Source organism: Salvia splendens, chromosome 5, assembly GCF_004379255.2.
Source record: "Salvia splendens isolate huo1 chromosome 5, SspV2, whole genome shotgun sequence".
In the NCBI taxonomy this organism is placed as follows: domain Eukaryota; kingdom Viridiplantae; phylum Streptophyta; class Magnoliopsida; order Lamiales; family Lamiaceae; genus Salvia; species Salvia splendens.
Window position 1 is genome coordinate 24,494,546 of NC_056036.1, and position 72,089 is coordinate 24,566,634.

Below are 72,089 nucleotides of genomic sequence, written 5' to 3' on the forward strand. Positions count from 1 at the left end.
GTTTTTTAATGGTAAAACACAATGTTCAGTTACATCATAACAAATTACTGCACATCATAATCATATTTCTTCATGGTATACTTTAATCTCTTCATCATTAAATCACATTTATGGTTAAAACACAATATTTAGTTAAAGCTACCAAATTATATCATTTTAGAAATAAATTTTTCATCTTATATTTTAATAAATTCACCCTAATAAAGAATGATTTTATGTCAACTGAAACTAGTTTCAAAAATCTAATACGCATAACTTCATCCAATTAAATAATAGAACTCACAACAAATACATTCTGGTAAAATTAATTAAGTTACAACATACCAAATATCTAGACCATATTTACACCTCAACACAAATGAAATTCAGTCACATCATACCAAATCACTTTATCTAATACACAACTTATTTCATCTTATAATGTAATAAGTTCACCAAAATATGGAATCATTTTATGTTAATACTCCTATGAATATACTTTGAAAATTTCAAAACAAATATATTCATCAAATAATATACTTTATTCATCTTCTTACAAAATCATTTCATATATGCAATCAATTCATATTACAAAATTAAGATGAAACAAATTTACCCAATCGAAAGATTCAAATTTATTTTTGCAGATCACAGAGAATTCCATAATTGATAACCAAAACAGTAAAAGTTTTAAGAGAAACAAAAATTAAACCAAACTATAAAAATAAAAATGAAGTGGAAACTACACCAAACCTTTGGTTATAACTCATGGGTTTAATTCCAGATTTTCGCTCATACACTACCACAAATGAAGAAAAATTCAGATAGATTGTAGAGGAATGGTGAAAAGAAAATTAAATCAATCGATTCACCTACCTTTCCAATTTGTGGTTTCTGCGTCTCCATTTTGTAGTTGGATTAAACCCTTATCCCTAGGTTTCTTTCGCTAAGAAGAAATCGCAGAATTAGATTGAGAGTGAAAGAGAAATAGAGCGAAAAACAAAAATGGTGAAAATGGGAATGAAATCCCATTTACTATGTAACCTAACTTCGTTCATACCATAATTAACTACATTGACTAAGTAATTCGAGTTAGGAATGAACTACGGAAATTTGATGTCTCATTTCTAATCTAACCCATCTAAAATCTGATCTAATGATTATATTTTGGTCTATAGTTCTACAAGTCACTACCCATTACGACCGTGATTATACAGCTAGCTAAGAAAGTATTTCACTCTCTCCTATTACTTTCATCATCACCTTTCTCTCTCTCTTTTAAAATATCAAAATTAAAAGAGTAAAGATAAATTAACAACTATTGTATATACAATTTGAGCTTATATTTTAAATCGGTTTTAATTTAAACCGATTTTCTTATTAAATATTATTTTCTTACCAACTTACCCTTTTTATAAAATATGGAAAATATGAAAATGTGGAAGACGAATACTATAAAAAAGGTGTCATTTATATTTGGAAATTTTATAAACTAAGATAATTTAATGGTAGCCAAGATTGTTGCTTATGCATATGTTTTAACAAACAAATATACTACTACTAATATTTAGCACTAAATTATCGTTGAATTCAAAATTATAAGATTACGTATCTTAAAACTTTTATATTTATAGTAATTTTTTGTGCATAACAGTAAAATGATGAAAACAAAAAGAAATACTTTACAATTTTAAATTAATGTCATATAGTACAAATTTAAGAAAAAAAAGTAAAAGTTTAAAAGGACTAAGCTCCAACGTAGCTTTGGCTATTACATTACTATATGTCAATTTTAAATAAAATAAATAAATAATAAAATAGTAAAGACTAAAAAGAAGGTGAATATTATTTTACTGAATGATCATATTAGAAAATTAATTATATACATCCAGTCGTCTATACAACTAAAAATTTCAATGATAATTTAAACAAAATAATTGGATGAAATGTGAAAAACTATGATCATTTCCTTGAATGACGACACTAACAAGTTAAGTGTATATCCACGTAATCCTTTTATAACTTAGAATTTTATAGATTATTTAATAGAATAATTGGATGCGAATCATTAATTTCGTCAGATGATAACACTAAGAAATTAAGTATATATACAAGTAATTATTTTTATAACTTTAAAGTTTAAGAATTATTTAACAAAAAATAATTGGATGTGAATGACTAATATTATTTCGTTGGATGATAAAAATAAGAAATTAAGTATATATAAACATGTAGTCATTTTTATAACGAATAATTTTAAAGATTATTTAATAATAAAATAGTTGAATGTGAATGACTGTAATTGTTACATTGAATGATAACACTAAGAAGTTAAATATATACGTTTACATAACTTATATTTTACTAATACTATTAAAATAATTAGATGCGAATGACAAAGATTATTTCGTTAGATGATAACACTAATAAATGAAGTATATATACATGTAGTTGTTTTTATAACTCAGAATTTTTATAGATTATTTTATAATAAAATAATTAGATGCGAATGACTATGATTATTTCATTGAATAAAAACACAAAAATTAAGTATATATAAATGTAATCGTTTTTATAACTAAGAATTTTATGAATTATAAATTGGATGAGTACGACTATTATTATTTCGTTGGATGATAATACGAAAAAATTAAGTATATATACATGTATTTGTTTTATAACTTATAATTTTGAAGATTATTTAGTAACAATATAACCGGATGCGAATGATTATTATGATTTCATTGAGTGATAATATTAAGAAATTGAATATAATTTACATAGTTGTTTTTGGAATTCTAAATGGTAAAGATATTTCAAAATAAAATAATTTGTTGTCAATAATTATTAGATAGTGAATTAAAATTAGTACGTATTTATCAGTTTTTAGCAAACTCAAATGATAAATAAACTTTTATATTAGTGTGTGAATATTAAATAAAAGAGAAAAGACCAAAAATGATCATGAACATATGCACATTTTATGATTTTGGTTCTAGACTTTATCTTTTGAACTTTTGCATCCTGAACATTTCAACTCGGATCACAATCGGTTCTACACTAACTATTCCGTCTATATTTAATAGTCAACGATATTAAACCCGATTTTGACGAAATTAAGTTGTTAAATATGATTCTTTATTAAGTTGAAATAGAAATATTAAATTCTAAATTACTTATCACTAATTGAACGGCTTAAAGTCGACGACGTTGCAGATAGATCACTAACTGAACGGCTTAATATTGAAGATGAATCAATCTCTGCATAATTTAATTTTATTTATCAATCTCTAATCATTAATGAAAACTTAAATTAAATTCAATTTTGAAGAAAAATACCTCTAGAGGTATTGAATGATTTCTTGTAGTGCAGAATCGCGCCTTGGGTTCCGTCCTGCACCTGCAGCACCGAGTCATCGCGACGGTCAGAGGGAGGCATTGGAGCCACCTCCGCCACCGGGGAGTTTCTGCTTCTTCATGTAGCGCTTCGAAATGCGAATGTTGAATGGTTTCACCATTTTCAGATACTTAGTCATGACTTCCTTGGACATTTTTCGCTCATCCGAAGCTAGATTCGTCTCCGAATCATGAATCAGCGGTTTCTCTTTGGAGCTGCTGTCTCTGGTGAACAAATTGAAGAGCGGCGCTTCTTCGAGCTTCAGCTTCACGAAAAATTTCCCCCTCGATTTCCCTTGATTTTCCCTCTCAAGCATCCTTGCACCGCCGAAATCTTCAGCCGTCTCTAGATTCTCGCCATTGGCGGATTTCGATTTCTTGAGCTTGAGCATGAGCACACGAAATTTGGAAGCGGATTTGACCAAAGTAATTAGGGAGTACGTAATCATACTTAACAACTTAATTTGGTCAAAATCGGGTTTAATACCGTTGACCGTTAAATATAGACGGAACAGTTAGTGTAAGACCGATTGTGATCCGAGTTCAGGATGTAAAAATTCAAAAGATAAACTCTAAGACCAAATTCGTAAAATGGACATATATTCAGGACCAATTTGGGCCTTTACTCTAAATAAAATTCTCCATTTGTAATTCAATTCAAATGCTTTTATTTTGAAGAAATTCTCCATAGAGTAATACAAATTTGAAGAAATTGTTATTGTTAATTTATCACAATGCTTTTATTTTGAAGAAATTCTCCATAGAGTAATTCAACAAATTTGAAGAAATTTTTATTGTTAATTTATCACTACCCAAACAAAAAATGATTCATTGTAGTACTATTAAGTTATACAAATTTAACAATTTTGTAGTAGTAATAAATTTTCAATATTAAATGACTGTTTAGCAAGTGTTTAAAATGATTATACTTTTGTTCTAGTTCTACAAGGTGACCGTTTGAATACAATTCACCCTCACTTTTCTCTCTCTTATGCACTCTCTCTCTTCCTTCCCTTTCCACCTTGTAAATCGGCAGATGGTTCCGTTTGACACACACACAGCGACGTAGTCATCTCCTTCCGGCGACCGACGCAGCACATTCATCTTCGTCCCTCGCTCCTTGTCTCAGCCTCTCTTTTGCTGCTCAACACACACACTCCGGTTTCCTTCCCTCTCTGAGTCGCTGCTGCCCGGCAGATTCCGGCGTGTCACCGCCGTTTTTCTGACTGCTCTAGGCCAGACTCATTACTCCTGTACGTAAGCAAGTCTCTTACATCTCTTACTTGTATATCTTCTTCTTGAATTTAAAGCTAGGGTTCATAATTAAGTTTTTCCCCAATTTGAATTTTGACTAAATCTGGCGAAACTCTAAGCTTTTTATAGCTAATTTCTGCCTAGAAATAGTTAGAGAGATGAAACTGGAAGTTTATCTTGATGAGTCTGGCTAGTGGCTAAATTTGCCTTAGTTTCTTTCTCAGCCCTTAGAGTGTGATCTGTTCGATTAGAATTTAGAAAATGGGTTGTGCTTCTCGTTGGTGAAATCTGAATTTTTTCACCATCTTCCTGCATCTATAGATGTTTAGGCTGATCTGTTCGATTAGAATTTAGAAAATGGGTTGTGCTTCTCGTTGGTGAAATCTGAATTTTTTCACCATCTTCCTGCATCTATAGATGTTTAGGCTAATCTTTTCAAATTCTGGAATGTTTTGACGAAAGTGTTTTAGAACATGTAGATTTGGCTAATTACTCCGTATTGTATCTCTCCTATCATGTTTCTATCTACAAACCCAGAGTCCTTCTAGGTTTGTTTAGTTTATGGTTTCTTTTGATTTTTTTTATCATTTATTAATTATTAGTTTTGTTTTCCTATCAGTAAACCCTGCGAGCAACAAAAACAAAAAGGAATCAAATTGGTAAAATTATGGTGATCGTTTTCAGTTCCTTCATCTCACATTTCAATTGGCGATGGTCCACAAACTCCTGAAAACGACATCATTCTTTCATTCTCTCCTTCTTTGGCCAGCTACTAATGGAACCTTACAGTTATGGAAAAGTGAGTACATTCTGTTTGCATATCAACCATTGTTTGCTTGTGCAATTTTTTACCTGTGCACTTTATTAATGCAGGAAACTGGAAATGCTGCACATCCTACTAATGCAACTCTGTCTTCCTGGGACTAATGTCTCTGAGCCATTTATGTACGATACTATCTCAGAGAAGGTATATATACTATGCACTTAACTCTTTAAATATCAATTTCTTAAACCTCGTGCCCAAAAAAGTGCCTCGCTTATGGTTGGAAGGTGGGAGTAAAAAATTACAAACTATAGCTATAAGTTTATTTTTTAGTATTATCTTAGTTGATATCATCCAATATGTTTATGTCAACTTATTATGTGGTATTCCTTTTTCTAAAATGACATGGTGGATTGAGCAAAAAACTTTTAGAATGTTGACTTTTCCAACTCTTGGTATGATCATGCATTTTACCTAGATTTCAATTGAAGAATCCACGTTCAGCATGGTATGAGTGTTAGGTAATAAGCTAACTTGTCTAAAGCTGCATTAGTTTACATCATTCATGGACATTAGCAGCAGCCGAAAATTTACAAATTCTATCGGATTCTTTATCTAAAACTTGATGTCCAACATATTAGGTTGTATTTAGGTGGATACTTTTGAATACGCACTTTAAGTATTTGTTACTTATGTTGTGCTTCATTTCTTTATTTTTATTTATTAGCTGATTTATATATTGATTTTGTTTGTTTTGTGTTTGTTGTTTAGGAGTTGAGGAGGTGCTAACTTTTAAAGGGGTTATTAGAGTAGACTTCGTTTTTCTCAAGGGTTGATCTGCAAACTTAGTTGTTGCTTACTAATTTCTGGAGTCCTAGGTTTCCCGTGCTTCAAATAAGTGATAACAGTGTTCTTTGTTGCCCGATTTCTTGAGCTAAGGAGCGAGAACTATTCCGGTTTTGCAAAATTAATTGAAAATGCCATAGGGCCGATCGACTGATTGAGAGCTTTATGAGTTGCAATCTTGTTGATATTGGTGCATAAAAATGATTTAGGCAATAGGAATAAAGGCCAAATATCCAAATTATCACATGCCTGACCCTGCATAAACCCCTAGTGAGCCAGTTTGAGCCACAAAAGCCTAATTTCTTTGTTGAAAATTTTGAAGTCCTTATATCAGCTTACCTATTATATCCATTTGTTGGCCTATATTTTTTTCCCTAGTCACTAAAATTAAAGTGCTAGCACATTCTTGGGAGGGTATTATGGTGGCAAGAAAAAGATGGAGGTTCTGGACCATTCATTAGGTGGTATTCATACTGAGATACAAAAAGTAAGTGAATAGTTGTCCCCTTCAAATGAAAATAGAATAAAAAGGGAGCCTTTCATGAGTAAAAAAAAGCCAAGGCTAGAAAAAAATAAAATGGCAGCCTTTCATAAGTAAAAAAAGCCAAGGCTAGAAAAAAAAAATAAAAAAGGCAGCCTTTCATGTCTAAAAAAAAGCCAAGGCTAGAAAAATAAAATAAAATAAAAAGGCAGCCTTTCTTGAGTAAAAAAAGCCAAGGCTCGAAAAAAAATATTGAGCGAAAAATAGAAATGATAAAAGAATGCTCAAAAGAATAAGTTGACAGATGGTTGAAAAATCTCATGTTTGGGGTGTTGAGCTGTAAGAAATTTGTACGCAGTGAGTGAGATGTGAAAGGTGTTGTGATGGATGTGCTAGTATTTTAAGAACGGTGGTAAGCTACTTAACCAAATATTATCCCACCTTTACCAAAAGCCCCATTACATCCCAATGAATAAGACCTTTTGATTTGTGCATCATATCGACTTTTGTGCGATGAATTTTGCTTGATTTTGGGAGAAAGATCTTATTTGCTTAAAATAAAGAATAGCCGGAAGAACTTCTCTTTATGAGTTAGTGATGATGGTTTGAGACTCCCAAGACACAACTCGAACTTAGATTGAAGCATGGGATGTCTAGTTCTTAGGGAATTAGTTCGTGTACAATTCTTGTTCTAAAGTTTTACCCGCGAGTGAATTCGGGGTCGGCCTATTTCCCTACTGACTTGAAGCAGAGGATTATCTAATATCTTGTGAGTGTGATTTATTGTGTAACTTGCTCGAGGGCTATCAAGACTTAAGTTTTGGGGGTGTTTGATGTGAGTGGGTAATTTTCTAACTTGTTCCTCGGACAGTATACAATGGAATGGAGGGTAGCGTAATACTGCTCCAAGCTAATTTTGGACACTTTGATATTAAGTGTCTCTCAGTTCATACTAAAGCCATCAATGAAGAACTACTGCAAAATCTTTCTGATGCTTTGTCTAAATCGGTCTTGCTTTGTCTAAATCTGAAGATCACGATACCAGGATGTGTGGTTAGCTATTCTCTTCCTTATACATACATTTAGATATAATTTTTGTTTAGTTGTAGGAAGTGGAATACACACAACAATTTATTATTTTTATTTCCTTGGATTCTTTCTATATTTCCACTAAACCTGTAACCCTTTTCTTTTCTGTATTCAGGAAAGAATTTTTGTTTGAGTCAGATTAAAGAGCTGTGTGCCAATCCTATTGCATTTGAGGCGATTGAGATAATTCAACATATGCTCGTGTTACTCTTAGTTGGTCTGAAGGCGGAAGGCGCCTCTCTAAGCATTTAGATTCATTCTTGCAAATGCTATCTCTTGTGCAACTAAGGTGCTTTCTGTGATAGTTCCTCGTGCAAAAATAGACTAGAATTTCTTAGTCAATCTGAAAGCCAAGGCCCAACTACATGGAGATCACTTCTTCAGGTGCTTTCAGTGAAACTGCCTAGTGCATAAATAGACTAGAATTTGTTATGGATACCAATTTTTACCTTTAAGCTTGTTTATATTAGTGGTGTTATAAACGCGCCGCGCAGGTGGACGAGCAAGATCTGGGGGCGGCGGCCTGGTGGGGGCAAGTCGTGTGGCGGCAGGGGGAGACTTAGTTCTTAACTTATAAGAAGCCGGGGGGAAAAGGGTGAGTCTGCTTTGCTTAATTTTCTTCTTCTTGGTTGTTGCGAATATATTTTTCTACTTATTTGATTCAATTTTTGCTTCCTTTTGCAGCTTTATAAATCTATCACATATATTTTTGGGTATTATACTGTGCCTGGTGATTTCCTATTTTTTCTAGTCCACTTCTTGCTACCTTGCATCTATATAATTAATATATACATATTATCTTTTTTTTGTGTCATATGTCGTGTACATAAATGTGCTATATTAGTATTTCTTTTCTTTGATATATAAACCCCATTGATTGTCAATCTTGGCATCTTAACATATCTGTTAAAAATTGTTTTCACATGCTCTTTCCCAAGTACTTCCTAGATATGTTTCTTTTTACTTTTGGCATTCGGTTTGTTGTACTTGCATCTAAAAAAGAAATCATGGGCCTTGGAAGCAGGATGAACACTCAATTAGTGTCAAGTGAAGATGCTTTCTATGAAGTTAGTGTTTATTTTTTTAAAAATCCCTCCCTATTAAGATCCCAAGGACACAAATAAAAGCAAGTTAATTTCTGTTGTTGTGTAAAGAAATCATTCTGTGAGATATTATTTGCCAAGACTAATTTTAGAATTTGCATCTGCCAGTGCCGTCTTGTGGTCTTTATAATTGTAATTTCACGCTCCTGTTTATGTGCATACCTCCAGGAATAGATCAAGTTTCTGCGGATGTTCAGGACCTCTCTCCTAGTCACATTCAACCTTTGGGTTCACTTTTGAATATCTTTTTGGAAGCTTGTCCCTCTATTTTAAAGGTAATATGGCGACACACATTTTCATCACTTTTGAATACCTTGTTGGAAGCTTGCCCCACTATTTTAAATGAACACGTCACTGGAATATTCTTGCTTGTAAGAGATCAGTATTTCAAAGTTGTATGTGTTGAATTTTATGGCCAAATACTGATGCTAGCTATGATGGAGATTGCTTCTAGCATTTTAGCATTTCATTAGTAAAATGTGTATTCTCTAAGGGATGTGGTCATTTTTTAAATAGGGAACAGTCTATATACGACTATACGTTTGTTAACTTTTGAGGAATACAATTTTTTTTTCCAAGTACCCTGAAAGGAAGCTGTTCTTTTTGGTTGGATCTTATATACTGATTGTTCTAAATTAATATACCGAAACTATTTTTTATGTTCAAAATAGTTCAATGTTTATTTCTGGTGGGCATGAAATTATTGAATCCATAGTCTGGTTTTGTTGTTGGATTTGTCATGATGTATAGCCAAAATTTCATGTACTGTGAATCTGGGCATGAAATTACTGTGACATGTCGTGCCTCTTAGGTTATGATTTCTTTTTCTTATGTATGGTGTTGGATTGATTTAAGCATCAAGTAGCTAGTTCAGAATTTTGAAGTCAATTCCTTTTTATGAAATGGTAACTAATGGATAATGCTATCATAGCAGAGATGTCATATGCAAGCACTTTCAAGAAAACTAAAGACTATCTCTATTTATTACATTAACTCTCCACTTCCTCTGATCTTTCTCAAGATTTTAATATTGCTGCGATGACAGCTTGTTACTAATTCTATGGCTGGCTGACTCCAGAAATCATATAAGCTCATGTAGGAAAATCAAATCAATGATTGGACATACATATTGGAGAAGTTTTAGAAACAATTTTCCTGCAGTAAATAATTTGATTACTCTTTCTGATTCGTTGATTCTGAAGGGTCGTTTCAGTAGTGTATATAACAATGCGAAAATACTAACACAGTTATGTGTTTTTAAATGGCAGGACTATGCCATGGAGCCTGATGAGAAACTTATACTAAATGCAGCACATTTGATGGTAGCAAGCTTGGCAGGAAGTCTTGCTAATGTAACATTTAAGGTATAGATAACCTTTGCTCTATTACTTTCTTATGTTAATTATTAATGATCTTGTGAATTTGTCAAAACATCACTTTATATACCTTGTGTGTTGATTGAAGAGGCCCTTACATCACATTTAGGAACCTTTACTTGGTTTAGTATCAAGCGAGCTCAGAAGGTCACTTCAGGGCTTGGCCGTAGCAAGTGATCTTCTAGAGCAGTCATTTCAGCTGGTAACTAATGATAATATCCTTTGCATCAATGTCTTGATTTCCATAATAACCATTAAAATAAAAGAAGTGAGGCGATAAAGGCTTGTTTGCATCAACGAAACTAATTGGTTTGCATCAATTGGCGATGGTCCACAAACTCCTGAAAACGACATCATTCTTTCATTCTCTCCTTCTTTGGCCAGCTACTAATGGAACCTTACAGTTATGGAAAAGTGAGTACATTCTGTTTGCATATCAACCATTGTTTGCTTGTGCAATTTTTTACCTGTGCACTTTATTAATGCAGGAAACTGGAAATGCTGCACATCCTACTAATGCAACTCTGTCTTCCTAACATCTTTGGACTAATGTCTCTGAGCCATTTATGTACCATACTATCTCAGAGAAGGTATATATACTATGCACCTTAACTCTTTAAATATCAATTTCTTAAACCTCGTGCTCAAAAAAGTGCCTCGCTTATGGTTGGAAGGAGGGAGTAAAAAATTACAAACTATAGCTATAAGTTTATTTTAGTATTATCTTAGTTGATATCATCCAATATGTTTATGTCAACTTATTATGTGGTATTCCTTTTACTAAAATGACATGGTGGATTGAGCATAAAACTTTTAGAATGTTGAATTTTCCAACTCTTGATATGATCATGCATTTTACCTAGATTTCAGTTGAAGAATCCACGTTCAGCATGGTATGAGTGTTAGGTAATAAGCTAATTACTTGTCTAAAGCTGCATTAGTTTACATCATTCATGGACATTAGATTCCTATGTAGGCGAATTACTACTTATATAACTGTTTGCAAAGGACTGAGCTTAAGCATATTGTTCTTGATTTGCTCTAAGTACGCATTAATTCTCCAATGATGCACCGGATATTTCATATGCTGGCCTCGGTTTAGATGTGGGAATGATGTCAATCCTACATTTTATGTAAAAGTAATGTGCATAATGTATTTATTATTTTGTTAAGATTTATATGTTTTTCCTTGATATTAGAATGAGTTGTTTTGATGATAAAACCTCATTTTATATATTTCTACATACGTGTGCCAGCGTTAGATAATGAAGCACAAGTATGAATAGCAGGAGCCAAAAATGTTACAAATTCTATCGGATTCTTTATCTAGAACTTGATGTCCAACATATTAGGTTGTATTTAGGTGGATACTTTTGAATACGCACTTTAAGTATTTGTTACTTATGTTGTGCTTCATTTCTTTATTTTTATTTATTAGCTGATTTATATATTGATTTTGTTTGTTTTGTGTTTGTTGTTTAGGAGTTGAGGAGGTGCTAACTTTTAAAGGGGTTATTAGTGTAGATTTCGTTTTTCTCAAGGGTTGATCTTGCTTACTAATTTCTGGAGTCCTAGGTTTCCCGTGCTTCAAATAAGTGATAACAGTGTTCTTTGTTGCCCGATTTCTTGAGCTAAGGAGCGAGAACTATTCCGGTTTTGCAAAATTAATTGAAAAAGCCATAGGGCCGATCGACTGATTGAGAGCTTTATGAGTTGCAATCTTGTTGATATTGGTGCATAAAAATGATTTAGGCAATAGGAATAAAGGCCTCATATCCAAATTATCACATGCCTGACCCTGCATAAACCCCTAGTGTAATGACCCGCTAAGCCGATGTTATTATAATCATTATTAATAGCTCGATTATCTAAATAAGTAACTTTTGTGCGATTACATCCGAGTTACGATTGATTTTAGTTGTTGTTTGTTTTGACGTTAGACAAGTAAACAGAACACATAAATATGTAATATCTATATGAATATAATAAATTTAAATAAATAAATAAAGTCCCATAATCAGAATTTTAATGTCCGATACATCCAACAAAGTTTAATTTATACAATGTATGTTTTAAGAAAGCGGGTACTTTAACGCGGACACCACGAGCTTGAACCGAGTTTCCTCCTGCACTAAATTAAACAATAAATATAAAAAAAAGAAGGGATTAAATATAAAGAAATTTATAAAGGAGTAGATAGACTTGATCAGATTTTTTTTCGGCAGCAGCAATTAATGTGCATTAAGTGAGATGTCAGAATAATCTTCATTTTCTCTGGCAGAATAAAATTTGGGTGGTCTAGTCACGCCACTTGTTATATTCCTAAATATATATATTTTCCAACCAACAATTACTTTCACTACTCCACCAACAAACAACATACTCCTCCTAATTACTTCCAACAAAGCAGAAAGAGAGAGGACGTAGCAGTGGGAAGTTGGCAGTAAAGAATTTTCCTAACACACAAAAAAGAAAAAAAGGCAAGTTACAACAACATAACTATTTTTTTTTTCTTCTGCTTTCCACATGTACATATATTAAGATTTTAGCCCCTGTCAAGAACTAGCATTTTACAACTCCTAGCAAAGAACATTGAAATAGCAAATCCTAGCAACTAACAACTACATTAAAGAATATAGGAATTTATTTCTAGCAAACAACACAGAGGCTTATCTTAAACAAAAAAAAAAAAAAGCTGCCTCATCGCCAAAGTCTACTTTCCAAATCTATGATGGCCAAAAACACAAATTTATAAATAAAGGATGTAACTTTAGAAGATGTAAAATGAATATCATTTCTTTACCTCTCGGAAGTCGGCGTAATGGCGGCAGATCCGAGAGAGAAGAGAGGGGGGAGCCGAGAGAGAGGAATGGAGAGGAGAAGATGATGGAGGAAGTAGCCGACGACGGCGGATCCGCGACGGAGGATTCGTGACGACGGCGGCTGGTCTGAACGACGGGAAAATCTGGAGATGACAGCGGAGACTGTGCTGCGCACGGTGGTGGTGGTGGTGCGTCGTCGTGCCCGCAGCGGTTGCGGCGGTGCGGCAAATCTGACCGAGAGGGAGAGAGAAAATGGAGAAAGAAGGGGGCGCCGCCGCTGGAAGGGCGGCGGATCGGCGACGCGAGAGAGAGGAGAGAAATAGGTTGTGCATTTTGTGAAATTTGGGGAAGAATATGAATAGTAATTTAGGTGAGAGAGAGTAGATGATACGTGTGGTGGAAGGGGGAGTAAATGGACTAGTTTAGTTATTGAAATGGGCTCAAATTAGATGTTGGGCCTTTGGTTTTAAAAGAATTGCCTCATTAAATTAAAGTGGATGATTTGTTGGACTCCATTTATTTTATTTTGGGCTTTAAACTTTTAATTAGAGATATAAAGTGGGGAAATAATTAAGCTTTGGGGCTTCTTATTAAGTTTTGGGTCGATAATTAATTGTGATGAATTATTTAAATAATCCCGGAATATTTCAAAGGATGAATAATTTTATCCTAAGTCCGAAATAAATATATTTTCGAGGGGAAATGGTTGCGATAATTTAATTGTGCACTTTTATAATTTTTGGGATTTTAATTCGACATCATGGAGGGATTTACGAGAAGCCAACGGAGGAATTATGGGCGTAAGCGGCCGACCGGAGTCTCAAGCGACGTCTTTGGCGGCCGCCGAATAATCAAAAATATGTGAAAATCGAGAAACGAGATAAAAGACTTTAATGAGGGTGCATGCATTCTAATTTAAGTAGTTTTGTCCTTGAGTCTAATTAGTGTATTATTATATTGTGATTTTTTTTTAAAAGGGTGCTTTCGCAAGTAAAGTCGGAACGAAAGATTCAAGTTAAGGAATCTAAACGATCAAGGTGAGCTTTTCTATACTAAAAATACAAATCGTATTTTATGAAAACACGAACGCATGTTCGTGATTCTTAAAGATGTTGTCTTGCCATAAATATTTTTGTATGATGCCTATTTGTTTGGCTACGGCCAAAGGAATTATGAATGATGATATAAGTCGAATTCGGGTCCCAGTGAGGGTGGTGTCTCCGCTCGGACTAGTGTACACAAGCTACCTCTGACATGTTGGGCAGAGCAGGTGACCGTGGAAGGTGGCCACCTTCCCGGCACAAGAATACCTCTGACATGATGGGCAGAGATGGTGACCGTGCGAGAACACCATCTCGACGGCACAATGTGATCAGATATGGCTAAGTACCGGAAAAAGGGGTTGCAACCCAATGTGATATTTTTAGTAAGCTCGGGTCTTTTCAACAACACCCCGAGTGTTACTGTGATGATGGCTTGACAATATTTTCAAATGTATATGTGTAATTTTCGGCAACGTGTTTACTGAGTACTTTTGTACTCAGCCCTGCATATATTTCTAAATGTGCAGGTTGAGCAGCAAAGTGGTGGAGGAAGTGCTATTGAGACAAGACATTTAATTCAGTCAGATTTTGACTCTCGGAGGTTCATGTCTTCATACATGGAACCGCGTTCATTTGTTTTCGTTGTGCATCTTAAAAGACTCAAGTGTATTTTGTGCAAAACTCTGATATTTTGAAATTTCTTTACAAACAATTACTCGAGTTTCAATGATCGAGTATCTTTTCTTCTTTGTATCAGCACTTGATTAGTCATGTATCGCAACCAATGCTTGATTTTATTTTCCCCTTATTTCTTTCCCCGCTTCTTTAACCCTCCCCTAGTCGCGATCCACCGTGTTTTCTATCCTTAGAAAATGCGGTCGTGACAGAATGGTATCAGAGCATTCTTTCTCACTCTGAACCCGAGAGTCTCCTTTGAAAATCTTTGGTCTAGCCTTGTTCCACTAGGCTGTCTAATCGATGAAAATGCTCTTAGCACTCCCACCAATCGCGCTCAATGAGGAAAAAGGTAACTTGTTATTTTTCAAAAGAAAGTCAAGATGTTTGAAAGTTTGAAATGGAGAAATAACTCATGCAGTTGATTTGAGTGAAAAGATGAAAATACTGAGTTTAAAGAAGGAGTTGATGTTTCTTGATTTGGTAGCGTGCTTAAAAAAAAGAGTTAGTATGTCTTTTCTTGGCTAAAGACTGTGAATGCATGAATAAAATAAGTAACTTTCCTAAATGGAAAAAGGTACTGAAATATGAAAGTATAAAGTATACGAGTCTGGTACCAATTGGTGAAATGACATCTCTTTTTGAGTTAGTCATCGAATCATGTTGCTAGTATGGGGAAATCAAATTTTCCAAGAACTTAGAATACTTAGTTATGCGTTCCTTCTAGAACACAATATGAACTCGAACTTAGAAGTACAGTATGAACATTTCTCGCTTTCCCGAGCGACGAAAAGAAAATGGCGCGATAAGAAAGAAACTTCGATAAAAGCAATATTTTGACTCACTGATTTCCTACCACCAAGCTCCTATACTAAGAGCTGTTGTATTTTTAGCCTTCAGAATGAACATGTTTTCCTAAACAATGGTCTTTTCAATGACGTATCCCTCAAAGATCATTAGTGGACCTTTGTGTTTTCAAAAATGCTTCTTGACAAGCTCTTTAGTTTTTATGAGTAGTTCCCTTTTCTTAATTCCACTATAATTATTCCATCTTGCTTTGAGCTCCTCAGCAACTCCAAGTCTAGTCTAAATCAATTTGCTCTCTCCCTAAACTAGTTTGCTCTAATTGTCTTCCCTACTAGTTAATTTCGGTGATTTGGCTATAAACTTTGTAAATTTATTAACGTGATATAGTATCACGACGTTGTTGACCCAAAGTGGTAGTTCCTTGTTATTCTTCTTTCTCAAATCCACTTGAGCACAGTCATCTTCAGTCTTACTATATTCGAGCAGCCATCTGGTGAGACCTTAAACCTTTTAATTTGACCCTTTGTATTCTCAGACATACTTATTGATAAGCTCTTTGTTTTACATGCGTACTCTCATCTTCTGAATTCGAATATGACTGTTGTTTCTTGATTTGAGCTTTTCTGCAAGCTCTATGTTAAAGCTGACACATTGCTTCTCCCTTGGCTAGTTTCCTCTTGTTGCCCTCTTTATTAGTTAGTTCCCTGAACTGCTTATAAACTCTTAAAATTTCATTGATATGATCTTCTATCACAGTGTTGTCGAGCAAATTGCAATTGTTTGTTTTTCCTATTCTTTTCAAATCCATTTGTAACCAATCATCTCAAGTCTTCCTGTTATCATCTGGGGGATACTTGAAACTTTTCTACTTCACTGTTCATTTTGATTATATTATTGGCAACCTATTATTGACATCTACATTCTATTCATCATACCCTCACTCTTGCAATTTATTCCCTCTGGTAAGCTCTTCCCATAATAAAATTTCCAAGGTCTATGGGTATAGCTCAAGCCCTTTGAAGTTGTATCTTTTCTTTTTTGGAAGTGAGCATAATGAGCCCAATTGAGCCTAGTCTTTGCACTTCATGAAAACCTTTGTTGCAAGCTACTGGTAAGAGTTGTGGTAAACCAAACGCTCACGTAATTGAAATAATTATAATTATTTTGTTTTCATGACTACCTTGGAGCCTACACAAAGCAAGAACAATTCGAATATTTCTCTTGGAATTCCAAATTCAGTTCCTATCAAAGTTAAAACTGTTAGACCACATCTAAATTTTCCTCGCGTGAGACCCTCAAGGAAGCGAAAGACCGGCCAAAAAAAAAATCATACGCCGATGAGCGTCGAACGGGATTGAAATTTAACATCGGGGAGAAGGTCTTCTTGAAAGTATCCCCTTTCAAAGGAATAACCAGATTTGGACTCAAGGGAAAGCTGAAACCACAATTCATTGGACCCTATGAAATTCTAGAGGAAGTGGGCCCAGTAGCATATCGCTTGGCATTACCATCCAACATTGGGAACGCACACAACGTATTCCACGTCTCCCAACTTCGAAGGTACGTGTTCGACCCAAAACATGTGATTTGCCACGAAGAAATCGATCTAAAGCCTGACCTGAGTTACGAAGAAAAGCCGGTAGAAATACTAGATCGAAAGGTGCAGCAGCTTCAGAATAAGTCGATTACTACAGTGAAGGTTTTGTGGAAAAACCACGGACAAGAAGAAGCAACATGGGAGCTAGAAGAGAAAATGAAAGAGAAATATCCCAAGTTTTTTGTCTAAATACATCCTAAATTTCGGGACGAAATTTCTTTTAAGAGGGGTAGAATGTAACGACCCGCTAAGCCGATATTATTATAATCAATATTAATAGCTCGATTATCTAAATAAGTAACTTTTGTGCGATTACATCCGAGTTACGATTGATTTTCGTTGTTTGTTTTGACGTTAGGCAAGTAAATAGAACACATAAATATGTTATATCTATATGAATATAATAAATTTAAATAAATAAATAAAGTCCCATAATCAGAATTTTAATGTCCGATACATCCAACAAAGTTTAATTTATACAATGTATGTTTTAAGAAAGCGGGTACTTTAACGCGGACACCACGAGCTTGAACCGAGTTTCCTCCTGCACTAAATTAAACAATAAATATACAAAAAAAAGAAGGGATTAAATATAAAGAAATTTATAAAGGAGTAGATAGACTTGATCAGATTTTTTTTCGGCAGCAGCAATTAATGTGCATTAAGTGAGATGTCAGAATAATCTTCATTTTCTCTGGCAGAAGAATATTTAGGTAGTCTTGTCACGCCACTTGTTATATTCCTAAATATATATATTTTCCAACCAACAATTACTTTCACTACCCCACCAACAAACAACATACTCCTCCTAATTACTTCCAACAAAGCAGAAAGAGAGAGGACGTAGCAGTGGGAAGTTGACAGTAAAGAATTTTCCTAACACACAAAAAAGAAAAAAAGGCAAGTTACAACAACATAACTATTTTTTTTTTCTTCTGCTTTCCACATGTACATATATTAAGATTTTAGCCCCTGTCAAGAACTAGCATTTTACAACTCCTAGCAAAGAACATTGAAATAGCAAATCCTAGCAACTAACAACTACATTAAAGAATATAGGAATTTATTTCTAGCAAACAACACCGAGGCTTATCTTAGACAAAAAAAAGAAAAGCTGCCTCATCGCCAAAGTCTACTTTCCAAATCTATGATGGCCAAAAACACAAATTTATAAATAAAGGATGTAACTTTAGAAGATGTAAAATGAATATCATTTCTTTACCTCTCGGAAGTCGGCGTAATGGCGGCAGATCCGAGAGAGAAGAGAGGGGGGAGCCGAGAGAGAGGAATGGAGAGGAGAAGATGATGGAGGAAGTAGCCGACGACGGCGGATCCGCGACGGAGGATTCGTGACGACGGCGGCTGGTCTGAACGACGGGAAAATCTGGAGATGACAGCGGAGACTGTGCTGCGCACGGTGGTGGTGGTGGTGCGTCGTCGTGCCCGCAGCGGTTGCGGCGGTGCGGCAAATCTGACCGAGAGGGAGAGAGAAAATGGAGAAAGAAGGGGGCGCCGCCGCTGGAAGGGCGGCGGATCGGCGACGAGAGAGAGAGGAGAGAAAGAGGTTGTGCATTTTGTGAAATTTGGGGAAGAATATGAATAGTAATTTAGGTAAGAGAGAGTAGAAGATACGTGTGGTGGAAGGGGGAGTATATGGACTAGTTTAGTTATTGAAATGGGCTCAAATTAGATGTTGGGCCTTTGGTTTTAAAAGAATTGGGCCTCATTAAATTAAAGTGGATGATTTGTTGGACTCGATTTATTTTATTTTGGGCTTTAAACTTTTAATTAGAGATATAAAGTGGGGAAATAATTAAGCTTTGGGGCTTCTAATTAAGTTTTGGGTCGATAATTAATTGTGATGAATTATTTAAATAATCCCGGAATATTTCAAAGGATGAATAATTTTATCCTAAGTCCGAAATAAATATATTTTCGAGGGGAAATGGTTGCGATAATTTAATTGTGCACTTTTATAATTTTTGGGATTTTAATTCGACATCGTGGAGGGAAATACGAGGAGCCAACAGAGGAATTATGGGCGTAAGCGGCCGACCGGAGTCTCAAGCGACGTCTTTGGCGGCCGCCGAATAATCGAAAATATGTGAAAATCGAGAAACGAGATAAAAGACTTTAATGAGGGTGCATGAATTTTAATTTAAGTAGTTTTGTCCTTGAGACTAATTAGTGTATTATTATATTGTGATTTTTTTTAAAAGGGTGATTTTTAAAAGGGTGCTTTCGCAAGGTGAGCTTTTCTATACTAGTGTACACAAGCTACCTCTGACATGTTGGGCAGAGCAGGTGACCGTGGAAGGTGGCCACCTTCCCGGCACAAGAATACCTCTGACATGATGGGCAGAGATGGTGACCGTGCGAGAACACCATCTCGACGGCACAATGTGATCAGATATGGCTAAGTACCGGAAAAAGGGGTTGCAACCCAATGTGATATTTTTAGTTAGCTCGGGTCTTTTCAACAACACCCCGAGTGTTACTGTGATGATGGCTTGACAATATTTTCAAATGTATATGTGTAATTTTCGGCAACGTGTTTACTGAGTACTTTTGTACTCAGCCCTGCATATATTTCTAAATGTGCAGGTTGAGCAGCGAAGTGGTGGAGGAAGTGCTATTGAGAAAGACATTTAATTCAGTCAGATTTTGACTCTCGGAGGTTCATGTCTTCATACATGGAACCGCGTTCATTTGTTTCCGTTGTGCATCTTAAAAGACTCAAGTCTATTTTGTGCAAAACTCTGATATTTTGAAATTTCTTTACAAACAATTACTCGAGTTTCCATGATCGAGTATCTTTTCTTCTTTGTATCAGCACTTGATTAGTCAAGTATCGCAACCAATGCTTGATTTTATTTTCCCCTTACTTCTTTCCCCGCTTCTTTAACCCTCCCCTAGTTGCGATCCACCGTGTTTTCTATCCTTAGAAAATGCGGTCGTGACACCTAGTGAGCCAGTTTGAGCCACAAAAGCCTAATTTCTTTGTTGAAAATTTTGAAGTCCTTATATCAGCTTACCTATTATATCCATTTGTTGGCCTATATTTTTTTCCCTAGTCACTAAAATTAAAGTGCTAGCAAATTCTTGGGAGGGTATTATGGTGGCAAGAAAAAGATGGAGGTTCTGGACCATTCATTAGGTGGTATTCATTTATACTGAGATACAAAAAGTAATTGAAAAGTTGTCCCCTTCAAATGAAAATAGAATAAAAAGGGAGCCTTTCATGAGTAAAAAAAAGCCAAGGCTAGAAAAAAATAAAATGGCAGCCTTTCATAAGTAAAAAAAGCCAAGGCTAGAAAAAAAAATAAAAAAGGCAGCCTTTCATGTCTAAAAAAAAGCCAAGGCTAGAAAAATAAAATAAAATAAAAAGGCAGCCTTTCTTGAGTAAAAAAAGCCAAGACTCGAAAAAAAATATTGAGCAAAAAATAGAAATGATAAAAGAATGCTCAAAAGAATAAGTTGACAGATGATTGAAAAATCTCATGTTTGGGGTGTTGAGCTGTAAGAAATTTGTACTCAGTGAGTGAGATGTGAAAGGTGTTGTGATGGATGTGCTAGTATTTTAAGAACGGTGGTAAGCTACTTAACCAAATATTATCCCACCTTTACCAAAAGCCCCATTACATCCCAATGAATAAGACCTTTTGATTTGTGCATCATATTGACTTTTGAGCGATGAATTTTGCTTGATTTTGGGAGAAAGATCTTATGTGCTTAAAATAAAGAATAGCCGGAAGAACTTCTCTTTATGAGTTAGTGACGATGGTTTGAGACTCCCAAGACACAACTCGAACTTAGATTGAAGCATGGGATGTCTAGTTCTTAGGGAATTAGTTCGTGTACAATTCTTGTTCTAAAGTTTTACCCGCGAGTGAATTCGGGGTCGGCCTATTTCCCTACTGACTTGAAGCAGAGGATTATCTAATATCTTGTGAGTGTGATTTATTGTGCAACTTGCTCGAGGGCTATCAAGACTTAAGTTTTGGGGGTGTTTGATGTGAGTGGTAATTTTCTAACTTGTTCCTCGGACAGTATACAATGGAATGGAGGGTAGCGTAATACTGCTCCAAGCTAATTTTGGACACTTTGATATATTAAGTGTCTCTCAGTTCATACTAAAGCCATCAATGAAGAACTACTGCAAAATCTTTCTGATGCTTTGTCTAAATCGGTCTTGCTTTGTCTAAATCTGAAGATCACGATACCAGGATGTGTGGTTAGCTATTCTCTTCCTTATACATACATTTAGATATATTTTTTGTTTAGTTGTAGGAAGTGGAATACACACAACAATTTATTATTTTTATTTCCTTGGATTCTTTCTATATTTCCACTAAACTTGTAACCCTTTTCTTGTCTGTATGCAGGAAAGAATTTTTGTTTGAGTCAGATTAAAGAGCTGTGTGCCAATCCTATTGCATTTGAGGCGACTGAGATAATTCAACATATGCTGGTGTTACTCTTAGTTGGTCTGAAGGCTGAAGGCGCCTCTCTAAGCATTTAGATTCATTCTTGCAAATGTTATCTCTTGTGCAACTAAGGTGCTTTCCGTGATAGTTCCTCGTGCAAAAATAAACTAGAATTTCTTAGTCAATCTGAAGGCCAAGGCCCAACTACATGGAGATCACTTCTTCAGGTGCTTTCAGTGAAACTGCCTAGTGCATAAATAGACTAGAATTTGTTATGGATACCAATTTTTACCTTTATGCTTGTTTATATTAGTGGTGTTATAAACGCGCCGGGCAGGTGGACGAGCAAGATCTGGGGGCGGCGGCCTGGTGGGGGCTAGTCGTGTGGCGGCAGGGGGAGACTTAGTTCTTAACTTATAAGAAGCCGGGGGGAAAAGGGTGAGCCTGCTTTGCTTAATTTTCTTCTTCATGGTTGTAGCGAATATATTTTTCTACTTATTTGATTCAATTTTTGCTTCCTTTTGCAGCTTTATAAATCTATCACATATATTTTTGGGTATTATACTGAGCCTGGTGATTTCCTATTTTTTCTAGTCCACTTCTTGCTACCTTGCATCTATATAATTAATATATACATATTATCTTTTTTTGTGTCATATGTCGTGTACATAAATGTGCTATATTAGTATTTCTTTTCTTTGATATATAAACCCCATTGATTGTCAATCTTGGCATCTTAACATATCTGTTAAAAATTGTTTTCACATGCTCTTTCCCAAGTACTTCCTAGATATGTTTCTTTTTACTTTTGGCATTCGGTTTGTTGTACTTGCATCTAAAAAAGAAATCATGGGCCTTGAAAGCAGGATGAACACTCAATTAGTGTCAAGTGAAGATGCTTTCTATGAAGTTAGTGTTTATTTTTTTAAAAATCCCTCCCTATTAAGATCCCAAGGACACAAAGAAAAGCAAGTTAATTTCTGTTGTTGTGTAAAGAAATCATTCTGTGAGATATTATTTGCCAAGACTAATTTTAGAATTTGCATCTGCCAGTGCCATCTTGTGGTGTTTATAATTGTAATTTCACGCTCCGGTTTATGTGCATGCCTCCAGGAATAGATCAAGTTTCTGCGGATGTTCAGGACCTCTCTCCTAGTCACATTCAACCTTTGGGTTCACTTTTGAATATCTTTTTGGAAGCTTGTCCCTCTATTTTAAAGGTAATATGGCAACACACATTTTCATCACTTTTGAATACCTTGTTGGAAGCTTGCCCCACTATTTTCAATGAACACGTCACTGGAATATTCTTGCTTGTAAGAGATCAGTATTTCAAAGTTGTATGTGTTGAATTTTATGGCCAAATACTGATGCTAGCTATGATGGAGATTGCTTCTAGCATTTTAGCATTTCATTAGTAAAATGCTTAATTCTCTAAGGGATGTGGTCATTTTTTAAATAGGGAACAGTCTATATACGACTACACGTTTGCTAATCTTTTGAGGAATACAATTTTTTTTTCAAAGTACCCTGAAAGGAAGCAGTACTTTTTGGTTGGATCTTATATACTGATTGTTCTAAATTAATATACCGAAACTATTTTTTATGTTCAAAATAGTTCAATGTTTATTTCTGGTGGGCATGAAATTATTGAATCCATAGTCTGGTTTTGTTGTTGGATTTGTCATGATGTATAGCCAAAATTTCATGTACCGTGAATCTGGGCATGAAATTACTGTGACATGTCGTGCCTTCTAGGTTATGATTTCTTTTTCTTATGTATGGTGTTGGATTGATTTAAGCATCAAGTAGCTAGTTCAGAATTTTGAATTCAATTTCTTTTTATGAAATGGTAACTAATGGATAATGCTATCATAGCAGAGATGTTTCTTTTTATGAAATGGTAACTAATGGATAATGCTATCATAGCAGAGATGTCATATGCAAGCACTTTCAAGAAAACTAAAGACTATCTCTATTTATTACATTAACTCTCCACTTCCTCTGATCTTTCTCAAGATTTTAATATTGCTGCAATGACAGCTTGTTACTACTTCTATGGCTGGCTGACTCCAGAAATCATATAAGCTCATGTAGGAAAATCAAATCAATGGTTGGACATACATATTGGAGAAGTTTTAGAAACAATTTTCCTGCAGTAAATAATTTGATTACTCTTTCTGATTCGTTGATTCTGAAGGGTCCTTTCAGTAGTGTATATAACAATGCGAAAATACTAACACAGTTATGTGTTTTTAAATGGCAGGACTATGCCATGGAGCCTGATGAGAAACTTATACTATATGCAGCACATTTGGCAGGAAGTCTTTCTAATGTAACATTTAAGGTATAGATAACCTTTGCTCTATTACTTTCTTGTGTTAATTGTTAATGATCTTGTGAATTTGTCAAAACATCACTTTATATACCTTGTGTGTTGATTGAAGAGGCCCTTACATCACATTTAGGAACCTTTACTTGGTTTAGTATCAAGCGAGCTCAGAAGGTCACTTCAGGGCTTGGCCGTAGCAAGTGATCTTCTAGAGCAGTCATTTCAGCTGGTAACTAATGATAATATCCTTTGCATCAATGTCTTGATTTCCATAATAACCATTAAAATAAAAGAAGTGAGGCGATAAAGGCTTGTTTGCATCAACGAAACTAATTGGTTTTAATTAGAAATAACATGTGGCCTTGCAGGAATCACAAACAGAGTTGACACCGATGAATGGAATCCATCCACTGATACGCATTTCCACAATTGATAACCGCTCTGGAAATGTTGTGATACACCCAAAATTTTAAATATTATTTCAGCAGTTGTGTTTGTCTACGACAGTTTGATCAACTATCACGGGACCAAATTTTCTATAGATTGCAAACTTGAGTTTGCTCGTACTGCTTGCTCATCTAAAATCTGCTGCTGTACTACGCTATAAGCAGAACTCGGTCCTTTTTTTGAGATCGCTACTTTAGTGTTGATCAAGTTTCAGAGATGTCCACTGTTGTTCAACAGTGAGATGTTATAGCTCGTAGGATTTTTCAGCTAGTACACTGAGCGCACACATATTTAGGGACTAACCCCGGAGTTGTCTAGGTTCTCACTTCCGGTATAGGGGTGTGATCTTGGCGCCACCCCTTACTTACTTTCTAATCAAACAAGTGAGTATTATATCTCCCTTTACATTTTCTTGTCCTGAGGTTAATGTTTCAAATAGTTTTGAGGCATGGGCATTTGCGTGCATTCTTCTTTTTGTGCTTGTAATTTATCCTATTTGTGTGTGCATGCAAGGTTTTCTCTATTGATTGTCACTGGCACTTTTTATGGGTTATTAGTATAGACTTAGTTTCTCTCAAGGGTTGCTTACTAACTTCTGGAGAACTAAGATTCCCTAATTTAAAACACCTAATTTTTTAATGTTTTAATGATATGTGAAAAAGAATTTGTGCTGCTGCTGTACAAGACCAAGTGAATTTCTTAAAATATTTTAATGATATGTGTAAGTGAATTTGTGCTGCTACTTATTACAGCATTAATACTAGCAAATAGCTGATAAATTTTTTGGTAAATTCTTGTGTTAATTTAGTCCATTGTGTATGGGTTTGGAATTAATATTGTTTGTACTTTGTCCTTGTTGCATTTTAATCTTGTTTACATGCAGTCCAAACCATTTATGGGAAAATTGATCAACTACTTTCTATTAGCAGAAAGCACAAACATAGTGTAGTGCCACTTTTTATTATGCTAGCCTTTATGTGCAAGGTCAAACGGGAGCCCTTTGTCCTAAGCCAGGGCACCTGTGACATTCACAACAACAAGTTTATGAGGCGATTCTTTGACAAATTCTAGGACATCTAAGTTGATTCACATGGTCAGATATATATTATCTAGTTCATCTTTGTGATCTTTATAGGTATCTCATTTCATTTTTTCATTTTCTTTGCCGCATTTTGCTCTTTTTTCACGGCAGAAATGATCCACCCAGACCTTAAATGCTTTTCCAGTTTGCCCCCGGCGTCATCAGAAGGTGGATTTTCCATGCAATTTGCATCTCTACTTATGACCAACTGAGTGCTAGCAGTTACTCCTCTGGCCTTGTTAGCACTGGAATTGGTGCTATGCCTCATACATTGGAAATTGGCTCTGACGAGATAGAACTTGTTGGATCCCAGAATCCTACAAGGTTTGTTTAATTTATGGCATCTTTTGATTTTTATATTATTTATTAAATATTAATTATTAATTGTTGTTTTTCTATGAGTAAACCCTCCGACCAACAAAAACTAAAACGAATCAAATTAGTAAAATTATGGTGATCATTTTTCAGTTCGCTCATCTCATATTTCAATTGGCGATGGTCCACAAACTCTTGTAAACGGCATCATTCCTTCATTCCCTCCTGCTTTGGCTAGCTACTGATGGAACCTTCCAGTGGTGCAAAAGTGAGTACATTTGTTATATATATGCTATTGTTTGCTTGTGCACTTTTTTACCTATGGAATTTATAAATGCAGGAACCTGGAAATGCTGCACACCCTACTAATGCAATTCTGTCTTCCGGGCTTCCTGGGACAAACCTTGATATTAGAATAAGTTGTACAATCTCATTTTTATATGTTTAAACATATGTGTGCCTGCTTTAGATTATGAAGCACAAGTCCGAATAGCAGCTGTCGAAAAGGTTACAAATTGATTCTTTTTCTAGTCCTTCACATTGAGGTGTGGGTGTATGCCTACATTCTTCTTTTCTTTGTTTATAATTTATCCTATTTGTGTTTGCATGCAATGTTTTCTCTCTATTGATTGTCACCCGACACACTTTTAATGGGTTATTAGTGTACTTTTAGTTTCTCTCAAGGGTTGGAGAACTAAGATTCCCTAATTTCAAACACCTAACTTGTTAATATTTTAATAATATGTGAAAATGAACAGGACATGCTGTTGAACAAGACCATGTACATATCTTATATTTTCTATGGTGTCTTGATATATTCTTTGTAGTGAACGTGGAGTCTGTTGATGTTTTCACCGATGAATGGGATTTACAATAATACTAGCAAATAACTTATTAAAAATTTGGTAAAGAAAATTTGGTAAAGACGTGCTAATTTTGTCTATTGTGTATGTGTTTATTTTGTTGATGTTAGTTTTTTGTAGCACCTCGGAAAATTTTGACTTTTTTTTTTATTATTATTTTTTTATTTGATGGCTTATTTTCATTTTATTAATGTGGATGCTGATTTGGAAATGCATTTTTGGGAATTGATTTCTATGTGGTTGTGTTAACGATGTGAAATTAATGGTTGAGAGTTATGTTGAATAATATGATATGTTTTCCAATGGGGGGATTTAATTAAGTGGGATCATGCATATATTTCTAGCCATATTATTTGGAATTTTTGGCCCTACTATCCATTGGAAATAATACTTTCTTTCTTGGATTTAATTAATTGCTTTGGGATATTTATCCAAATTAAATCCAAACCAAATTAGACCTATATTCTACATAATTTTTGCCCATATGCCTTTCAATTACTTGTGGGATTAATTTATTTGTTACCTCTTTTGTGGGAGTCTTTTCCTACAAGAAATTACCAATTTAAATCATATTCCTATTTAATTGAGGATTTAAATATTTTTTTTTAAATACTCCCCTAGTACACGTCCCTTTTCCCTATTTTTACTCCACAAAATTTTTTTATTATTTTTATTTTTGTTTATTTAAGTGGGGAATTAATCCTAGAATATAAAAAGGGAGAAACCCAAACCCTAGTCCCATTATTTCAACGCCTTTTTCTCTCCCTCCCACACGCCTTTTTCCCTCTTCCCCACCAATCCTTCACAAATTCTTCAATCTTGCTTCGTTTTGGAGTTGGAAACTCAATAATCGTTGAAGAATCGAGCCATTCGTTGCCTCTACCGATTGTATACTTTGATTCATCTTTCTCCTTCTTAGCATTGAATCCTTGTTCTTGATTCCCTCATGCATATAGTAAGTGTAGAAGATCTAAGAATTGATCGGGTGGGATTGATGGTTACATGAGAAAATATATGTGTAAGTGTTTATTGATGTGTATGAATGACTTGTGGATGATCGTTGGTGAATGATATGTGAACATATGAGAACATGGTTGTGAGATCTTTTTGAAGCATGATTATGTGTTGGAAGCATGAATAAATGGGTTTAGATGAATGATAGATAAACCCTAATTCGAATTTGTGAAGCATGAAAACTGTGGTGTTCGAATAGTAGATTCCGACGTGTGTTTGACCGACCAAACAATCTTATTTTGGCACGAATTTTTAACTGAGTAAAATTTGAGATTTCTTCTGTGTTGTGTATAAATTTTAGCCTCTTTTGACGAAATATGAATTTTTAATGAATTTTTGAAGTTAACTGCGCAGTTCTGTCAGAATTTGTATTCTCTTCCAGTGAGTTTCGTTTTTGATTTTACCCACCTAAAGATGTGATTTTGATGTGAAATTTTAACTGGATGATCTTTGATGTGTCTACCGTGTTGTGGTAAAATTTCAGCCCCATCGGAGGTCGGATGGATTTTTACAAAACGACTGCGCAGTTCTGCCAGATTTCTGTCATGTTAAAATAATACCTGTTGTCAAGTTTGAATGAATTACATGATGCATGTGTGATTAAGGAACGTATCTTATGAAGTGGTTATGTGTTATACGTTGAGGTATACTATGGGGTGTTTCCTTATGTTGGTGAACGTTTGGGATGTGCAATTTAAGAAAACGATGAAAGGAACGATAGGACATGCATGATAAATTGTATTGATGGAAGGCTGATTGTGTTGTATTATGTGGTTATGATGTTGATAAGGGTTGTTGTGCGTACGTGGGTACGAAGAGCAAGGATTTCAATAAAGTTGTTAACCGTGTTTGTAAGCAATCTAGGTGGGCTTTCTTTAACTAAACTCTTTTATTTTTCCAAAGTATGATTGTGGAGCTATAAGGGTGGTTTAAAGTGTTATGTCATGTCGTGATTGTTTTGATGTTGATATTGTTGCCTAATGCCTAGTTCGTTTGAGCTTGCTCCGTTAGGCTATAGGGCTATGTTGAGAGTGTGCTTGATGCCTAGTTTGTGAGTTCGCTCCATTAGGCTATAGGGCTATGATAAACGAATTCGGGTCTGAGTAGGGCCGCAAACCCTATCAGGCTGTGTACACAGGTGGGATCGGGAGCCGTCCTTGCAAGTTGGCCGGTCTCGTGGGCGAATAGTGTGGCCACACTTTCGTCGCACTATGGTAAGAGTATGTGATTGTTTGATTGATTGATGAGAAAGTGGGGAGATTGTTTTGTCTGGCCAGACTATGAAAATATTTTTGTATTCTCGATGATATTTCTTAACTACATGTAAAACTCGAGTTCACTGGTATGGATGACATAACTGTTATAAAATGTTTTCGGCATGAGCCCATTGAGTACAACAAGTACTCAGCCCTGCATTTCTTTTTAAAATTTTGCAGGTTGAGCGGGATGTTGCGATGGATGTTGAGTGAGCTTTAGGAATTCCCGGATGCGTCGTGTCTTCATACATGGGCGTCATCCTATGACTCTCCTTTGATACTTATTTTTCCGCTGCCTTGTTTCGAATCGTTCTTGATAAAGTCTTTCGTTTTTCCCCACACTACGTTATGATATTATTTACCTTGAGACATTAATTTGTTGTTTAACTATTCGATAGACCAAAATATTTCTTTTTGAAGTTAATTAGGTTTTCATATTCAATCTCGTCCTTTATTGTTGTCTTTCATTGCGTCCCCCTTTTCTTCCCCGCTCCTTAGTCCCTCCCCTCGTCACGTTTTCCCCGTCTTCACTATCCTTAGTAAGGGCGGTCGTGACATTTTTTTTATTTTGTCCTTGTTGCATTTTTTAACCTTGTTCACATGCAGTCCAAACCAATGATTGGGAAATAGATCAACAACTTTCTATTAGGGGAAAACATAGAGATAGTGTTGTGCCACTTTTTTTAATGCTAGCCTTTATGTGCCAGGTCAAATGTGACCTTTGTTGAGGTGATACTTTACAATTTTTAGAACATCTAAGTTGATTCACGTGGTCAGATATATATTATCTAGTTCATCTTTGTGATCTTTATTTGTGTCTCATTTCATTTGCAGGAATCACAAACAGAGTTGACACCGATGAATGGAATCCATCCACTGACACTCCAAATTTTAAATATTATTCCAGCATTTGTGTTTGTCTATGACAGTTAGATCAGCTATCGAGGGACCAAATTTGCTTTAGATTGCAAACTTGAGTTTGCTCGTACTGCTCATCGAAATTCTGCTACTGTTCATTCCAGGTTGAGTGTAAGGCTGCATAGCAAGTAGAACTCAGTCCCATGTAGAGAGCGCTACTCCAGTGTCGATAAGCTCTAGAGATGTCCCCTGATCTTCAACAGTGAGGTGTTATAGCTGTAACCACTACTCGTAGGATTTTTATGCTAGTACACTTTGAGCACAAACTTTTGCAGGAACTAACCCGGAGTTGTCCTGGTTCTCACTTCCAGTATAGGGGTGTGATCTTGGCACCACCCCTTACTTGCTTTCTACTCAAACAAGTAAGTATTCTATCCTCTTTACATTTTCTTGTCCTTCACATTGAGGGTAATGTTTGGAATAGTTTTGAGGTGTGGGTGTTTGCGTGCATTCTTCTTTTTGGTCACCAGAAACACTTTTCAGTGGTTTATTAGTGTAGACTTAGTTTCTCTCAAGGGTTGGAGAACTAAGATTCCCTAATTTAAAACAACTTATTAATATTTTAATATGTGAAAATGAATTTGTGCTACTGAACAAGACATGCTGCTGAACAATAGCAAGTATATATATTTTCTATGGTTGCTGGAAATTTCCTCTGTGGTGAACGTGGAGTTTGTTGATGTTTTTTTCCGTTGAATGGGATTTACTTTTTAAAGCAATAATACTAACAAATAACTGATATAAAAACTTTGGTAAAGGCTTGTGTTAATTTAGTCCATTGAGTATGGGTTTGGAATTCATATTGTTTGTATTTTGTCCTTGTTACCTTTTTTACCTTGTTTACATGCATTCCAAACCAGTGATTGGGAAATAGATCAACAACTTTCTACTAGGAGGAAGCATAGAAACAGTGTTGTGCCACTTATTTTTTATGCTAGCATTTTTGTGCAAGGTCAAGTGAGCCTTTTGTGCTAAGCTAGGCCACCTGTCATATTAACCAAACAAGTTTACGAGGTGATTCTCTGACAAATTCTAGGACATCTAAGTTGATTCAGGTGGTCAGATATATATTATCTATTTTCATCTTTGTTATATTTATTTATGTCTCATTCATTTTTTCATTTCGTTTGCATCATTTTGCTCGTTTTCTAGGCAAGAATCGATCCATCCAGAGCTCAAATGCATTTCCAGTTTGCCCCTCCGCTTCATCACTTGGTGGATTTTCCTGGAAATTTGCTTCTCTACTTCTGACGGAATAGCACAGGAATTGGTGCTATTCCCCACACACCCGAAATTGGCTTTGACGAGATGGATCCTGTTGGATCCCAGATTCCTACAGGGTTTGTTTAGTTTATGGTTTCTTTTGATTTTTATACTATTTATTAATTATTAGTTGTTTTTCTATGACTAAACCCCGCGAGCAACAAAAACAAAATTGAATCAAATTAGTAAAATTATGGTGATCGTTTTTAGTTCCTTCATCTCTCATTGCAATTAGCGATGGTCCACAAACTCTTGAAAATGACATAATTCCTTCATACTTTCTTGCTTTGCCCAGCTACTGAAGGAACCTTCCAGTTACGCAAAAGTGAGTACATTCATATCAGCCATTATTTGCTTGTGCACTTTTTACCTATGTACTTTATTAATGCAGGAACCTGGAAATGCTACACATCCACTAATGCAGCTCTGTCTTCTGAGTATCCCGGGACAAATGTCTCTGAGCCATTTATAACCTTTGGTGATGCATTTCATATGTACCATACTATCTCAGAGAAGGTATATTTACTATGCGCTTTAACTCTTTAATATCAATTCCTTAAATCTCGTGCCCAAAAAATTGCCTCGCTTATGGTTGGACAGAGGGAGTACAAAATTACAAACTATAGCTATAAGTTTATTTTACTATTATCTTAGTTGGTTGGTATCCTCCAATATGTTGATGTCAACTTATTATGTTGTTTTCCTTTTTTAAGACATGGTGGATTGAGCATAAAACTTTTACTGACTTTTCCAACTCTTAATTTGATCATGCGTTTTACCTAGACTTCAATTGTAGAATCCACATCCAACAAGGTATGAATGTCATTTAACGAGCTAATTACTTGTCTAAAGCTACATTGCTTTGCATCATGGACATTAGATTCCTATGTAGGTAAATTACTGCTTCTATAACTGTTTGCAATGAACCGAGCTTAAGCATATTGTTCTTGAGTTGCTCAAAATATGCACTGATTCTCAGGATAATATTTCCGATGATGACTATATAATTTCGTAAGCTGAGCTCGGTCTAGAAGTGGGAATGATGTCAATCCTACATGGTATGTAAAATTAATGTGCAAAATATATTTATTATGTTGTTTAGACTGATATGTTTTTTCCTTGATATTAAAATGAGTTGTTTTGATGATACAATCTCATTTTTATATGTTTAAACATATGTGTCTGCTTTAGATAATGAAGCACAAGTCCAAATAGCAGCTGCAGAAAAGGTTACTAATTATGTTGGATTCCTTGTCTAGAACTTATTGTCCAGCATATTATGTTGGGATTCGCACACACAAGGCTTTCACACACTCAAGAAGATCACACACACACTCACTGTTGTATGAGATCACACAATGCAGAAACACACACACTCACACTTTGAGTATTGAAGATGATAATCTTGGAGAGAAACGGGAAAACTCTTTATTGATTAAACTCCTTACTAAACTACATACACGGTTTATGAGCTATTTAAAGCTCTACAAACAAGTAGCAACTGCTACTAACTAACTACAACAAGAATCAAGAAAACAAGAAGAATAACCGCTACACCTCGGCTAACTAACTGCTTCTTCCTTCTCGGCTCAAGACCGAACTGGTTGCTTCTTCCTTCTCGGCTCAAGACCGAACTCCCTTCTCGGCTCAAGACCGAACTCACTTCTCGGCTCAAGAACCGAACTCCCTTCTCGGCTAGTTCCAGCTCAAAGCCGAGCTTCCTTCTCGGCTAGTTCCAGCTCAAAGCCGAGCTTACCGAACTCTGCCTTCTTCTTCCAACTGAAATGAGCACTTCATTATTACAATTCTCCACCTGAGGGCTCATCTCAGTTCTTGCACAAACATTGATCAACTTCTTGCAATGATCAAACTTGTCTCTACCTAGAGACTTTGTTAGCATGTCGGCCGGATTGTGCAAGGTGTTAATCTTAATCACCTTCACTCTCCCCTTCTCAATCTTTCTTTTAAACAACCACTTACAGCTTACCAGCCTCCTTTCCTTACCATCTGTACTCAGCTTGGATTTGTCCACCAAAATCCATGTTTTGTTCTTGAGTAAAGACTCTATTTCCTCATTCATGGCTTCAATCCATCTTTCTCTATCTTTACTCTGCATAGCTTCTTTATATGTGAGTGGATCTGCACCATCAATACTTTCAGCTGCACACAGAGCATAATACACAACATCAGAGAACTTTGTTGGTGGCCTTGTTTCTCTTCTAACTCTGTCCCTTGCAAGCTGATAGTCTCTGATAGAGTCTGATATAGACTCACCAGCCTGGTTGCCCTGAGTTGGAGCCTCTTCTTTATCTGAATCAGACTCACTCCCTGAGTCAGTAACTCCACCTGCTCCTAGGCCAACCCCCACAGGCTCCACCTTGAAGAAATCACCCTCATCTTCACTGGAGTCCAGCTTATCTTTCAGGTATGGCATCTGATCCTCCAAGAACACCACATCCCTACTCACCAAGACCTTCTGCTTACCGGGCTCAATACACCAGAGCCTATACCCCTTAACACCCCTCTGATACCCCAACATAATACATTTCAGAGCCCTAGCTTCAAGCTTGCTTTGCCTAGCATGAGCATAGGCCACACACCCAAACACCTTGTACTTTGAGTAGTCACTATGAGCTCCATACCACATGTAATCAGGAGTTTCAGATTTCAGGGCAGTAGATGGGCATTTATTGATAAGATAGGCTGCTGTATACACAGCCTCACCCCAGAACCTGCTGCTCAAACCAGAACCAAGAAGCAGGCACCCCACCCTCTCTAGGATAGTCCTATTCATCCTCTCCACAACACCATTTTGCTGGGGATTACCAGGAACAGTACGGTGCCTCTTCATACCCTTCTCTTTACAAAACAGATCAAACTCAGCAGACAAGAACTCTAGGCCATTGTCTGTTCTTAAGCATTTAACACTTCTACCCTTCTCTAGCTCAACCTCCTTACACCATATCTTGAACTTTGTGAGTGTTTCAGATTTTTCTTTAAGAATATATACCCACAACTTCCTTGTATAGTCATCAATGATAGCTAGATAATACTTTCCTCCACCAATTGAACACACCGGTGAAGGCCCCCAAAGATCACTATGTATGTAGTCTAAAGGGGCTGTAGAAGAGTGAATACCTGTAGGATAGGGTGCCTTCTTTGCTTTTCCAAGTATACACTGCTCACAGGGGTCCATCTTGTTGAAATCTCCAGAGATCAGGCCCTTCTTGATGAGTTCTTTCAAGCTTCCTTCTGCTAGATGGCCCAGCCTCTTGTGCCATAGCATTAGGGAATCATCTGACACAGCATTGCTTTCTCCATCAACAGCCTTAGCCTTCAGATAATAGAGAATATGCTCTCTGTCAGCCTCCATCATCACTGCATCTCCAGATTTAACAAACAATTTTCCTTGACTCATCAATATGGTGAACCCTCTCTGCTCCAGCATTCCCAATGAGATGAGGTTCCTCTTCACTTCTGGAATATACCTCACCCCAGTCAGGATCTTCACAGAGCCATCTTGTAGGCTTAGCTTCACCTTCCCTATCCCTTTTATCTGACAAGTATGATTATTTCCAAGAACAACCGTACCCGATGCTTCTTGAAGATCATGAAACCAGCTTCTATTGGGGCACATATGGAAGCTGCACCCCGAGTCCATTATCCACCTGTGACTGACCCCACTGTCACTAATATGCATAAGTTGAGCCGGGGGATCAGCACTCTCCACACAATCAGATTGGTTGTGTCCCTCAGAGGCCATCTTTCTCTTCCATGCATGACAATCTTTCTTCAAATGTCCAGGTTTCTTGCACCAATAGCAAGCTCTGGTTTCCTTCTGAGCATCAGAACTTGAGGGTTTAGGGCCCTCAAACTTCTTCTTGAAGTTCTGCTTCTTGAACTTCTTCACATTCAAGGCCTCTGCAGCTTGAACATTGGAGCTTGCAGAGCCTCTGTTGGCTGTCTTCTGGAGTTCTTTGGCCATCAAGGCTGAATAGACTTCTGTATAGGTGATAGGTTTATCTCTTCCATAGATAATTGCATCACTTAACTGGTCATACGAGCTAGGCAAGGCATTCAATGTGAGAATGGCCTTATCCTCATCTGAAATCTTGACATCAATAGATCCCAGGTCATCAATGATCTTGTTGAACTCCTCTAGCTGCTCAATGATGGACCTATCTCCAGAAAAACTATAGGCATACAGCCTCTTCTTGAGATACAGCCGGTTAGCCAAGGATTTGGCCAAGTAAACTTCATCCAACTTGTCCACGATCTCCACCGCAGTCTTGGCTTCTTGAACATCCCTCAAGACCTTATCTCCAAGGCACAGAATCACTGCAGAATGTGCCTTGAGCTGCATCTCCTCCATCTTTGCCTGAGCTTTATCATCAAGCACTGGAGCCTTTCCTTTCTCCTCTGGTTTTGCAAGAACTGCGGCCAAGCCTTGTTGAATCAAAACCGCCTTCATCTTCATCTTCCACAGGCTATAATCATTCTTGCCTGTGAACTTTTCTGCATCAAGCCTTGCTGCCATCTCTGAAACCGTTTGATCCTCTGCAAATCAGCTTCAATATCCCTTCCCACAGACGGCGCCACTTGTTGGGATTCGCACACACAAGGCTTTCACACACTCAAGAAGATCACACACACACTCACTGTTGTATGAGATCACACAATGCAGAAACACACACACTCACACTTTGAGTATTGAAGATGATAATCTTGGAGAGAAACGGGAAAACTCTTTATTGATTAAACTCCTTACTAAACTACATACACGGTTTATGAGCTATTTAAAGCTCTACAAACAAGTAGCAACTGCTACTAACTAACTACAACAAGAATCAAGAAAACAAGAAGAATAACCGCTACACCTCGGCTAACTAACTGCTTCTTCCTTCTCGGCTCAAGACCGAACTGGTTGCTTCTTCCTTCTCGGCTCAAGACCGAACTCCCTTCTCGGCTCAAGACCGAACTCACTTCTCGGCTCAAGAACCGAACTCCCTTCTCGGCTAGTTCCAACTCAAAGCCGAGCTTCCTTCTCGGCTAGTTCCAGCTCAAAGCCGAGCTTACCGAACTCTGCCTTCTTCTTCCAACTGAAATGAGCACTCCATTATTACATATTAGGTTGTATTTAAGTTGATACTTTTGAATATGCACTATATATTTTTTTACATATGTTGTGCTTCATTTCTTTATTTTTATTCACCAGCTGATTTATATGGTTGATTTGGTTTATTTCTGTGTTCGTTTTGTAGGAGTTAAGGATGAGCTAACTTCTAAAGGAGGCAAGATGAGAGAAGAAATACCTAACCCCCATTCACCTAACTTCCCATTGAAACAAGGGAGTATTTTGTTTCCCATCAGGCCATCACATATTTTTTCCTTCACATAAAGGGCAATGTTAAGATTAAGATATGGGGTGAGGGTGTTTGTGTACGTACATGCTTGATTATGTGGTTGTAAATAATATGATTAATCTATCTCCGATGTGTTGATTCTGAAGGACCCTTTTTTCAGAAGTGTATATATAACAATGCGAATACTGAAGAAGTTATGTGTTTTTAAATGTCAGGTCTATGCCACGGAGCCTGATGAGAAACTTTACGAAATGCAGCACATTTGATGGTAGCAAGGTTGGCAGGAAGTCTTGCTAATGTAACTTGTTAGGTATAGATAACCTTTGCTTTATTACTCTCTTGTCTAATAAATGTTAATGATCTTGTGAATTGTCTAAACACCACTTTATATACCTTGTGTGCTGAATGAAAAGGCCTGTACATCACATTTAGGAACCTTTACGTGGTTCAGTATCTAACCAACTCAGAAGGTCACTTCAGGGCTTGGCCATAGCAAATGATCTTCTAGAGCAGTCGTTTTAGCTGGTGACTAATGGTAATCTCCTTCCATATAATGTGTCTTTATTTCCATAATTATGTTAAAATAAAAGAGATGCGAATAAAAGACTTGTTAGCATCAACCAAACTAATTGGTTTTAATTAGAAATACTATACGGCTTTGCAGGAATCACAGGAGACGATGACACCGATGAATGGAATCCATCCACTGATACATATCTTCCTCGATTGATAGCCGCTCTGGAAATATTGTGATACACTACAAATTTTAAATATTATTCCATCATTTTTATTTGTCTATGACAGTTAGATCAGCTATCTAGGGACCAAATTTGCTTTTGATTGCAAACTTGAGTTTGCTCGTACTGCTCATCTAAATTCTGCTGCTCTTCTTTGCAGGTTGAGTGCAAGGCTGGGCTGCAAGCAGAACTCCGTCCTTTGTTGAGAGAGCTATTTCAGTATTGATCATGTTCCAGAGATGTCCCCTTTTCTTCAACAATGAGTTGTTATAGCTCTAAGCACTAAACGTAGGATTTTTCTGCTAGTAAACTTTGAGCACACCCATTTTTAGGGACTAACCCAGGAGTTGTCCAGGTTCTAGCTTCCGTTATAGGGGAGTGATCCTGGTGCCATCCCTTACTTGCTTTCTACTCACTGCCGCATATTGCTCTTTTTTCACAGCAGAATCGATCCACCCAGAGCTCAAATGCATTTCCAGTTCACCCCTCGGCTTCATCAGGAGCTGGATTATCCAGGCAATTTGCATCTCTACTTCTGACCAAATGAGTGCTAGCATTTACTCATCTGGCCTTGTTAGCACTTGAATTGCTGCTATGCCCCATACACCGAAAATTGGCTCTGACGAGATAGAACCTGTTGGATCCCAGAATCCTACAAGGTTTGTTTAGTTTATGGCATCTTTTGATTTTTATATAATTGATTAAATATTAATTATTAATTGTTGTTTTTCTATGAGTAAACCCTCCGACCAACAAAAACTAAAAGGAATCAAAATAGTAAAATTCTGGTGATCGTTTTTCAGTTCGCTCATCTCATATTTCAATTGCTGTCCACAAACTCTTGTAAACGACATCATTCCTTCATTCCCTCCTGCTTTGGCTAGCTACTGATGGAACCTTCCAGTTGTGCAAAAGTGAGTACATTTGTTATATATATGCCATTGTTTGCTTGTGCATTTTTTTACCTGTGGAATTTGTAAATGCAGGAACCTGGAAATGCTGCACATCCTACTAATGCAATTCTGTCCTCCGAGCATCCTGAGACAAACCTTGATATTAGAATGAGTTATTTTGATGATACAATCTCCTTTTTATATGTTTAAACATATGTGTGCCTGCTTTAGATTATGAAGCACAAGTTCGAATAGCAGCTGCCGAACAAGTTACAAATTCAGTCGGGTTCTTAATCTAGAATTTGCTGTCCAACATATTAGGTTGTATTTAAGTTGATACTTTTGAATATGCAATTTAAGTATATGTTACATATTGTGCTTCATTTCTTTATGTTTATTCACCAGCTGTTTTATATTATTGAATTTGTTTGTTTCTGTTTGTTTTGTAGGAGTTAAGGAGTATTTTGTTTCCCCTCACATATTTTTTCCTTCACATAAAGGGCAATGTTAAGATTAAGATTTGGGGTGAGGGTGTTTGTGTGCATGCTTGATTATGTGGTTGTAAATAATTTGATTAGTCCATCTCTGATGTGTGCATTCTGAAGGACCCTTTTTTCCATAGTGTATATAACATTGCGAATGCTAAAGAAGTTATGTGTTATTAAATGGCAGGTCTATGCCACGGAGCCTAATGAGAAACTTATATGAAATGCAGCACATTTGTTGTAGCAAGGTTGACAGGAAATTATGCTAATGTAACTTGTAGGTATAGATAACCTTTGCTTTATTACTTTCTCGTGTTATAAATGTTAATGATCTTGTGAATTGTCAGAACACTACTTTATATACCTTGCATGCTGATTGAAAATGCCTTTCCATCACATTAAGAAACCTTTATGTGGTTCAATATTTAGCCAACTCGGAAAATCACTTAATGGTTGGGCCATTGCAAGTGATCTTCTAGAGTAGTCATTTCAGCGGGTGGCTAGTGATAATCTCCTTTCCATCAATGTTTCTTGATTTCCATAATAACTATTAAAGTAAAACAAGAGAGGCGAATAAAGACTTAGTTAGCATCAGCCAAACTAATTGGTTTTAATTAGAAATACCATATGGCTTTGCAGGAATCACAAACGGAGTTGACACTGATGAATGGAATCCATCCATCGATGCACATCTTCCTCGATTGATAACCGCTCTGGAAATGTTGTGATACACTCAAAATTTTAAATATTATTCCCGCATTCGTGTTTGTCTACGACATTTAGATTATCTATCCAGGGACCATATTTGCTTTGGGTTGCAAACTTGAGTTTGCTTGTACTGCTCATCTAATTTATGTTGCCTTCATTCCATGTTGAGTGTAAGGCTGCGTAGCAAGCAGAACTCGGCCCCGTGTTGTGAGCTCTACTTGTTGATCAAGTTCTTGAGATGTCCCCTTTCAACAGAGAGGTGTTATAGTTGAAACCAATACTCTTAGGATTTTTATGCTAGTACACTTTGAGCACACACTTTTGTAGGTACTTACCCCGGAGTTGCCCTGGTTCTCGGTTCCGGTATAGGGTGTGATCCTAGCCCCACCCCTTATTTGCTTTCTACGCAAAAAATTAAGTATTCTATCTCCCTTTATATTTTCTTGTCCTTCACATTGAGGGTATGTTTAGAATAGTTTTGAGGTATGGGTGTTTGCGTGCATTCTTCTTTTTGTGGTTGTAATTTATCATATTTGTGTGTGTTTGCATGGTTTTTTCTTTATTAATTGACACCAGAAACACTTTTTATGGGTTATTAGTGTATACTTAGCTTCTCTCAAGGGTTGGAGAACTAAGATTAATTTAAAACACCTAACTCATTATGATATTAATAATATTAAAAATGAATATGTGCCGCTGAACAAGACCAAGTACATTTCTTATATTCTCTATGGTCGGTGAACATCGATAACTTGCTACCCTACATATTAGTTTGTATTTAAGTTGGTACTTCTGAATGTACACAAGTATTTGTTTACTTATGTTGTACTTCATGGCTTTATTTTTATTCATCGGCTGATTTATATAGTTTATTTTGTTTTTGTGTTTGTTTTGTAGGAGTTATGGAGGATAAAGGAGTGTTCTATCTCGCCTCACAATTTATTATCCATCACATAAAGGGAAATGTTTAGATTCATTTGTGGGGTGTACATGTTTGTATGTACAATGTGCACCGTGTATTTTGTGTATAGTGTGAGTGTAGTCTAGTGTAGTGTAGTGTGCGCATTATGTGTTTAGTGTTTAGTGTGTGAACTGTGTGTATTTTGTGATTTTGTGTGCAAGGTATATATGTATGTTTGTAGTGTAAGTATTTTTTGTGTGTGTGCGCGCGCGCACGCGCAATGTGTTGTGTGTTTTTTGTGTGTGGTGCGTAAAGTGTGTATTGTGTGAAGTGTGAGTTTGTATTGCATGTATTTTGTGTATAGCGCGGTGTTTATATTGTGTATAGAGTGTAGATATTTTGTGTACTGTGCATATGGTGTATGTGTAGCGCAATGTTTGTATTTTGAGTGTAGTGTGTGTATATATATGAAGTGTATGTTGTGCTTTTGTAGTGCATGTATTTTGTGTATATGTATGTGCCTATGTATTTTGTGTATAGTGTTTAGTGTAATGTGTGTAGTATGTTGTGCTTTACGTGAATGTATTTTTTGTTTACTTTGTGTTTTCTCTTATAGTGTATGTGTTAGTATATTGTTTGCAGTATGTAGTGTATGTATTAATTTACCCTACGTGTGCATATTTTTTGTTTACTTTGTGTTTTTTTCTTATAGTGTATGTGTTAGTATATTGTTTGCAGTATGTAGTGTATGTATTAATTTACCCTACGTGTGTATGTGTTTTGTGTATGTACTCTATGTTTGTTTTGTGTATATACTCTATGTTTTCTTTTTATAGTATGTGCTTTCGTATATGTGTGTGCAACTTGTGAAGTTTGTAGTGTATTATAATAATGTGTGCAACAGCGTGTTGTGTGCGTGGTGTGTGTATGTTGTGTATGGTTTATATTGTGTATTGTGTGCATTTTGTGTTTAAAGTGAGTGTGTGTAATGTAACGTGTGTTATGGGTGGAGTATTTATATATAGTGTGCAGTGTATGTATAGTGTGTATTTTTTATACAAAGTTTTTAGCAGCAGTTTGTTGTATTTTTTTGTGTATTGTATGTATTATGTGTACTTTGTGCAGTGTATGTCATATACTGTGTCAAGTGTTTGTATTATATTTCTGTTTATAGTTGGTTGTAATTTATGTGTAGTGTGTATATAGTGTGTATTTTTGTATAGCAATGTGTGTAATATTTATGGTTTGTGTATGTGTGTTTATTTTGTGTATTGTGTGTGTGTGTATGTATTTATTTTTTGAGGATTATATGTATTATGTGTACTCTGTGCAGTGTATGTATGTATAATGTGTTAAGTGTTTGTATTATGTTTGCGTTTATACTTGGTTGTAATTTATGTGTAGTATGCATAATGTGTATTTTTTGTATAGCACTGTGTATGTAATATTTATGGTTTGTGTATGTGTGTTTATTTTGCGTATTGAGTGTGTGTAGAGCAGTGTATGTATTTTTTGTGTATATGTGTGCTCGTGTGCATATTTATGGTTTGTGTATGTGTGTTTATTTTGCGTATTGTGTGTGTAGCGCAGTGTATTTATTTTTTGTGTATATGTGTGCTCGTGTGCATTTTGTGTATAGTGCTTGTGTAATGTGTGTAGTATGTGCATAATGTGTTTTGCGTGTATTTTCCCTACTATGTGTGTATTTTGTGTATGCTTAGTGTTTTCTTTTTTTAGGGTGTGTTTGTAGCGTGTGCAGTTTGTATTGTATGTATTTTCCCTACCTTTGTGTATTTTGTTTATATATTTTTTTGGTAGCATGTGTGTTTGTATAGTGTGTGTAGCTTGTGAAGTTTGTAGTGTATAATATCAATGCGTGTTATGTGTGTAGCGTGTTAGTTATGTAGCATGTTATGTGTGTACAGTGTGTATTTTATTTTTAAAATGAGTGCAATGTAAAGTATGTAATGCGTGGAGTGTATATATAATGTGTGGAGTGTGTATTGTTTGTATAATATGTTTAACACACTGCTTGTATTCTAAATATACTGGGCATTGTTTGAAGTATGTGTAGTGTGTGCTCTGTATGTATATTATGTGAGTGTTTGTATAATACGTATATGTATACTATTTGGTTATTTTTTGTGTGAACTGTGTACAGTGTACAATGTGTGTATATGTATACTATTTGGTTATTTTTTGTGTAAATTGTGTACAGTGTACAGTGTACAATGTGTGTGCAACATTTGTGGCTTATGTATTATTTGTGTGTATTCTGTGTATTGAGTGTGTAGCGCAGTGTATGTATATTTTGTGTATTGTGTGCGTCATAAGTAGAATATGTAGTGTGTATTCTTGGTGTATGTGTGCCCAATGTATATTTTGTGTATGAGAGTGTATTGCGTGTATTTTATGCATTTTATGTATTTTTTGTGTAAAGTGTATGTATTATGTATAGCATGTGTATTTTGTGCATAGTTATGTGTATTTTTGGTGTAGTGTGTTTACAGTCTGTACGAGGTGTGTTTATATTGTGTATGGTGTTTGTTGTGCTTGTATTTTGTGTATACGCATATGCATTGTGTAGTTTGTATGTGTATACATTGTGTAGTTTGTGTAGTATGTGAAATGAGTGCATATTGTGCCAGTAGTGTATATTATCTATATTTCCTGATTTTTTATGTTTAGTATAGGAAAAATGTGTGCAATGTGTGTATTTTTTTTGTAGTGTGTAATTTTGCAAGTAATGTGTTTAGTAAGTGTGTAGTGTGTATTTTTGTATAACGTGTGTATAGTGCGGTGTTTATATTGTGTATTGAGTAGATATTTGATATACTGTGTGTATTGTGTATGTGTAGTCAGCTAAATGTGTATTTTTTATAGTGCGTGATTCTGGGTATAATGTGTTTAGTATGTATATAGTGTGTTTATATTGTGTATAGAGTGTATGTATATTATGCGTATATATATACTTGGTTGTTTTTTGTCTGAACTATGCGTACAATGTACGCTTTTTTGTATAGCAATGTGTGTGCAACATTTTGTGGTTTGTGTATTACTTGTGTTTATTTTGTGTATTGAGTGTGTAACGTAGTGTATGTATTTTTTTTGTATTGTATGTAGTGTGTGTTCTTTGTGTATGCGTGCAATGTATATTTTGTGTCTGAGTGTGTAATGTGTGTATTTTGTGCATTGTATATATTTTGTGTGTAAAGTGTATGTATTATGTATAACGTGTGTAGTTTGTGTATAATTGTGTGCATTTCTTGTGGAGTGTGTGTATATTGTGTGGGGTGTTTCTTGTGCTTGTATTTTGCGTATACATGTGTGTGTTGTATTATTTTGTGTATACAAATGTGTGCAGTTTATGTATTTTGTATATACGCGCATCTGCATTGTGTGTTCTGTGTATTTGTGTGTATTTTGTGCATGTGTGTATTTGTGTGTATTGTGTGTAGTATGTGCAATGTGATAGAATATAGAGAATCTAAATTTACAAAATAATACCGCAAAATTAGGAGATTTTGATAATAAATAAAATGAATTCTTAAATCAAGGTAAAAAACTAAGAAAAACTAGGGAAAATAGAAAGGGTCTCTTTCTTATTTTCATATTAATTAATGTACATAATAATAAATTTTGTATTACAAAAAGAAAGGGTAAATAATGATAAAACTTTAATCCCGTATGAGGTAGCAGAACTTATTAGGAAATCATATAAGAAGTTGACAGAATGTGACCGAAATCATATCTCAGTAATATAATGGAGTGACAAAAATGCCCTTATAGGGCCTCAGGGTGTTTTAGTCTGAAAAATCTCATTCGTGAATGTATAAAATGCTATGGTTATCTAAGGATATTTTTTTTGTCAGAGGAGGTTTGTGGTGCAACAATCCTAAAGGTTAGGACTAATGGTGCAGTTCACCCAACAAATAAAAGAGAAAATATAAACAATATTTATACAAAAACATCTTTAAGAAAATCACACACGCCATCCATCCTCGACAATAACGCCATTCGATGTGCAATAAGAGGCAAGGTCAATGTTTTGCAATTAAGCGCATGTAGATCCCAACTGATAGAAACCTTAACCCAATATGTGCAAGAAGAGACAAGGTCATAATTAAGCGCATGTAGTTATATCGTTGGTACCGACTCAGACCTCTTTTGCAGAGTCAAAGAAATCTTATACTCCCTTCATCCGCCAATAAATGTCTGGAAAGTAGGTATCACAACACAAGCATAATCAAAGCCATGGAATCTACACTAGACAAACTCAATTCAAACCAGTTGATCAGTTAGCATTTGCAAGTGTTTAGTTAGGTTAGGCTGATGGATCAGTTTAGCTAGTTTAGATCCCCAGCTTACTCAGTTAAGAAGGATAAACTTAACCCACCTTGTATGTGTGGCAGCAGCCATTCCCAATTTGTCCACAATAAATGTGAAACACATCGCCTCTGTGGGTTCGACCCTTACTTTCCTTTTCTAATTCATATTATTGTGGGTTAAGGTCTCGAAGGCCCTTGTTTTTGTTTGTGCACACCCAGTGACACATGCGTAGGTTTCGTCGAGTCGACTTGATAAGTCAAATTCTACCACTGGATCCATTCACAAGTTCTCACATATAAAAGGAAGGCATACCAGCTGGATCAGGCATACCAACTTGATCAATTCACGACAACCAAATCATAATTCAGCGTGCGCGGAAGATATTAGGAACGAGGCGTTTCATGGGGATAAGTCCGGATATCTGCATGCATATCAGGATGGAGGAAGGAGCTAAGGCAAACCGAGAACCACATCGGAAGTTGAACCCGAACATGCAGGAGGAAGTTTTAAGAACGACAAAAATGAGCTGGTACCCACCCGGCTGGTCACTGGATGGCGGATGTGCATCGACTACCACAAGCTGAATGCTGCCACTAGGAAGGATCATTTCCCCTTGCCATTCATGCATCAGATGTTGAAGCGACTGGCTGGGAGACAATATTTCTGCTTCTTGGACGGGTACATTAGTAGGTATTTCCAAATCTACATAGACCCTGAAGATCAAGACAAAACCACCTTCACCTGCCCGTTTGGAACTTAAGAGCATATCAAAATGTGACACCAATTATTCGGTTTAATAAATCGAGTAAGGGGTGTTACAATTTTGTATCAGAAGTTGAATTTTCACACCCCAAGTCCCAATTTTCATTAGTTCTTCTCAATGTTAGAAGTAGAATTTTCACACCCACTTTCAAAATAGTTGAAATTAGAGGTTAGATTCTTGCATAAGCTCTTTAATCTTGTTAATAAGTTTAGTTTTGATGATAATTGATGTGAATTCTTTGCCTCAAGTTGATAGGAAATAGAACCAAGTTTGCCTTTTATTATAGGTTTGGAAGTTTGGATATATGATTGAAAGTATTGACTTTATTATGGTTTCCTTGTCTGATTTAGAGTATGAAAACATAATTTAATTAGATATTATGTTGGAACCAAAAATTAGGGTTCATGCAATTAAGGATTTTGTAGTTTGATGCTTTTGTGTAAATTGCCTTTGAAAATATGCAATTGAGGCTGGGATGTGATATAGTTTGTATGGAAATGATAGTTTGTACGGAGTAAAATAGAATTATATATATGTGTGATTTTAATGACTTGTTTTGTGATTAAAGAAATAGTATAGAAAGGGAAATAGGTAGGTGTGATGATTTGGTTTTTACTTGTGTTTTGAATGTTTAATTACGAATTATGTATGTGGTTACTTGAAATTAGAGGTGAACCTGGTGTAAACACAAGGGATAGGGGTCAAGACAAGATTCAGTAAGCAAGTAAAGAGTTTTTGTTGACGCGTACAGATAGTGTACGCATGTTCTAGAACTGAATGCTTTTAATTGCGATAAACATTAGTATGTGGTTTTATTGTTAGTTTTAGTTGACGTGTAGAGGTAGTGTACGCATGTTCTAGAATTGAATGCTTTTAATTGCGATAAACATTAGTATGTGCTTATGTAGTTTTATGATTGTACAATGGAGCTTAAATGGAATTGTGGATACATGAGGTTTCTTTAATAACATGTGGTAATGTAAAATAATTAAATAGTATCCTAAACTTGTGTAAACTATATGATTAAATGTGATATGACAAGTTGATGATATTCAAAGGTAAGATTGTGGAATTTGTTGGAGTTATATATATTTAAATTGTGAATATGTATATGATATGAAAAGTAATTTGTTCAAAAATTTGTTGGAATTTGTTCTAGAATTGAATGCTTTTAATTGCGATAAATGTTAGTATGTGCTTAGATGGTATATCATTATTGAAAGTAATTCGTTATTTGAAAATGCATACATTGGTTGTTTGACTTGATTGGATTATTTGGGGACTAAAAGGGTTATAGAGAATGATATATGTACTTAAAAATGAATCAAATTGTTGTTCATGACTCAAGGTATATGTTTTGTTGATTAACGAAGAAAGGGATAAAGTTGACATGATATTATGTTATACTGTGTTGCATGGATGGAGTATGGTCTATTTGTCAGGTAACATATTAACGGCGATAGTACAGTTTGATTAGTATGATTATGCTTAGTATAGGATTTGGTAGAATTGTTATTACATAAATTGGATTATCAGCTTGGAGGATGTAATATAAATAGATGTTATACGACTTCTCAGGTAACGAAGTTATTGTTTTTTTATGGTGATATCGAATGCGATTACACTACGAGCTTAAACTCACAACTCCTCCCCCTTCCTTCTCCTTTTGTAGAGTACAGCAGTGTGGAATTTTGCTAGTTGGGCAGTTGCACGTGTCAAGTCACTATCCATTTAAAGTTAAAGCGGTGTATATGTGGCATATTTAGTTGAGGATTTATATATGTATAGTTGATAGATGCTTGCTGTAGCAGGTTGCTAATTATGTAATAGTGTGTGTCTGTTTATGTGTTTCAAAAAAGAAAAAAAATATCAATAGAAAGTCAGGTTCTTAATAAGAGCTTGAGCATATCAAAATATGACACTAATTATTCGATTTAATAAATCGAGTATACATAGAACCATATGAAATATAATAAATCAATTTAATAAATTATGGTAAGTATTAATGAGTGGGGAAAAATATACTAATAGATTATATCTAAAACACATCCTCTTATTTTGAGTTGAATATACGTAAACAATTTTAAAAATTCAATAACGCACAGGTCAAATTATTAATTGCAATGGGATGGTTAAATTGTACCTTATACATAAAATACAAAATGAATATGAACTTTAATTATATCTAAAACACATCCTCTTATTATGATTATACAAATTCCAACTACAACACCCTAGCACAGTTCTTACTTTGATAGAACGAGTCACCTAGCTTATGCTCATGCGATGGAAACGTTGATTACGAATATTAGGGTTGTCAATCCTAAATATGTAACTCCTAAAAGCTCCTAAGACCCTTGAAAAGTCCTCACTCTCAATTAACAATGTCGTTTTAAAGGAAGCTAATTGTAGTGTCTATTAAGTGGATCTAACTCGCCAACCTCCTCTCACGATTTTGTAGCAAGTTAGATTAAATCATCACCGAATGTGTCACTCAAACGTGAAGTATTACGGAATAACTTAAGGAAGAAACAAAGTAAGAACAAACGGATATTAAATAGAAATAAGAATTGTATAAACCAATAAAAGTTATTAACACATCCCTAGAATCCTATGAGTTTAGTTACATATGATTGGATAAGCTAAAAACATAGATTGAAGGGAAGACAATGAAAACATAAGAACTAAAGCAATAAAACTGTAACGCCCGCCTTTTTCTTTCCATTTTGGGATATATTTTTTTTTCAATATCTCCACTCCCTAAAATCTCTCCAACAAACCAAATCTCCACAGAATTATTATATATCTCAACTACTCCATATTAGTTTCAAATCTACAATTTATATGGGAATATATATATACCCAAACCGCTCCACATATTTCACGTTCCACACATCCAAAGAAATCGAGAGGGAGTAGAGAGAGAGAGAGTTACGGTGATAGTATCCGCACGAGGGCGATTGAGACGCAGTGCTATGTGATTGCGGCGGCGCAGGCGGGGAACCACAACGATGATAGAGAGACTCTGATTTCGTCCACCCAATTCTATCATGCAATTGTAAAATCTTTCTCCCTTCCAAAAAGATATACTACTTCCCAATTCCAATTCCTATTGTGTACTTCATACTGGAGCATACCATACAGTTAGAACTCAAATTCTGCTAGAACACGTCAATTAGGAATCGAACCAACTTGAAAGAAACTAACACTGAAACCAACATCAATCGAACTTTAATTCACGAAATCAAATTAAGACCATCAGCAGTGGGGCGCCCTAAGGCGCGCCACGTCAGCATTTTTATCCTCATCCTTCTCCACCTGCAGTGGGGCGCCCTAAGGCGTGCCCTATGGCGCGCCACATCATCAATTTTGTAATATTTACAAAATACATACGAATTAAAAAAAACTAAAATACATTTAAAATACGAATTTTAAAAACTTCATTCATTTAATAAAAATTAATACATTACAATGCGAAATAAGAAAAAACGCAAACTCAGCGATGGCGGTTACGAGCCCACACTTCTTCAATCATGTCGCTCATGAGCTGCGCATGCTCTTATTGGTTGCGCATTGAGGCCTGCCTAGATAAAACCTCATCGAAACCTAACGGTAACCCTCTATCGGGTGTCTCGGTCGATGTGCCGGCAGAGCTAGATGCACGGTCGTCGTCATTGCAATCGGTGATGCTTCCGCCTTCACTCTCGACTATCATGTTGTGCATGATTATGCACGCATATATGACATCGGCGATGACTTCCTTGTACCAGAAACGAGCCGGCCCTTTCACAATCGCCCATCGTGATTGGAGCACCCCAAATGCCCGCTCTACATCCTTCCGCGCCGCCTCTTGCTTTTGCGCAAATAAAACCCTCTTCTCACCAATCGGGCAGCTAACCGTCTTTAGGAAAACTGGCCACCATGGGTAGATGTCGTCGGCCATTGTGAAGGCCAGCGTGCCATCGTCCGCGTGCCATCGTCCGCGACCTTCACAATGGGGCGGACGATGTCACGGACGATGGCCATCGTCCGCGACGTCCGCAATGGAGCGGACGATGGCGCGGACGATGGCCATCGTCCGCGGTTTAAGTCACACCCGAAGCATAGGCCGTGACTATCGTCCGCGGCCTATGCCACACACCCACAGTGGGGGCGGACGATGAATGGCGCGGACGATGCGCGCCATCGGGCGTGCCATCGTCCGCCCATTGCGGATGGCCTAAGAACTTAACTTGCGGAAGTTGATCGAGGCGAATCGGAGCCTGCAGCGGCGGCACTGTGGGGAGATGTCGGCGGCGGTTGGTGAACGGAGCTTAGACGGCTGGAGCTCGGCGGTGACGGAGAGGCAGCAGCGCCGCGGCGGTAGCAGCAGCGGCTGGATGACGACGGAGGGCTGCGCTGACCAGGCAGGCGTGGCGGCAGCTCGGCGAAACAGCAGCGCCTGTCCAACGGTGACTCTGCAGCAGCGATGACCCCACTGGAGCCGATGGGATTATTGTAGAGAGGGGAGTAAGGGGGAAGAAAGAGAGAGGAGAGAGGGAGAAACAGAAGGGGAAGAGAGGGGCACCACCGGAGGCAGAGGCGGACGGCGGCGACGGCACTGCGACGTCGACGAGAGGGAAGAAAGAGAGAGAATGGCTTGTTTTTATAATTTGGGGGATTTTCTAATTTGGGAAGAAAAATGAGATAGACGATGGTGGAAAGGGGAGTATGTAGACCTTTTTTCTTTAATTGTTGGGCTACTTTGTGGACTCACAAAATAATTTGAAGAATAAAAGAGGGCTGGGATTTTAAATACTTGGGCCGTTCTAATTGAATAATCTTTGGGTAGATAGTAAGTTTAACCGTGGGGAATCATTTAATTAAATCCCGGACTAATTTGAAGGGCGAATAATATTATCCCAGGTATGAAATAAATTTATTTAAGGGAAATTGTTGCAATAATTTAACTATGCGTTTAAATAATTTTGCGAATATGTTTCGATATCATGATGGAAAATACGATGAGCCAACAGAGGAACATTGGGCGACCGCCGAATAATCGAAAACCGAGAAACGAGATAAACGATTTTAATTCGGGTGCATGCATCTTGTTTATTTACTTGATTCATTGTGTTGATTTATGTGTTATTTAAATGCTAAAGGTGATACCTTGCAAGCGAGACATGATATCAAGGGAAAGGAAATAATTTTGGATTAAGAACTTGAGGTGAGCTTTCTTTTTAAATAAGGGCAATGCCCTAAGTATATTTTTATGTGAAAATAATATGAATATTTGTCATGTCGTGTTTTGTTTCATCTATAGAACCTACCTGATGTGGCTTTGGCCATCAATGGATAATCGAATTCGGGTCTGTCTAGGGAGTGAGTCCCTATTCAGGCTAGTGTACACCTATGGAGATCGTGCGCCATCTTTCGAGTTGGCCGGTCTAGTGACTTGGAATGTGGCCACGTTCCTTGTCATCAATGGATCAGATATGGTAGACATCTATGGGAAAATGACTGCAGTCATGAGTTTTACGATGAAAATGATTTTAGTGTCTTGGGCGATTTCTAAAGTTAAAACCCCAAGGTCACTCAATGGTGGCATGATAAATATTTTTTATAAAATGTTTTCGGCATGAGTCCACTGAGTGCATCAAGTACTCAGCCCTGCATTTTCTTTTTAAAAATGTGCAGGTTTAGCGTGACAGGTGCGGTGGGTGTTGGGCAAGACCGTTGAAGAAATTTAAGTGTTTAGAATGTGTCATGTCTTTGCACGTGGCATATTCCTTCTCTCAAATGCTTCCACTGAGTAGTTGTTTTCTTTTGAGTTCTTGTATCGTTGAGATAACATTCATTTTTGAGTTGTTGATTGTTGAGATATTCAGATTTTATTCGAGCTATTCTCATTTGTTTCGTGCTATGGTCGAGTTGCATTGTTTTCCCCTTTCTTCCCCGCTTCTTTAACCCTCCCCTAGTCGCGATCAACCGTGTTTCTATCCTTAGAAAATGCGGGCGTGACAAAAACTCAAAGGTTGAATCCTTGCCTTGATGATCTTGAATCCTTCTTCAACTCCTTGCACAATGAAGCACTCTAACTTATGAACTCTGGAAGTATTTTGCAAGGAGAAGAACTTATTTTTGATGAAGCTTTGGGGGCTATTTATAGGGGAGAAATCGCTCTTCTCAAATAAGGAAAATGGTTGCAAAATATGGTAAATCTTGAAGAGAAAGTAGGGAAAATCCGCTCGCCGCTTTTTCATGGCGGGCCGCTGCACCTTGGTCAGCAGTCGCCATGAGTTGGTCTGAGGCTTCTGACCTTTGGCTGGCGGTCACTGCACTTGTTTTAGCGGTCGCCATCCATCATCCCGTAACTCTCTGGACTCTCGGTAGCATTCACTGGGCTTGTCTTGACTTCATGCACAACTTTCCCGGAGCTGGCCGCTATTGGCTTAGCGGCCGTTGGGTGCCAGCAGTCACCGACAATGTTGCAGCTGACCGCTGGACATGCAGAACAGCTTCAGATTCCCAACTTCGCATTTTGACTCCATTTTTAGGCTCAAATATGCATATTTCTCACAAAACATGTCAAAATACCAAAATAGGTAAAATATGCAAATAATGGACATGTAATGCTATTTTGACATTAAAAACGGACCAAAAGATGACATGTAATGCGATTTCTCACATGCAGCGTATCAGCTGCATGTGAGATGAGATCCACCGAAACTGGATCACAGATAATAAATCCTATAGAAAGACCCGAACTCTTCGCTCTTATATAAACTAGTATCGCTATACACGATCTAATTTATATATGTCAAATTATGAAATATTTATTTGAAGTAAGAAATAATATTATTATATAAGATTAATTAAAACTATAAATGTATTTAATGATAAGTATATACGATTATACATTTGATAAAAATAAATAATTATATTGGTTTAAAATTATAATTATACATAGTAGTAATAAACGTATATAATTGTTTAAATTAATTCTGGAATGCGTAATGTAAAGGGAAATAAATTTAAATACATATGCAATCGATATCTACTCCTAATACGAAGTCAGATTTAATAATTCTTAAAAACTTAGGAAGCTATTTTCACCTCCAATTTTATTTGATATTATAACTTTAGGGTAGATAGAATAAATAGTTAAAAGTGTGTAAGTATTTTAGAGTTATAATAATGTTTTCTTGATTTTATCTTAATAATCGGAATTCCAGCATTTTAATCGATATTAAAGAAATTCTACATTTATAAATATCAATAGCAATAATCATTATAATATGCACAATTTAATAAGATGGTCGTTTTTAAATAATCAATGTCAATAATCAATGGCATAATTACTATAATACGCACAACTTAATGCTCTTAACTAATTGTGTCTCCTAATAATATCATTGTTTGTGTGATTAGCCAGCGGTAAAAATATCGCTTAGTGATACAAATGAGGCTTTGCCCCTATACTTCTTCCTCCATGCATAAGTAACACCTTAGCATTAAAAAAAATATTAAATCTATTTTTAATTGCATTATTCCATATCAAAATTAATAAATTTTATAATTAGATAGATTTTCAATTAATGACTGAATTCTATTAATTATTAGATTGTCAATCATAAAAAATCTACAATTTATATTAATTACTCCAAAAAGATAATGCAATTAATATTAATTATTAGATTGTCAATCATAAAACATCTATAATTTATATTAATTACTCCAAAAGATAATGCAATTAACTTTATTTATAACAGCCAATTTCATTTAAAAAATATTCAAAATTTAGTTATATCTTCTTAAATATTTTAAATGTGGCCCAAAACTCAGCTTTTATATATGTTACTAGTGTTAGCCCACACGCTATGCGCAACACATAATACTTTTGTTCTATTAATTATATACATTGTGAATAAACTAAATAAAATAAAAAATAACATCATTACATAAGATTAAAAAATAAAAAAAAATATAGTGCAATGTGTTAAATAATTATACATATAAAATTAAATAAATTCTTATTTAAACCAACATAAAAATATTTGTTAATTACGACACTTATAGGTCTATACATCGAAGAATAATATCATTGTTACAACATACATACTTCAATACTAAGATATTATCAATATTAAATTGGTATAAAAGATTTAATACACAACTAAAAAGTATAATGAGGACAATGATATCGTGTAAAAAGGTAGAATGATGCACAAATTAAAAAACACAAATATAAACATTAGAACCATAAAACAATAGTAGTAGTTCATAAGACACGAAAAAACTTATATGTGAACAACCTTAATTGTACACTAACAAGAATAGAAAAATAAATAACAAATAATAAAATAAAACACAGACTCCAATATCCCTAAAATCTTCCCTAGCCTTATTTTCCTCCTTTATCTCCAAATTAATGATTTATGCATACGCACGAAAACAAATGTGATAGTTTATGATCTTCGTCTTGATGGGGTTTGGTGCCCCTTGCATAGCGGAAGACTTGTACAAAACAAATAAATTAGACAAGGATCTATTTGATCGATTATGCGATTATTCAATTCACATGTTAAACATATAATTGCATGCTAGAACGCAAATAATTCATGCTTAAAGAAAGTAAATCCTATAACATGAATTCTACGGTTTAGAGTTACCGATTTTGATTCTCCAAAGAATCGTCGATTGCTTGCGCCTTCTCCACTTGATGATCTTCAATACTAGACCACAGATCTTCTGACTGGTTCTCAAATTGTATCTCGATATCAGGGTGGACTGATCTTATCAAAATAGTAGGACTCGAATAAAGAAGACAGAACTTTCTCACGGAGGAGAGCTGAAAAACTCACGGAGGAGAATAATAATTAAAAAAAACGTCTCACACTCTAATTAGGAGTGGACACTATTTTCATGGAAATTAATAATCTTAATTCTATTTCATTTATTCTCCTATTTATACTCCCTCCGTCCCAGAAAGATTGTCCCAGTTCACATTTTTGCACTCATTTTGCAAAAATAGTACTATATAGGTAAAGTTGAAAGAGAGTAAAATATGAGAAAGAATAATGTAGGTAATACTATTCTCTACATTATTCTCTCTTTTACTTTACTCTCTCTCTATTTTAACTATTTATTATTATTTTTATAAAACGAGTGCGAAAAAGGAAATGAGACAATCTTTCTGGGACGTAGGGAGTATTAAGTTACATATTGGGCATAGTCAAAGGATCTATGGAAGGTTTTGGATATGGCCTCCCCCAATTAGCTTTTTACGAATTATATTGAACCCACAATTTAATACAAGCTTATAAATATTACGAGCAGCCACTACAGATATAATATTGCACTGCCTATCCAAATATGAAATTATAAGTAATCCGGGCTTCCTCGTTTAAATGATTATTTCTCGCGTTTAAGATATAAATATCCATTAATTAATTAATGTCTGCTATGGACTTAATTAACTAACATCTTATTAATTCCAAGAGTGGACTTTGTAAGAAACAGTTATTTATTATTTATGGAATGATTAAATTCCAACGGGCCAGTTTTCGAATAATAAAACCTTGTTCGAGCTCCTCTTGAGGACGTTATCAAACTAGACTCACCAGTCGCGCGATTCAACATAATAGCAATCCTAGCACTGCTAGATATTAATTACCACTATCCAATATATCAGGATTATTGGGTTGCGAAAAACCCGCACCATTTGATAAGTCAAAGTAATGCATTATCAATAACGAATGCTCAATGCTAACGTATGTTGATTAAGAAATAGTTGTTTATCAAGACCTACTCTTCCAGCAGATAGCATGAAGACATGTCTTGCTGTTAGATCTTTTCAGTGCTATACCACACCAATTGTCACGACCGCACTTTGCCAAGGATAGCAAAAGCGGATAAATCGCGACTAATAAAAGGAATTAAAGAAATATGGAAGAAATGAAGATAGAACTAGCACATTGAAAAGTTAAACAATATGATAGATAAGATCCAAGTATTCGATTACAAGGATTTGAATAACAATGGCATTTCATCAAAATGAATCAGAGTTTCGATGGTGAGTGTTCACTATACTCTCTTAACAAACTGCAGCGGAAAGGTCCAAAGAACAACCTCGCGTATGAAGACACGAAGCGTCGAGAGATCCACCTTATTTACTTAAGTAGCATCGACTCTGATCAACACGCCTCCGCCCTATTGTTTAATCTGCACATTTATAAATACATGCAGGGCTGAGTACAACAGTACTCAATGGACACGTGCCAAAAATAAAACATACCAATATATAAGTTGTCACCCATCAACAGTATCACACGAGGGTTTTCTTAAAAAGGCTCGAGCATACTAAATTCTTTTGTGATCTTAGAAGTCCGACTGCAGTCTAAGTTCTTGGTGAAATCCCGTCATGTCTGATAATCTAGTGTACCGTGAAGGTGGCCACCTTCAACAGTACCCTCGCCGGCCAACCTCTAGATGGCTCACGACTCTTGTGCACCCCAATCCGAATCATAACGTTTTGGCGTAGCCAAAACCAACAAACAATTATCTCCAACAGACAAATATCTCCAACAGGCAGGTCTCGAAAACAAACACTTTATGGCATGACAACAACTTTAAAAGAAATGATCACATATTCATTTTTGAGAAAAAGGTATTTCATAACTTCAAAACATTTGCTTTGTATCCACACTATAGTGCTGGATATTAAAAGAAAGCCCACCTGATACGTTTACTCCTCAATTAAAATTCTCCTGTCGACCTCCCAGCCAAAAATAGCCTTTTTAACAAAAACAACGTAACATGCTAATTAGTACTTGAACTATTTCTTTGGAGAAAAGAATGCATGCTTCCTACTGGGTAGCACCTATATCTTAGTCTCGGCTTATAGGATTTTTCTTAATCCTATCTCGGCTTCACTACTCTACACAATTTATTTATTCACTTTACTAAGTTCGGAGTAATTCTATTTTCTCGAAAACAAAACTCAGACACTTATCTAATAAAATATGGATTCTAGGAGAATCCCTTCTAATTCCTTTCTTTGAATTTTCTTAAGGCCCGCGACGCCAGTCGGCCCTCGCTTCTCCAACTTCAATATTTTTCATCTTCGGAAACTTAGTAAATTATTCGGGAATTAATTAATTGAGCTCCAACTCAAACCTTTAAATTAATTCCAATCCAACAAATAATAGTTCTCGGCCCAAATTCTTAAATCTAATTCCTTAATTAATAGAGACTTACATCGGACCCCTCTTCTTTGAATTCAACATGGCCCAACTCTATTTTATTTACTCACTTCTGGTCCAAATAAACAATTAAGTAGGAGCCCAAACCAATTAATTAAAATTGAAGTCAGCCCAATCATATTCTCCCCATCGGTCTCTTCTCCATTCTCAGTACTTTCTCCAAATTTCCAAATTAGAGATTCTCAAATTGAACGAGAACAGCGGCAGTTCCGATCTACTCCCATCTCTCTCGCACTCTCATCTCTGGCGCCGGTGATCTCGCCGTCCTCTGCGTCGCCGTCTCCGCCTCCTTTCTCCACCGTTTTCCTCTTCACTCCACTTTTCCAATTTCACCCCAAATCACATTCTTCACAAAACTCCCCCTTTCCATCGTCTCCTGCTTCTCGTGATCACCCTTCCTCTCAATTCCACATCTTAAATCCCAAATCTAAAAATCCTCAAAATTGAAGATGGAGAGGCAGCGCCTCCCTTCTTCTCACTCGATTCAACGCCGCCCTACTCCCTCCGGCCGGTTCCTCCGATTTCGCACGGCGCCTCCACCAGTCGCCGCTCCTCCATCATCCCGATGTATAACTCTCTGTCGAGCTCTCTTTCTCTCAGCGACTCTGCAGCTAGCCTCCGACGCTGTCCCAGCGGCGATTCTGTGCCAGACCCAGAGCCGCTGCTGCCACCGCCGTCGCACCCTCACAACGGCAGGTTCCCTCTCGGCGGCATCGCTGTCTCCGTCGCTGTGCTCAGCTCTCGGCATCGCGTAGTCGGTTGGCGCTGCTCTCCGCCGCCTTTCCGCTCATCGCTTCGGGCTCTTGTGATCGCCGTTCCTACCGCTGAGGAGTCCGCGCGGCTGCCCTCGTGGCTTAGCCGCTGTCGGAGGTCGTGGGGCAGCCCTTCGGCTTCAAGCTAAGTCCTCTAACTTCTACTAAAACTTAATTCTTTATGTTCGAGTTTCCGGTAGCAACTATGTGTGATCTTAGAAGCATGGGCAATGGTTGTGATTAAAGGCTTGATCTTGATGTTGGTACTAACTGTTGATTGATGCTACTCCTATGTTCTCTATGTCCTATCTTACAATTGCTATGTTGGGATCTATATGAATGCTATTTTCGTAAAAGATGTTGGGGAGAATTACCTTGCTTTGGTGATTCCTTAATTGTTGTGGCTATCGCTTGATGCCACTATTTGCTCTTCTCCCTCCCCACTGCTGCACTCCTTGTGGTGTATAAAATTTTGGGTGTCGAAAGGGGTGGGAGAGAAAGGGGGCTTGTGGCTGTTTATATAGCTAAATTTCTTGGACTTTTGTGGCCGACCTTGGGAGCTTCCACTCCTACTTTGAGCTATTGTCCCTTCCACTTTTTGAATTTGAGCTTAAAGCTTCTATGTCTAAATTGGTGTAAGACATTGGAGAGCCTCTATACTTGCTATTTCTCAAATCTCTTGGTTATTGTGTGGAAGATGCCAAATTCCCTTTTGAGCTAATTGTTCATCTCTCTTTTGTTGAGCTAAAAAGCTTCTATACCAAATTGGTGTAATGCCTTGGGAAGCTCATTATTTGATGAGTTCATTGTGGTTTATTTCTTTGGAAGAGGGATATCAATGCAGAGGCTCTTTGCAAGATCTTAAATGGCTACTTACCATTTTCATGAATAAACTTTTTCCTTGGGTTTTGTTGATGGAGGAATCTAACCATTTTTTGGAAATTTCCTTGGCAGGCGGAAGGACAACTCATGCTATCTCTAGGAGACTACAAATGACCTCTTGACATAGAGTGGTATATGGAATCGAGATGGGTGTGGAGGAAATCCTCAAGGATTTGTGTAGTTTATAGCAATTGTTTCCTTGCCCCTTTATAGCTCTCTATGTAGGATAGCTTTTGTAAAGTAGATATGTATTCTTTTCCAAAATTCTTATATAACCCTTTTTTTTCCATGAAAGATGGACTTCTTCCTTGTAAAGTGTGTCCTTGAATTTCTTGTTTGAGAAAGAGTTTAATTAGGACTTGCAAATTCCCATGCATACATAAACATTATACACGTCCATACATTCCCTTATGTATATGTGTAGTATATCATTTGATAACTCTTAGCATCCTCTCTTATTTCTATTTCCAGCCGTCTATTCATCCTAATTTTTTTTATACTCCGAATCCGTGTATGAAAACTCAGGGTGTTACACCAATATCATCTTATTTCAGTAAGGCTTAGAAATATCGGACTGACATTGCAACCTCTCACGATAGGAAGTTTGAGCCTATCTGGGTTGTGAAATTCTTGTTTTTCTTTATTCAGAACTGACCGTGTTACCTTAAAGTGGACGACGCCCACAACCAGTCTACTAAAACAAAGACTTCGACTTTGTTTACTTCTTATGCATTTAAATATTTATAAAACATCTTATAAATGCACAAGCAAACACAATGTAATAATATTAGTGATTTTATTCGTGCGGAACTGCTCAAATAATATTGAATCGGGTTAAAAGTGGATTGTAGAGTTTTTCGTATACAAGCAAGATTATATTCGTGCTCGAAACATGCTTTTTAGTGTACCAAACCTAACAATCTCACACTTATACTCAAAACATGCTTTCGAGTATACCCACTGGCAAAAACTCTCCCACTTATACTCAAAGCAGGTCTAGGTGCTGGATATATCGAACTACCATTCATTTCACATCATATTTGAAACATGTTGCCATAAAGGCATTTTCTATGAAAAAAGAAAAAAAAATCTACTTGGTTTATCTCTGATCATATCTTTGTCACCACTATGTCTTTGCTGCTTACTTGATCTTTAATTAATTTCATCTCTCTATGTGATTGCTTAACTTATGATCTCGTGTGTCCCTTGAGTTAGCCTTCGCTAGAGTAATTAAAAATAATACTCTTAGGCATACTCAAACTTACAATTAAAGCTATTAGGAAGATACTTCTACGGTAAACACATATTATGAGGATGACTTACTCGATCACTGATTAGTCATAAACTTCAGTGTAACCCCAAGGACATTACATGAATGACTGGTAAACTAGAATATAGCGATAGCCTTTCTCAAGCGCTATGGTATATTCTTACCTCAATCAAAGTCCTTTACCATGGTTAATATGATATATACTTGCTATGCAAAAATACAGCTAATATCAAACTTAGTACACATCATAGCATACATGAGACATCTATCTCCAAAACTAGTCTCATTAGTCTTGATCTCACTAAGTGTCAAACGACACTTGACTAGAGACAAGACAATTCCATCTTGAATGGTAAAAACATTTTCATGGAATTTCTAATGCTAAAATGTTCCAAGCAATGTATAGATATAGGATTCCTAAGAGAATGTCAACATTCTTTCTAGCGATCTTAAAAGATTTAGATGCTTAGAATGTAATTGGTTTTTCTCAAATCCTTTATCTTAAACTGGGCAGACAACCAGTTTCCTACGCTAGATGCCAATATTAGTTGTTTGCAACTTTATAGATTTCATCATCGTAGTGTACCAATAATATCATATTTAATTCACTTTCAACTTCCTTGTGCTTGTAGCACTATTAAGGGCACAAGTCAAATTTCAACATTTGACAATTCTGATAAAACATATATACTCTGATTTTGATGCTTGCCTAAGACCACAAAGGTCTTCTTAAGCTTCCAATCATGTGTTTCTGGCCAATTATTACATACCCATTAGGATGTTCTATGTAGATGATCTCCTGAAGACTTCTATTTATAGAAGGTTGTCTTGACAATCATAATACATACATTCTAATTTATGTAAGTTCTAATAGACAATATGATCAAATAAATCATGGCACAACGACAGTGAGAAAAACATTCTCTTTGGGTATAACTCATTGTCATTGTCTAGCCCTTTTGACATCCACATTTACATTTTCAAATTTACTAGCACCCACTGATTGACACAACCTATAGGTAGTATTGCAAGTCTTGTAAAATATGTTGTCTATATTAGATCGTAGTTTGGAATCTATCACGATATGGTTCTTACAATCTAAGGAACTGAAGTTGATCTTATAACTGCATAAGTTTCTAACGGTATGACTTCATGGTAAGTGGAAAAACGATATCTCTCTTTATGTTGAGAGTTATCACGCTGTTAGGCTTTTAGTTCCTCTCTTGATCTTCATACAAGATTTCTATCTTTGAAGATTACAGAACTAATAATCTTTTATCATTTGGGGTATGTCACACCTCAACCCCTCTGACGTATACTCTTTTAATAAATAAATCCCTTATCATAAAAGCAATCAATACACGTGTCTAATTCATAGAACGCCCATATTATATAAGTTCAAACCAACACTTATCCGAAACATATTTCAACATATCATGTAAAGTAGTGGAACTCTTTCACCACTCTATATACTATACATTTATCTACATGCAAAATGATGAGGATGAGAAGGTTGCCAATATGCGTCAGCCGCCGAACCTGATAACACGTGGAGTTCCTATGACCCACGTCAGTCAAAACTTTACTGCTATCTTATTCCTGAAAAATTTAGTGGTTTATATGAGCCAGAACTCAGTATATATAAATTTCCACATTTAATCTCACATGCTACAAACATCAAGCATATTTTTTTATTAATACATATAATCAGAAACAATATATAACATAATTTAAAAACAAACCATTTCATATTCATATGCATATGCCACTCTATTCAGTTTATTATTCTGTAACAGTCAAGCCTGGTATCTGCCCGGAATTTCCAATATGATTGACCCGTAGGTCCCATTATGATTTGACCTGAAGGTCCCACTGTGATTTGACCCGAAGGTCCCAATACGTTTGACCCGAAGGTCCCAATATGATTGACCCGGAGGTCCCACTATGATTTGACCCAAAGCTTCCAATATGTTTGACCCGAAGGTCCCAATATGATCGACCCGAAGGTCCCAATATATCCACTGTGATTTCAGATCTAGGGCAAAACCGTCACAGATCCTCTTTAATCCAATGATTCACATAATTGGTATCATAAACATATCTTTTGCACAAATAACATATCCATATCATATTCCATTAAATTATCTAATATATCTAAACAAACATGTCCATTTCAACAATCAAATATTCATATAATATTAGACCATCAAAATCAAATAATTCATAATCATATCAATTTCACACCATATAATCCAATAATTCACTCCAATTCAACATATAACAATCAACCACATAACACATGTAAAACTAAAAGTGTGATTTATACACACCTTATCACGATACATAATCTGCTCGAACACTAACTCTTGATTCCCGATCTACGTTCCTTGATCCTATACAATTAGTACACATTTAATTTCATATACCTATTTACACACATTAATTGATAAAGAAAAATATTACTATAAGCTAAACTCTTTTCATTATCCTTATTTTAACATCCTTGACATAAAACATAAAGTATTTCCATTGTTATTCTTTTAGCTTCTAATCCTTACTGCACTGGACCAACTTTTTACTACTGCTATTAATTCATTCGGAAACATTTAGAGGTTTTGCTTAACATATTCATACTAGTTTCACACCATATGATTCAATTATTCAATCAAATTCAACACATAGCAATCAACCATATAACACATGCATAACAAATGTAAAATTAAAAGTATACATACAAAACTAAAGATATGGTTTATAAATACCTTAAGATATATATAACTAAAATTTCGATTCTGCTTTGCGATCTCTTTACTCTTATTTCTTTTCTTCTTCTATTTTTTCTCTCGTCTTCCTCTACTAACTATTATCATTCTCTTTTCCTTTCTTTTTTTTAATCCCCAATCTACGTGTACATATATAGAAGCATGCTAACCCGATTAAAAAATAATAACTTAAGGCTACTGATTAAAATAAATAGTAACATGCATGCTATATAGTTTTTTTTTTACATTTGTCATATAATATCAGTGGCACTATCAACTACTGACCACGTACATACTAACATATTTGTATTTTCAAACTATGCTACTACTATTATATAATATTATATTAGTTTAGGTCACTATGGTGTTGATTTGCACAACAACTTCCCATTACAACCAAAACTATTATTAATGGGTGAATGCAGATAAGTGAAAAATAAAGCATGCATGGACTCTTCTTCGTTTCATTCATTCTTCCATCAACATGTGAGTTTTTTCACATGTTGAGTCCGGAATGTCGTGAAAACATAGTCTAATATGTATGATTTTTAATCTTGACCGTCATTTTTTCCTCATCCAATGAATAAATTATGTAGAGTTCTAGGTTCTACACTTAAGAATGGTTCTATCTTTAACGCAACCCTATATATAATTGTGATCAAGATAGAACCATTCTTAAACGTAGAACCATTGGATTAAAAGATCTAACGACCTCCGTTTGGCATTTGTTCTACGTTTAAGAATGGTTCTACGTTTAAGAATGGTTCTATCTTGATCACAATTATATATATATATATATATATATATATATATATATATATATATATATATATAGAGTTGTGATCAATGTCGAACCAATTTTAAAGACCGAACTAGAGACCAAATTTGGACCATTAGATCTAGTTTTTTTTTATGAGATGTGCTGCTGTGTAAATTTTTCGGTCTTCATTACAAGCTCATTTTACTTCATTGTATAGGTTTATTACTTCATTCCGTACGTAATACCTTAAAACTAAAACATGTTTTTACTTTCTTCCAGTAGGTTTTGAAATAATTCAACATATGTTTTATTTGAATTCATTGACCTGAGTTTTTACTTTATTTACATTAAAAAATGTAATTTATTCAAGTGCGTTTATTACTTCATTCAGAAACATTATTTCTTCATTGGATAAGGTTTTTACTTCATTCCAGTAGGACTTCAAATGCTTCTACACATACTTCATTCCAATAATTTATTACATCATTCCATGTGTTTATTACACCATATCAGCGTTGTGGCGGTGGTGATAGATATTGTAGAGAGAAAGAACGGCACGTGACGGTGAAACCGCATTTATGTACTGGAGTGAAGTAATAATCCTACTGGAATGAAGTAAAAACCTACTGGAATGAAGTAAAAACCTACTGGAATAAAGTTAAATCTTCGTAACATGTTAGTATGACTTATTTATCTTCGGATGAATTAAAATAGGCTAGTGATGAAGGCAAAAATAATTGATAAATTTGTGTCTCTCATCCATAAAAAACTAGATCTAAAAACCCTAATTTGGTATGGTTCGGTGGTTCGATCTTTAAGAATGAATTTGTGAATAATGGGACTCTCTCTCTCTATATATATATATATATATACACATATATATACACGTACGTACATAAATACTAGTACTACATGGTACACATGCACACACATTTACATAACTACTATAAATATATACTAATTTATATAATAAAATAATATATACATATCCCTTTTAACCATTCCCGTACATCAAAACTATCTATATATTCGACTATATTGAGTCGTCATAATAATAAATATATTCTCTATGACACACTTAATATCTATGTAGTAAAAATGACAATTTAATATGCAATGACAATATAATATGATAATATGCAAAATAATGCATGTTTCGGGTTAGAGATGTCATAGGGTAACCTTAAAACATACCTCAATACTCAACTCCAATTACTTGGACATCTTTCCAACACGTGTTGGAACAACATTACATCTTGAGAAGTGCTAGACTAGAGACGCTCTAGTCCACAAAATCGTGTTTTGTTGAAGGTACTGATGTTGATAGTTTCTTTAAGGTGTTGCTCGTTATTTCTAACGCTTATCCCATCAATTATAAGATTTTAATGAATATAATTAATCAAATTTTTCTTAGAAACACTTCGATTCCTTCTTATCCCATTCTTAAGAAGAATGCTTGGATTCGTCAATGGAGATTAGACTCCCACTACTGATCATAACCCTTCGCTCGTCTCCTTATGGTGTAAACCATTGAGGCTCTATCACGACCGCCCATACTAAGGATAGTGAGGACGGGGAAAATGTGACGAGGGGAGGGACTAAGGAGCGGGGAAGAAAAGGGGGAAGCAAATATGAAAAACCCAATTAACTTTAAAAAGAAATGTTTTAGTTTATTGAAAAGTTAAGCAACAGATTTTAGCCTCAAAATACTTAATGACATAAAACGGTATTAAATAGTGCGAAAGACTTCTAGAAATTTATTTCAAACACGGCAGCGGAAAAACAAGTATTCAAGAGAGTCAAAGGGAGACGCCTATGTATGAAGACACGACGCATCCAGAATTTCTTAAGGCTCGACTCAACATCCGCCGCAACACCCCGCTCAACCTGCACATAAAGAAAACATATGCAGGGCTGAGTATTTGATATACTCAGTGAACACACGCCAAAATATTTGATAAAAGTTATGTCATCCATACCATAGTGAACTCGAGTTTTTACATGTAGTTAAGAAATATCATTGAGAACACAAAAACATTTTCATAGTCTGGCCAGACAATCAATCTCCTCACTTTCTCAACAATCCAACAATCACATCATCTTTCCACAGTGCGACGAAAGTGTGGCCACACTATTCGCCCACGAGACCGGCCGACTAGCAAGGACGGCTCCCGATCCCACCAGTGTACACAGCCTGATAGGGTTTGCGGCCCTACTCAGACCCGAATTCGTTTCACACATAGTCATATAGCCTAACGGAGTAAACTCAGACGAACTAGGCCTCAGGCACACAATCTCAATCAAAACAATCCATGGCATGACATAACACTTTAAACCACCCTTATAGCTCCACAATCCTTGGAAAAATAAAAGAGTTTAGTTAAAGAAAGCCCACCTCGATTGCTTACAAAACACTGTTCACAACCTTATTGAAACACTTGCTCTTCGTACCCGCGTACGCACAACAACCTTTGTCAACACCATAAATATATAGCACAATCAGCCTTCCATCACAACAATTATCATGCATGCCCTAACGTTTCTTTCATCGTCTCTTTAATTTACCCATCCCAAACGTTCACAACCATAACGAAACAACACCCTAGCATACATCAACGTATAACACATAACCACGTCATAAGATACATTCCTAAATCATACATACTTCATATAATTCACTCAAACTTGGCAACAAGTGATATTTCCACATAACAACAAATCTGACAGAACTGCGCGGTTGGTTTGAGAAATTCACCAAATATCCATCCGATGTCCAATGAGGCTGAAATTTTCACGCAACTCAGAAGACACTTCATATTTCATCTATTTCAAAATTTCACATCAAAAGGAGGCCATTTGGTCGGTCAAATAGAAAAGAAAACTTTCTGGGCGAGAATACAAGTTTCTGGCAGAATTGCGCAGTCAACTTCAAACATTTATTAAACATTCATCTTTCGTCAAAAGGGGCTGAAATTCACACACAACACAGAAAATACCTTGAAGTTTACTCAGTTAAAATATCGTATCAAAATTCAATCGTTTGGTTAGTCAAACACACGTCAGAATCCACTGTCCGAACACCACAGTTTTCAGGCTTCACAATTTCGAAATTAGGGTTTCTTCCTCATTCATCCAAACATAAATTTTTCATGCTTCCAACACACAATCATGCTTCAAAAGGTTCTCACAATCAAGTTCTCATATAATCACACATCATTCACAAATTATTCATTCAAACGTCACCCATATTCATTCAAAATCGCATATTCACAATTGTTCTCATACAAACACAAATTTCCACCGATTAATTACGCGATCTAAGATTCCTACACTCACTATATGCATGAAGGAATCAAGAACAAGGTTTCAATAGAGAAGATGAGGAAAAATTTCAATTATACTGTTAGGATTAATACACAAGACTTTCTCACCCTAGAGTAGATCACACACACTCACAGTTGTATGATAACTCACACTTAGCAGAAACACACACACTCACACTTAGAGTAGAGAAGATGAAATCTTGGAGAGAAAATTGGAAAACTCTTTATTGAATGAATACACTAACTCTACATACAATCGGTATTGAGCTATTTACAGCTCTACAACCAAGTAGCAACTGCTACTAACTAACTAACTACAAGAATCAAGAAAGCAACAAAGCTAATTGTTACATTCTAACAAACTAACTGCTATTTTCCTACGGCTAGTTCTTCTAGCTTCCTTCTTCACTTCATCAGCCTTTAGCTTAGCTTCTTTCTTCCCCTCTTGCAACTGAATGAGCACTCCCATTCTTACAATTCTCCACCTGAGGGCTCACTTCAGTTCTTACAGCAAACATTGATCAATTCCTTGCAATGATCAAATTTATCTCTACTTAGAGATTTAGTTAGCATATTAGCCGGGTTGTGCAAGGTGTTAATCTTAATCACCTTTACCTTTACCCTTCCCCTTTCAATCTCATCTCTAATAAAATGTAGCCTAATATCTATGTGCTTGCTCCTCTCATGGAAAAACTGATGTTTAGCCAAGCACATAGCTGAGCTACTGTCACAATGAACCACCATTGTCTTTTGGTCAAAACCAAAATCAGAAATCACTCCCTGGATCCAAAAGCTCTCTTGTACAGCTGCAGTGAGAGCCATATACTCTGATTCTGTTGTTGAGAGAGCAACAACACTTTGTAATCCTGATTTCCAGCTGATTACAGTTCCAAACATGGTGAAAAGGTAACCTATTTGGGACTTTCTGTTGTCCAGGTTTGCAGCAAAGTCTGCATCACAGTAGCCCTGAACAACCTCCTCAGATTCACCTTCCCAGCTATTGAAAACAACTCCCCAGCCACTGGTTGATTTCATATACCTCAGAATCCACTTAAGGGCATTCCAATGCTCCTTCCTCGGGTCTTCCATGTACCTGCTGGTCACTGAAATAGCATGATGCTTCCAACAACACTAGCATAAGGAATAGACTCCATCTCCTCAGCCTCTTGCTTAGACTTAGGAGCCTGCCCCTTAGATAGTCTAAAACTCTGGGACAAAGGAGTTGATGCAGATTTGGCATTCTCCATCTTGAATTTCTGTAAAACTTTTTTCAATATAATCAGTTTGCAGCATCCACAGCCTCTTGCAGCCTCTGTCTCTCTGAATATTTATGCATAGGATCCTTCTTGCTTCTCCTAGATCCTTCATTTCAAAGCTTGACTTCAGATCTTCCTTAACTTTCTGAATTTCTGTCATAGAAGGCCCTGCAAGTAACATATCATCCAGATAGAGTAACAGATAGGCAATAGGAGTTTTGCCTGCCTTCTTTATGTAAATGCAATCATCATACTCTGACTTGGTGAAGCCAATTCTCTTCATCTGTGCATCAAACTTTTTATTCCACTGTCTGGGGCTTTGCTTAAGGCCATAAAGGCTTTTCTGTAACAGACACACCTTGCTTTCTTCTCCAATCTTCACATAGCCCTCTGGCTGTTCCATGAAGATAGTCTCTTCTAGGTCTCCATTTAGGAAAGCTGTCTTCACATCAAGCTGTTGTAGTTCCCAATTTAGCTGGTTCACAACTGCCAACAAGATCCTAATTGAAGTGTGCTTAACAACTGGAGCAAACACTTCATTAAAATCAATTCCTTCTTGCTGTGTGAAGCCCCTAGCCACCAGCCTTGCCTTGAATCTGACTCTATCTTTGTTAGTGGTCTCAATCTTTCTTTTAAACAACCACTTACAACTTACCAGCCTCCTTTCCTTACTATCTGTAATCAGCTTGGATTTGTCCACCAAAATCCATGTTTTGTTCTTGAGTAAAGACTCTATCTCCTCATTCATGGCTTCAATCCACCTTTCTCTGTCTTTACTCTTCATGGCTTCTTTATAAGTGAGAGGGTCTGCACCATCAATGCTTTCTGCAGCACATAGGGCATAGTAGACCACATCAGAGAACTTTTCAGGTGGCCTTGCATTTCTTCTGCCTCTATCCCTTGCAATTTGTTACTCCCTGGTGGAGTCAGATGTAGGCTCACCATCCTTTTGCCTGCCCTGAGCTGGAGCCTCATCTTTCTCTGAGTCAGACTCACTTCCTGAGTCAGTAGCTCCACCTGCTCCTAGGCCAAGCCTCATAGGCTCCACCTTGAAGAAATCACCCTCAGTTTCACTAGAGTCCAGCCTTTCTTTCAAGTATGGCATATGATCCTCCAAGAACACCACATCCCTGCTCACCAACACCTTCTGCTTACCATGCTCAATACACCAGAGCCTATACCCCTTAACTCCCCTCTGATACCCCAGCAATATACATTTCAGAGCCCTAGCTTCAAGTTTACTTTGCCTAGCATGAGCATAGGCTGCACACCCAAACACCTTGTATTTTGAATAGTCACTATGTGCTCCATGCCACATGTAATCAGGAGTCTCAGAATTAAGGGCAGTAGATGGACATTTATTGATGAGATAGGCTGCTGTATATACAACCTCACCCCAAAACCTGCTGCTCAGACCAGAGTCAAGTAATAAGCACCTTACCCTCTCTAGGATAGTCCTATTCATCCTCTCTACAACACCATTTTGTTGAGGATTATTAGGAACAGTCCTGTGCCTCTTCATACCCTTTTCTTTGCAAAACATATCAAATTCAGCAGACAAGAACTCTAGGCCATTGTCAGTTCTTAAGCATTTCACACTCCTTCCCTTCTCTAGCTCCACATCCTTACACCATATCTTGAACTTTGTGAGTGTTTCTGACTTTTCTTTAAGGATATACACCCACAGCTTTCTAGTATAGTCATCAATGATAGCTAGATAATACTTTCCTCCACCAATTAAGCACACAGGTGAAGGCCCCCAAAGATCACTGTGTATATAGTCTAAAGAGGCTGTAGATGAGTGAATACCTGTAGGATAGGGTGCCTTCTTTGCTTTTCCAAGTATACACTGCTCACAGGGGTCCATTTTGCTGAGATCTCCAGAGATTAGGCCTTTCTTGATGAGTTCTTTTAAGCTCCCTTCAGCTGGATGGCCTAGCCTCTTGTGCCGTAGCATTAGGGAGTCCTCTGACACTGCATTGCTCTCTTCATCAACAGCCTTAGCCTTTAAATAATAGAGGATGTGCTCTCTGTCAGCCTCCATCATCACTGCATCTCCAGTTTTACAAACAATTTTCCTTGACTCATTAATATAGTGAACCCCTTTTGCTCTAGCATTCCCAATGAAATGAGGTTCTTCTTCACTTCTGGAATATACCTCACTCCAGTCAGGATCTTCACAGAGCCATCTTGTAGGCTTAACTTTACTTTCCCTATCCCTTTAATCTGACAAATATGGTTATTACCTAGCACCACAGTACCTGATGCTTCTTGAAGATCATGAAACCAGCTTCTATTGGGGCACATATGGAAGCTACACCCCGAGTCCATAATCCACCTGTGACTGACCCCATTATCACTAATATTCATAAGTTGAGCAGGGGGTCAGCACCCTCCACAAAATCAGATTGGTTGTGGCCCTCAGAGGCTAGCTTTCTCTTCCATGCATGACAATCTTTCTTCAAGTGTCACGACCGCAGTTAGCTAAGGATAGCATAACCCGGGAAACCGTGACTAAGGATGGATTACAAGAAGCGGGGATAGAATTTAGGGGAAATTAAAGCCAATGCAGAGCGAGACACACAAAAATGAAGTCAAGCAGGGAAAATACTTATAACAAAATACACTCGATTATACAGAATCGAGTGACTGTTCATACAACTCATGTTTATCAGAGTCAAAAGTAAAATAGGCATTTCCTTTTTAACCGGCATAGCGGAAACAAAAGAACGCGGTCCATGTGTGGAGACATGAACCTCCGAGAGTTTTATTCATAGTTAGCTACTAGCTTGCTCTCCACAGCACTTGTCCCTCCCCCTTTCCACGACTCAACCTGCACATTTAAAAATATATGCAGAGCTGAGTACAAAAGTACTCAGTGAACATATTGCCAAAAATTACACATATACATTTGAAAATATTGTCAAGCCATCATCACAGTAATACTCGGGGTTTTATTGAAAAGACCCGAGCTTACTAAAAATATTCACATTGGGCCCTCTTTCCTGTACTTAGCCGTATCTGATCACATTGTGCCGTCGAGATGGTGTTCTCGCACGGTCACCTTCTCTGCCGTTCACGGTCAGAGGTTCCAAGTAGGGACACCATCCTACCAGGACTCACAATCGAATCGATTCACATATATCATCATTCATAATTCACTTGGCCTTAGCCAAATAGATAGGCATCATACACAAAACATTTATGGCAAGACAACATCTCTAAAGATCACGAACATGTGTTCGTGTTCTCATAAATTGCGATTTGTATTTTAGCATAGGAAAGCTCACCTTATTCGTTTAGTTCCTTTAACTTGAACCTTTCGTTCCAACGTTACTTGCGAACGTACCCTTTTGAAAATATCACAATAGGAAATACTAATTTAGTTTTAAACTAATATAATTAAATGAGAAAGAAAATTTCAAGGTTTAACCGTATTATTTTATTTTATTTATTTTTTTTATTATTATTTTTATCATTATTATTATTTATTATTATTATTCATTAAGAATTTTCTAAAACTTACATTATCTATTACTACTTTGTTGCTATTTCGACTCCGACTAAGTGACACTCCATGTGTCACTAAAATTTTTAACGTAAAGCACTAAAATAAATTCCAAGATCAATTATTTTAGTTTAATTACATCATTAGAAAAATTAATATAAACCTTAATGAAATCATATTTTAAAACTTAGGCTAATATTTAGCATTTTATTTTCTCTCAAATGACACCATTTTCGAAACTGGGCCGAGCCTCTTCTCCCATTTTTAGCTCACAATAATTAAATTCGAACATTGGGCCTCCCTCTAATTAAATCAGCCATTATGATTTTAAAAGAAATGGGCTCATATTAATTTCCTCACTCCTATGGCCCAAGTAAAATAAAAATGCTAAGCCCAACAATTAAGTCCAAAAAAAAATCCACACCCCTTCAAATACCTAGGACCTCTTCTTCCTCCCTCATTCACAAACAAAATGAAAAACAGCCTCCCCCCCTCACACCTTGCTGCCGCCGTCGCGCCACCGCCACCTCCGGCGGTGGTCCTCTCTCTCCTCATCCCTCTTTTCCCTTCTCTCCATCTCTCTCTCTTCCACTCCAGCCTCACGCCGCCGCCCCCCCTCTCTCCCGATCTGTCGCCGCCGCCGCGGATCCTCCTCCACCGCCGTCATGCAGAGGCAGCGGCTTCGCCGCCCTCCTCCGGCGGTCCGGTCGTCTCCGGAAATCGGTAGATCGGTGCTCCCTTCCCCCTCATCTCTCTCTCTTCTCTCCCCTCTTCACCGTCGCGCCACCATCGCCGCTGCGGATTCACCGCCGTCGCGGGTCCGCCCAGCCGCCGTCGCGGGTCCACCCAGCCGCTCTCGCCGAGGATCTCCCCCCCCTCCAGCCGCCGACGCCGATTTCCGAGAGGTAAGGAATGATATTCATTTTACATCTTCTAAAGTTCTAGCCTTTATTTATAAATTTGTGTTTTTGACCATCATAGATTTGGAAAGTCTAGACTTTGGT

General features: G+C 36.4%; 4 long non-coding RNA genes across 7 annotated transcripts; 1 reads left to right on the forward strand and 3 right to left on the reverse strand.

Annotated features, from left to right (window-relative positions):
• The first annotated feature begins 4,323 nt into the window (after window positions 1–4,323).
• Window positions 4,324–39,447, forward strand: LOC121805146. Of its 4 annotated transcripts, XR_006051268.1 has the most exons (31): window positions 4,324–4,628; window positions 5,249–5,428; window positions 5,503–5,596; window positions 7,591–7,772; window positions 7,924–8,192; window positions 8,303–8,403; window positions 9,080–9,186; window positions 10,180–10,701; window positions 10,776–10,877; window positions 21,617–21,885; window positions 21,972–22,096; window positions 22,772–22,878; window positions 23,925–24,005; window positions 24,359–24,820; window positions 25,422–25,530; window positions 25,630–25,842; window positions 25,987–26,101; window positions 26,174–26,340; window positions 29,801–30,246; window positions 31,037–31,224; window positions 31,443–31,472; window positions 31,539–32,205; window positions 36,409–37,045; window positions 37,175–37,259; window positions 37,408–37,535; window positions 37,690–37,906; window positions 38,051–38,161; window positions 38,234–38,461; window positions 38,590–38,665; window positions 38,813–38,906; window positions 39,265–39,447. It is a non-coding gene; the product is annotated as an uncharacterized LOC121805146 (long non-coding RNA). The 4 variants fall into 4 exon arrangements; XR_006051271.1 differs by lacking the exons at window positions 21,617–21,885; window positions 21,972–22,096; window positions 22,772–22,878; ... (17 more) ...; window positions 38,813–38,906; window positions 39,265–39,447 and adding an exon at window positions 14,680–14,722; XR_006051270.1 differs by lacking the exons at window positions 21,617–21,885; window positions 21,972–22,096; window positions 22,772–22,878; ... (17 more) ...; window positions 38,813–38,906; window positions 39,265–39,447 and adding an exon at window positions 11,770–11,810.
• Window positions 12,252–14,042, reverse strand: LOC121805147. Its single transcript, XR_006051272.1, has 2 exons — window positions 13,091–14,042; window positions 12,252–12,413 (listed from the first exon to the last, which is right to left on the reverse strand). It is a non-coding gene; the product is annotated as an uncharacterized LOC121805147 (long non-coding RNA).
• On the reverse strand, window positions 17,646–18,822 carry LOC121805148. Its single transcript, XR_006051273.1, has 2 exons — window positions 18,454–18,822; window positions 17,646–17,775 (listed from the first exon to the last, which is right to left on the reverse strand). It is a non-coding gene; the product is annotated as an uncharacterized LOC121805148 (long non-coding RNA).
• A 15,838-nt stretch (window positions 39,448–55,285) lies between the features above and the next one.
• LOC121802599 lies at window positions 55,286–56,478 on the reverse strand. Its single transcript, XR_006050816.1, has 2 exons — window positions 55,606–56,478; window positions 55,286–55,532 (listed from the first exon to the last, which is right to left on the reverse strand). It is a non-coding gene; the product is annotated as an uncharacterized LOC121802599 (long non-coding RNA).
• Window positions 56,479–72,089: the final 15,611 nt, after the last annotated feature.